Source organism: Lampetra fluviatilis, chromosome 19 (assembly GCF_964198595.1).
Source record: "Lampetra fluviatilis chromosome 19, kcLamFluv1.1, whole genome shotgun sequence".
Taxonomy (NCBI): Eukaryota; Metazoa; Chordata; class Hyperoartia; order Petromyzontiformes; family Petromyzontidae; genus Lampetra; species Lampetra fluviatilis.
Genome location: NC_136293.1, coordinates 2,549,061 through 2,621,149, shown reverse-complemented (window position 1 = coordinate 2,621,149; position 72,089 = coordinate 2,549,061). Strand labels below are relative to the sequence as shown.

At 46.4% G+C, this 72,089-nt stretch overlaps 1 protein-coding gene across 1 annotated transcript; it reads left to right on the top strand.

Annotated features, from left to right (window-relative positions):
* Positions 1–55,069: 55,069 nt before the first annotated feature.
* On the top strand, positions 55,070–70,457 carry GPR143 (G protein-coupled receptor 143). Its single transcript, XM_078864710.1, has 9 exons — positions 55,070–55,421; positions 55,991–56,100; positions 60,064–60,158; positions 61,883–61,975; positions 62,936–63,045; positions 64,423–64,531; positions 66,731–66,848; positions 68,074–68,353; positions 69,796–70,457. Exons 1-9 carry the CDS (start codon positions 55,070–55,072, stop codon positions 69,936–69,938), a joined length of 1,410 nt encoding a protein of 469 aa, XP_078720836.1. The 3' UTR covers positions 69,939–70,457.
* Positions 70,458–72,089: the final 1,632 nt, after the last annotated feature.

Genomic DNA, 72,089 nt, shown 5'->3' with positions numbered 1-72,089 from the left:
ACATGGGAAAATACTTCTTCAAAATACATATAATTATATCGAATTAACATGTTAGAAGTCTAGTTGGCACCTATTAACTTAATAGCTATGAATGAATAAATTACGATTTAAGAATGTATACTTCAATAACACTTTTATAAAGGTACTGCTGTGAAGTTGAGGCCTAATCATTAAATTAATAGCAGGAAGGCTCTCCGGATGTGGGACAATTCTGATAGTCAATGTTTTATTTTGTTTACTTGCTCGAGAAAATTGTGATGTTTCTATATGGTTGCTCGAAGTGGGATTTTGGTCTTCACAGCCACCCGACCCTCACAAATATCTAAACTAGTCCGATTCTTTGTCCGATGGGGGAGGGGGGGGGCTAAACAGAAAGAGGCGTGGCCTAAAAAGGGGCGGGGCTTATAAAGGATAGACGCGAAGCCAAAAGAGGAAAGACCAATGAGGGCCTAACCAGGAAAGAACCGGGCCTATAGAGAAATGGGCAGGGCTGATGTAGGTTGAAATTGCCTGTTGAGTGAAGGTAATACTGGTAGTAACCTCCTGGTTACACCAGCCCACAGGGGATTATTTTGTCCGTCCGTCGTGCAGGGCGGAGCTTGGTGGTGGAGGGATGGGCTGGGTGGGGAGGGAGGGGCTGGGTGGGGAGGGAGAGGCTGGGTGGGGAGGGTGGGGCTTGGTGGGGAGGGGAGGGTGGGGAGGGGCTGAGTGGGGAGGGGCTGGGTGGGCAGGGTGAGCTGAGTGGGGGGTGGGAGGGGTGGGGCTGGGTGGGGAGGGGAGGGGCTGCTCACCCCGTGATGCCCTTAACACGTTCCTTCGGAGTGGGCAGGTAGGAACTTGGTTGGACAGCGCGGTGTTCGGGGGGGGGGGGCAGTTGGATGAGTGGGCATGTTTACCCTTCCCGCCCACCCTCCCCGACATCGTCAACCAATCGCGGCGTAGCTCGGTGTTCGGTGGGGAGGTGCATGGGTGGGCGGAATTCCAGATATGCACGACAGACAGACAAATAATCCCTGGTGGGCAGTGTGGAACCTGTTGTTCCTACCTGTATAACACTCTAGGTAACTAAGACTCACACACACACACTCACTCTCACACTCTCAGACTCACACACTCACTCTCACAGTCTCAGACTCACACACACGCACTCTCACACTCTCAGACACACACTCAGACTCACACCCACATACACTCATTCTCACACTTTCAGACTCACACACACACTCACATCTCACACTCTCAGACTCACACTCACACACCCTCTCTCAGACTCACACACACATACACTCACCCTCACACTCTCAGACTCACACTTACTCTCACACTCTCAGACTCACACGCACATACACTCCCTCTCACACTCACACACTCCCTCTCACACTCTCAGACTCACACACTCACACTCTCAGACTCACACACATACACTCACACTCTCAGACTCACTCTCACACACTCACACTCTCAGACGCACACGCAGATACACTCACTCTCACACTCTCAGACTTACACACACTCACTCTCAGACTCACACACACAAACTCCCACTCTCAGACTCACACACACTCAGTGCGGCGTTCAGGGGGGGCAGTTGGATGAGTGGGCATGTTTACCCTTCCCCCCACCCTCCCCGACATCGTCAACCAATCGCGGCGTTGCTCGGTGTTCGGTGGGGAGGGGATTGCATGAGTGGGCGTGTTTACACCCCACCTCTACCAATGGCGGCCCCGCTCGGCGTTTGGGGGGGGGGGGAAGTTGAATGATTGGGCGTTTACCTTCCCCCCACCCTCCCCGACATCCTCAACCAATCGTGGCCCTGCTCGGCGGTCGGTGGGGGGGGGTGCATGGGTGGGCTGCATTCCGATGCATGACAGACAGATAATCCCTGGTGGGCAGTGTGGAACCTGTTCCTACCTGTATCAACGTTTAACCTACTCACGCCGGCTTGTGCCCGCCCTCACAGTCGGGCATATTTGCGGAATACACCACGCCGCCATTGATCCTGGCCATTGACCGAGCAACCCAACGTTACTACCAGCTCCATCCGCAGGAATGTGTGAGCATAGGATCAAATACGTGCACAGGCAGCAGCATAGCTCGAGTGCGGCAGATGAGGGTGTGGGCCAACTAGTCATCTACATGTGTGCAAATGTCACGGACACTTTGTGCCCAAATAATAGAGAATAATAGAGTCCATGTGTTTCAAATGAAAAGCTTTTGTTTAAAACTGAATTCTCAGAATTTGGGGATATATTGAGATGGTGATGAATGCCAATTTTATTATTTCCAGGTGACATCTCCTCCACCGGACCAACTGAAAGAGAACATCCGCAAGATGCTAGCACCAGGAGGCGCAATCCAGGAGATGGCAAATACGAGCAGTGGCACTTTGCTTGGGGTCATAATGACTGCAACGGAGGCTCTAAAGAATGTAGTTAATGAAACAGAAAGAAAAGAGGTACATTTTTACGTAACTTAAGCTGACCGTATATTGTCATAAGTGTGTGCTATGTGTTTTGATGATGAAAAAACTTTGAAAAATGTAACCTGTTGCATTTCACTGTGTATTAAACTCGTGTTTTGCTGCTTGTATTCCTTAGCTTATAGCAGAGCTTGCCAAGGCAATATTATCATCCAACGTCAGCTTGCAGAATGAAAGTTCAGTTTTGCAATACGCTTTATCTTTGACTTCCATGGCTCAGAATTCTCAACCTGAAGACCAGGTCTGTACACGTAGAACAGGTGCAGAAACAAGACAATTATTTTATCTGAAATGTCATGATTTTTGCTGATAATTACTTGTTCCCGTTTAGGCTGTCTTCTTAAATGCCGAAATATATTTTTTGAAAAAGATCAGTTCCATGAAAAATATTGGGAAAATTGCTCTTCTGCAGACCATTGAAGGTGCTTTTCATGCATTCAACATGTTTAATTCCATTCAAATTGTTGACATGAACAATTCGTAAAACTTCTAAGTTTTATACATTTATTTAAAGATGACTTTAATTGCGATCATATTAGATTGTGAAAATAATGTGGTTTTTTTCACCTGACTTTTGTAATTTATATTTCACAGCGATGGTTAAAATCAGTGCAAATGTAATTCAGGCACATTTTAATTCCCAAGATGACGTTAACAGCACATTGTCATCTTTGACTAAAAATGATTCATATTTGGTAAGTCTTCTCATAAGTCAAGTTCAATAGCACAATATCACCATAAGCCCCAACCCCCTGCTTGTATTTATTAAACTCTTTGTACCCTGTTACTGTAGAAATACAATGTGTTATCTCCATTATATTTTATTTTACAGTACTGCATTCCCATCCACACCGATTATACATGTGTGTTGATTATCACACCTTCATTTCATTTGAAATATCAGTGGCATATACTCTTATCTCTGTCAGTCTTGTTTAATGTCCAAGTCTCGTTGGCATACAAAGCTGTACTGAACATGCAAGTTCTTAAGATGTTCAGTTTGGTCTTGCAGCTGATATGTTATTGAATCCTGCCTTTACTCCTTTTCCCTTTGCGATCCTCGCTCTTATGTCTTTTGTGCAGTCGTTGTCCTATCTCTGTAGACTTTCCAAGTATACAAATTCCTTTACATTCACAATCTTGCTACTTTCTATTACTCCTTTCTCAATGTCCTCCCTTCCGAACACCATCGTATTTGTCTTTTCCACGTTAATCCTCAGTCCTGCTTGCTTTCCTAACTTATTCAGCATATGACCAATTTTATGCAATACTATGCAGCTTTCTTCCATCGGATCTATGCCATCCGCGAATTTCAGGTTATAGGGCTATCTTAGGGTGCATTAATTGACACTTCTTTATTCTCCATATATTTGTTCACAACATTGTGCTTTTAAATTCGTCAACTTATTAGAAAATAGCAGTTCCCCACATTTCTAGGAATTCCATGTAAAATATATATAATAATTACAATAACCAGCCGAGTGTAACAATGACTTTCATTAAAATTAAAAATCGTTTGCCACACCGTTGACCATGAGGCAGTGCTCACCCCCTGCTTACCACCTATGGTGTGGGTGAATCTATGTTCAGGTTAACCACTGCTCATTTCGCTGAAAGAATGACTAATTTTATCCACCCCAGAGGGACAGAGGGCTCAGCTGAACCATTAATGAAATTTGCAACTTCCAATTGTGAAAGGTGACACCTGTTGTCTAAACATGCAGTGGGTATCATGTGTGACTGATATAATTGGGCATGGTTGGTAATGTTGAGAATGTTGTAACTCAGCAGATTATCTTTAGCTGAAGTTGTGTAACATGACCAAACTAAAATCTAAAAACTAAAATAAAAAATAAAATTAAAATAAGACAAAAATACAATGTCCACCGAAATATGTTGCATGTGTTTCCTTATTATTTCGACAGTATTATTATTGTTTCGTGTGAAAAAGATGTAAAATATGGTATGTTTTTTTCAAACAGATTTGTATGCACTATTTAACTGTCCAAAATACAGGTATTTTTGGGTTAGATCGCGTAAATATGTGTCGTTAAACCCACCACTACCCAACACAGCCAATTTAGTAAGGTTTGTCACGTAAACAGAACATGCTAATTCGTTACTAGTACACCACACCAGTGTTTTGGAGAGCAAAGCCATAACATTTACAATCTGAGTACGATGTTTCGCCAGTAATTACAAATAACTTCATCAGGCGGCAGCCAGATTCGTGGAGAAATCCTCCTGACTCGTTCCTTAAATAGAGGGGTAGATGTGATGGCATCACTTGTGAGCCCGTCTTGAGCGAAGTGGGGGGGGGGGTGAGATTAATGAATGCATATAAATGACAATGGGTATCAATTGCCGGTTGAGTTATTTACATGGTAATCACCGTACATTATGCATGCGCATTATGCAAGCCCATTGTTCTCGTACTTCCTGTCGATTGTGTGCACTAAAAAAACCGTACCTGTTATTGTTCAACGGTGACCTGTATATACATGCATTTAAACGATTATTATTTGATGATTCCCTTACAAGCAGCACTAAGTCTGTAGCTATCCGAACGGTTAAAATTATTTTTACTTCTCTCAGTTTCGATACATTATCTAATTAGTCTTGGCCAGTATTTAAATGTCTATGCAATAATGTTGGATTGTTCATAATTCATTTATTTTCTTTTAGAAAAAGTCCTTTGATGATATCTACCAATCGCTATTGCTGATAGCACAAGTACAAAGTCAGAAATCAGTGCCAATTGAAGAGCCTTTCGCACTGAGCTCCAAAAACATGTCCATCGTAATGCAAACTGTTTCTAGCACCACACTTCTCAACGCAAGCTGGCAAACAACGGATGGGAGCAGCGCTTCAATCATTGTGCATGATCCGTTACCTTTCATCAGGCAAAGGGGCAGAGTGAATGTCATGGTAAGAATTTATGGAAAAACAAAGTTCTTGTACAATTTCTCATCACCACAATACTCACATGAAGCCTTAATGGATAGGAAATATTTGTATGTGTGTTGGTGTCAATGGAGCGAGAACCGAAGTGCGTGATGCACAATGTACAGCGCGGTGTGAATTCGCTCAGAATACATGCTTCGTATGACCTGACATTTCACTTCCATATTTTTAATACAGATATCTTCTCTTTTTAAGGTAACAGCATTCGGTGAAAACCCATTTTTGTGGAATAAAGATTCTCCTGTCAACAGTTCAGTCGTCAGCTTTAAAATTAGCATGGATAAACAAGTAATTAATACCACCTCTGCATTAATAAAGTTGAAAAATAAAATAACTGTAGGGCAGAAGATTTCATTACCAATAAATACAAAAAATGGCACAATGGAAAGTAAAGCGTTTGCCACTGAAAGTAGTGGCATGCCCATTATGTTGGATATCACGTCAACCAGTGAAATTAGGAATGAAGCAGAGATCGTTGTACGGTTTGGAAAACAGCCGGAGTCTGATCCACAGCTTTATGACTACCGCTTCGCTGCCAACTCACAATCATCAAACAGTGGCAAACTGAGAAAAATAAATAAAAGGGAAATTGATGCCAAACAGAAAAATAAAACGGAAACGGCTCTTCTCACTTGGCCTTCATTTTTCATCGCTCGTAATTCAACACAGCATGGAGCACTGCACATTGCTCTTTTGTATACAGGTAAGCTTTTCATTTAAACTCAATACAGCGCCAATTAATTACGGAACAAGTACAGAATTGCAATTGTCACACCGATCATATGCATGTTATTTTGTAGGTCGTAACTACACGCTCATTAATCAAACTGTGGAGGTGACTATACAGCAAATTTCCTGCAAATGGAGGTACAGCACCAGTGACAATTGGAACTCCTCCTTTACAGAAGTATGTTAATAAACCTTTTGTCACATTTATACCTTATTTAATTGCTTACAAATACCACGAAGAGGTAGTAGACAGTGCCTACCAACGTGCTTTTCCCAGTGGACTATGAAGAAACACGACAACCAGCCACCAACAGCAATTGAAATACGTTGATGTTTATTTACATCGCACCACGTCTGCAATGTACAAATGGTTATATGTGGGAAACACTTCAGGAGCATCAGCTGCCCCTCGTTTGCATATTCGCTCGGGTTATTAAAATATTTACAATAATTATAAAAAAAGGTTTAATTGGGGGATGCCTATATTGGAATACATATGTATGTGCAGTGATCTTGAAAGATATTTGTTCTGAACAGGTTAAGTCCAACTCCAGACGGGAGGTGACGAGCTGTGTAGTTGGCAGGAACGAGACAGGTGGACATTTGGACTTCATCCAAGAAAACGTCTTCGTCGCAGCAGAGTTTCTGACGCCAAACATGATCGATTTTACAACGGTGTTCACAAAGTTCAACCTGGAGACAAACGGCGCCGTTTTTGCGACCGTCACCATCATGGTCTTGCTCTACATCATCGTGCTGCTGTGGGCGAGAAACCAAGATGCAAGAGACGCACAGAAGGTAACAGTTGTAATCCTGCTTTACTCTCTGTTGCAATTTCATTCACCTTTCTTTTTTTACGTGTGTATTTTTTTTTCATTCAGGAAACCCGTGATGAATATTATTAACAGCATCATTATGTGGACAGTTTGCATTCGAGGTGTAAATGATTCACCAATTAATACTGATGTTTAAGGTTATGGTGCATGTGTAATAAAGCACTTCCACGACAACTGTTGACTGGCGCCTTTGTTTATTTATATGACTGCACAGCTCCGCTCTCGCTCTCCGGATGGCTTCTCTCTCTACTGTCGTGATGCGCGCTCTCCCTCTTCCACCGTCACAGCGCGTCTCTCTCTCTCTCTCCACGCTCGCCGTTGGCTGGCGGCGCGCTGGGACGAGAGAAGGCTTCGCTGGCAGTGCCCGCCACGTGGCCGGTGGCGAGTAGAGGTAGGCGATGATGCAGTCCGGACTCCAGGCTCCCCACACCGACCCCGAGTCCTTTCACTGCCTTCCCTTCTATTTTCCTCGGCAGAGCAAGCTCCGCCTCCGGACACAGCCCCTCGTAGAACCTTCTCGACCGTTCTCGCACGTACTCTCTAGCTCTGCCTGTCACCTTTGGCCCAGATGTATCCCACACTTCCCATTGGGTATTAGTTACCCAGTGGTGGCTTATACAGATACCCCTCGTCGTCCCCTAGATGGTGCTCTCTCATTACATCACCACCCCCCACCTCCGTGATAAAAAGACTAGCCGTCCTGGCTATGAATGAACCCGAACAAGTAATGGAAGAGTGACATAACCCCGGTGGCAACGAGCACAAGAGCATACGTAACAAAGAAGAGCGCATGAACCACAATGAACGCAAGAACAAGAAAGTAAGGCGAATACCCAACACAGGCAAAGGCACATATGGACGTTAACGACATCGGGGCATCTTTGAACGGGTCCGCGACGCCAGACCATCCCTTGCATCCATATCCAGCCCTGCATGGGTTGGCTCGGTAGGAGGCAGGGCGGTCAGGGGAAGGGTGGTGGAGTCCGTCGTTGCTGAGCTGGGTCGTGCGGGGTCGGTGTCCGCAGCAGCAGTCAAGGGCTCGGCTGCTGTGGGTGGCAAAACAGAATCCCTCGGAGGATCAATCTGCAACCGCTCTGGCACGCCGGACACATCAGGCTCAGGTAGGCCAATTTTTGGGGATGACGAAGCAATGCGCGGAGGAAAGAACGGTTTCAACCAAGATGGATGGACGAACCAACGACGGAGACCCGCCCAAATGTGCACGCACTGTGGTTGCCTAACCTCAACCACTTCAACAGGCCCGTGCCACGGCCTGTGAAACTTGGGAGAGGTGCCAATAGGCACCTGAAGGCAATGAAGCCAGGCCCGATCACCGACAGGCCATGGCATGTCGCGGCCGGACCTTCGTGCACAACGCTCATTGCGAGCCTGCGTTTTAGGGGTGTTAACCCTAGCCACCTCCCGCGCCTCAGAAATTCGAACCCAGGGAGTCTCAAACATGGTCAGGTAGGGTTCGTTTAGCGTCTCTAACAGCCATGCCCAATTGGGTATCAATGGGTGGCACGTTCTCCCTTCCATACATGGGGAAAAATGGTGAGAATCCCGTGGAAGCGTGCGGGCCCATCCTATATACGGCGAGCACGCTCGGAACGTGTAAATCCCAAATGGTCTGTTTTTCATTGACAGTGTGGCAAAGCATGGCAGTCAGAGTACGATTGAGTCGCTCAACCATCCCATCGGTCTGAGGATGGTACGGCGAGGTCATGATTTTTCTAGTGCCCAAAGCATCGCAGACGTCGCGGAGCAATTTATAACAAAAATTGCGACCCTGGTCCGTAAGCAATTGTTCCGGGGTACCCTTGTCCTTAACGTAACATTCAAGAACGTGTCAGCTATGGAGGATGCCGATTGAATGGGAAAGGCCCATGCCATCGGCCACCGAGAAAAATATTCCACACCCACCAAAAGGTATTTGTTACCCCTGTGAGTGATTGGAAATGGGCCCAGGACATCAAGGGCCACTAACTCGTTGATGCACGTGACCGAAATGGATCGCAACGGCGGAAGATATCTTTAATGCGGCGGCTTCTGCCGAGTGCAGTAAGGGCAGGAACGAATAATTTTAGAGACCTCGGCCGTCATGCCGGGCAAAAAGCAATCCCGTTGCAGCGTCAGAAAAGTTTTTTGAACACCGAGGTGCAACAATTTTTCCCCATGCAACACACGAATCAAGCCATCACAGAGGGCAACAGGGACCACAATCCACCATATCCTCCCTCCAGATTAAAAGGCCATCCTTAAATGCAAATCGACCATTGTCATCCGACGCCAGGGAGTCAAGCGAGTGTTTCGCTCGACACCGCAAAGTAGCTAAGGAATCATCCATCAGCTATGCACCCACACGGAGCGCGGAAGTTGTAGGACGCTGTCAGCCGGCACATGAGCAGCGTGGGTCGTGGAATCATCCACCGCAGACATGACAGCTCTTGGAGGTGAAGTGACAGGCCTACGACTCGTTCCGGAAGAACATGCGCAGCGGGAAGCATGTGGCAATCGTGACAGCGCATCTGTGTTGCAATGCCGGGAAACTTTACGATAAACGACCTCGAAGGAAAATTCCTGTCAAGTTTCAAGCCAACGAGACAATTGGCCGGCTGGCTGCTCGATTTTCAAGGAGTATTGGAGAGTCGAATGGTCAGTGTGGACAATTCATTTCCTGCGTAAAGGTAAGGCCTATATTGACGCACAAAGTAAACAATGGCCAACAGTTCCCTTCTCGTTACACAGTAGCGATTTTCTGCTGTAGAAAGGACATGGCTGCCATAAGCGATTACTGTTTCCACACTGTTGCTGGATTGCGATAAAACAGCGCCGATAACCGTGTCGCTGACGTTGGTGTCTAATATAAACGGCAAGGAAACATCTGGATATTCGAGCGTGGGTGCGTCAGATAAGTGACTGCGAAGGGCCACGGACGCCGCCTCCTCCTCTGGACCCCATTTAAACCTCTGATTCTTAGCAGTCAGCGCGTGCAGGGGTTTAGCGACCATAGCGAAATTTGACACAAACCGACGGTAAAATGACGCGAACCCGACGAAGCTCCGTACATCCCCCACTCATGTTAGGGTTGGCCAATCGCGAACACAGGCCGTCTTGGCCGGATCTGTGACAATACCGTCGGAGCTCACAACGTGACCCAAGTAATGCACCAAATGTTGCAATAGATGACATTTTTTTGGTTTAAATTTGAGGTTAGCAGAGCGCATCCTCTGAAACACGATGTGCAGGCGTCGAAGGTGTTCATCAAACGTGCGACTAAACACAATTACATCATACAGATAAATTAGACAAGTGCCCCACTGCAAGCCAGCTAAGACGAACTCCATCAAGTGTTGAAATGTGACAGGAGCTAAATTCAACCGCATTGGAAGGCAATTGAATTGAATGAGTCCCTGAGGCGTGCGGAACGCGGTCTTTGGTTTCGAAGAGTCATCCAGGGGCAATTGCCAAATTGCGGAAGACAAATCGAGAGACGAGAAATACCGCGCTCCGGACAACACATCCAGGGAGTCATCCATATGCGGAGGCGGATACGCGTCGGCCACTGAAACCGTATTCAGTTTGCGAAAGTCTACGCAAAATCTGAGATTCCAGTCTTTTTTCTTAACAAGTATGACCGGCGCGCCCCAAGGGCTGTTAGACGTGGAGATGATATTAGCGGCCAGAATATCATTCACAGTGCTCTGTACACGTTCCTTCTCCCCAGGGCTCAATCGATACGAGTTCTGATGAATAGGGCTGGCCTCACTTGTATCAATGTGGTGGGACAGAAGGGACATACGTCCCAAATCGAAATCATCCTTACTGAAAACGTTAGCAAATTCACTCAGAAGTGCATGCAACTCCCTGCGTTGGTCGAAGGACAACGACAGATTATCTCGACATACCTCCATGATCCATCGATCATCCGACACAGACGCGGAACGAGTCGCTCCCACCAATCGGCACAACGAACCCTCGTCGTGGTCCGTAAAGGTGGTAGTCGCATGAGCCAGCACTGTACCGGCGGGAATGACAACCCCATCCGGACCCCCATTCAGAACTTGCAATAACGGGGCCTGTCCGGAACGAACTATAGTCTGGGCGCTGACAAGCGTGAGACTCCGGGTCGCAGTATTAGATGGGGTCAGAAGGACCCCGGCTGCCGCATCTTCGCTATGGATGCCTTTCCGATAACGCAATGGCACTAGGGATCCCGGCGGAATTTCAACTGTAATGCCCGCTAGCGCCTGCACGTCGGCGCACGGCGGTGAATGCAAGAGCAGAGATGGTATAAAAAACTGTTTGTGCCCAACAAGCAGGGCACAGCCAAGAATCTCAAAATCAAGACCGGCCCTGATGCAGCAACATCCCCAATCGCATTGTGGGCATCCACCTGGCCGATGACGCCCATGCTACCCCCATTGGCAGCAACACAAGCGTCAAAGGCCGGACAAACTCGTGAGATGGGATAGACAGAAGCTGAAAATTTACATAAAAAATGATTGAAGCGGAAGCCCCCGTATCCATTAAGACATGCACATCAACGCCCTGAATGGAGCCAGGTACCGTCGAGAAACCAGCTGCCGCCGCAACCACGCAACGTGCCAACTTTTTCCATTGCATTATCCAGACAGGCCAACCCCTAGCGACAGTACCCGAATTATGATACGAACAACCCTGGCCAGTGATATGAGATTCCTGAGGTGACGAATTAGGCCGGGTGTCCGACATGTGCCAACTTGCCTGCATGGGAAGATGTTGGGCCGTCGGCGAAGGAGTCAGAGCCGGAGCAGCAGGCGGAGTCGAAAAACGCAAAGTGGCCCAACCGGGCACACTTGAAGCATGTGACAGCCAGCCGGCGAGCTGCCCCGTCGTCACCTCGATGTGAACGTCGCCCCGACGTCGATCCCAATGAGGAACAGCCGCCGCAAGATCACTCCCCGCAGGCGCATCGTCCGGATTGTGGACAACTTTAGCTGGCGACCAACCCGTCTGCTCACTGTCACGAACAGGATCCCCTGTCCATGCAGCCATCTGCGTCCAACGTTGTAGGTTCTCGTGCGCATTCAGACATCTGGCGGCCCATCGAGACGTCTGCAGCTCATGATCGAAAGCAGGTAGAACCACCCCCATGTCCCTTGCCAAAGCCAGCATTCTTTCCATAATCAGCAAGTCGAGGACTTCTTGCTTGACATTGGGGTAGGCGGCCACAGCCAACGCCATCAAAGCGCTATGGTAGGCAAGGGGGGAACTCCCCCGCCTACGCTGCATGAACTTTCGTTGAGTACTGGAAGGCAGTTCGTAGACCTCTGCCATTTCCGCGTACACATCCTTCAACATTTTCTTCTTCTCAGGAGGAATTGATCGAAATACCGCCAGCGTGTCGTCATCCAAAACGGTCCGCAAAGCGGCCAACGCCTCTTCCTCCGACCAGTGCACTGACCGGAACGCTGCCTCGAAGCGCCAAGTGAAGGCGCTCCAATCGCCACCTGGAGCGACGAATTCCTTGACTTGAGGAAGACGGCGGCTGCGCCCGGCTCCGTTCTGTCCAACAGCAGCAGCCTCCACCGGCTGCGCACCACACGGCTCCTCAGAAATGGTGGACTCCAACCGCACCTCAACAGCACCGCCCAAGATGGCGGGGGTCTCGCCGCGTGGTCTCCATTGCGTGTGTAATGGCGGACAGCTTTCCTGCGCCCGCAATGGCAGCCGTCGACTCCACAGGGGGACCCTCCGAGGCTCCTTCCCGAAGCCTCTGCTCGTCACCCCTCGGCAAACCTTCCTGTGGGCCACCCATCACCGTAGACGACACGACAAGCGACACCTGCTGGAGAAGCACCGTCCGGAGCGAGTCCAGCTGCTCCTCCACCCATTTCCAGCCGTCCTCCGCCTATTGTGATGAAGATGCCGCAGCTGCGCCGTCCGTCTCTGGTGTGGTGACTTCACCAGCCGTGGTTCCTGTAACTGGGACCATGGATCCCGGGATCGGCAGGTCCTGGGTCCCCGCCCCGTCATCGTCAGAAGATGCCACAGGTGGGTTCTTCTTCTTGAGATGCTTGGACATGTCGCTTTCAGTTGTACTCCCTTGTCACTAGAAGAACCACTTCTGACTCCAGTTGTAGTAAAGCACTTCCACGACAACTGTTGACTGGCGCCTTTGTTTATTTATATGACTGCACAGCTCCGCTCTCGCTCTCCGGATGGCTTCTCTCTCTCTCTACTGCCGTGACGCGCGCTCTCCCTCTTCCACCGTCGCAGCGCGTCTCTCTCTCTCCACGCTCGCCGCTGGCTAACGGTGCGTTGGGAGGAGAGAAGGCTTCGCTGGCAGTGCCCGCCATGTGACCGGTGGCGAGTAGAGGTAGGCGATGATGCAGTCCAGACGCCAGGCTCCCCACACCGACCCCGAGTCCTCTCACTGCCTTCCCTTCTATTCTCCTCGGCGGAGCAAGCTCCACCTCCGGACACGCCCCCTCGTGGAACCTTTTCGACCGTTCTCGCACGTACTCTCTAGCTCTGCCCATCACCTTTGGCCCAGATGTATCCCACACTTCCCATTGGGTATTAGTTACCCAGTGGTGTATTATGCAGATACCCCTTGTTGTCCCCTAGATGGCGCTCTCTCATTACACGTATTGTGGGTATAATTATTGGTGTAGTGTAAGCAATCGATTTACGTGACCCATGAAAGTGATTAGCTTTTTTCTACTCTCCACATTATTAGCAAATTTTCAATTCTTTAAACAAATTATAAACCCGAATGACAATTCGTTACATTACTTTTTAGGGACAGGGGACAATCTTTAAGCCGCTAGTTTCCATCGACATACATACGTATTAATATTATTAAACATAATTATGCCCCTTAACAAAGGCGTGTGAACTTAATGCTATGCAGAGTTAAAAGTAACTCAATACCGCAAACTATTTTGGATAACCACAAAAAATAGGCCATACGCATATTCTCAGCCAGTACATTATATGATGCGAATTATTGTAGCAACTCTGATTTGAGTCAATAATTTAATCTCTGTTACTGGTATGGTACTTGATTTCGATGGATATAAATGTCTGTTGAAGTGAATAACTTAATAAGGACATTCTCTATATTTGCACGATGCTGTGGTGCCACCCCCTCAGAGCAAAGTTCTCTACATGGAGGGCGTGAATGAAAACTACACAAGCCTGTTATTGTTACGAATAGCAACAGCAACGAAAAATGATCCAAACGTAGTATCGAGTGCCTACTTCAACCTCTACTTTGATGACATTGAATTAGGAGAAAGACAGCTCACTCATCCACAATTAGAGGTAATTTTCGATGCATAGTTTTATAGTCTTTTTTGCAGCTCTCGCTCCCCATGGGGTAATACTTGGCTTGAACCAGGGTTGTTAAAATTATTTTTGCATTCCCGGTAACCATGTGAAAACACACATATAACAATGCCTCGAGGGTTTATTAGTGGCGAGATGTCAACTACCTTATCTGGTATGCGAGGAGGTCGTGGATTCGACCCCAACCCTAACGCCTGAATATTTGGAGTTTGCATGTTCTCCCCGTGGTCGCGTGGATTTTTTTCCCCCTGGTTTACCCTCCAAATTTAGAAACAACATCCGTTTAGAGTATTTGGCTGGTATACATTTCCACATGATGAGCCACCTCATTGAGCGATCATTTGTGGCCAGATCACTTCTGAAAAAGAGCTATATAGCTCAGTGGGCCTTACCTTGTCAAATAAAATTAGTTAAAACATAATAACATAAAGTACTCGACTTGAGCAGTATAATTACGGACCGAGCCTTCCTCAGCCACCGCACCAAGCTTCTCCCACTCCGCAACTGTACAGATGATGCTACCCTCTCCCTAACCCTTGCCACCCATGCACCCACGCCACTCCGAAGACGATCACCCCCAAAATCAAACGTACATTCACAATCCACGCACACACACAGTCAAAACATACAAACCTCTATAACACTATTGTTACCTAACCGTGGTGTAAATGTTAACATGCTGGGTTTGCAATTCAGAGATAGTCCGCTCATGTCCAGCTCCCTGTGCGGCAGTTGAACGTTTCCTAAATAGTAACCGAGAGATGAGTGAAACCGATGGTGCTTTCATTATGGCAGTTCCACCTGGAATCGTGTATCGGCTCCAGTAATCTATTGTGAAAACGATTACCGGATTATTGCTTATCATTTAACAATCCTAGTTCAAACCTAAATGCTCTACTTGCTCCATTGCGCTACAGGTGCATGTCAAACAATTGATGATGTTAATTCAACCAAAAAAATGTTACTGACCTACCCTTTTTAGGCATATGAAAGTGGAATCATATATAACTTCATATTCTCCAAGCCTGAATACTGTGGAAAGCCAACCCACATTAAACTTTGGTTGAACGTTGACAATGTCGGCGATTCCTGGAACATCAGGAAAATGTCATTGTTTGATCAAGAAAATCAAGAAGTGTGAGTACAATGCAATGAGCGTGTGCTCGCAACTGCAATAGAACAAATAATACCACAGAGTCAGGTTCTCGGCCGTAGCATTTCAGTGGTGTAGTTTGTATTAAAACTAAGGCCATTCAAATGCAATTTCAGATTCCATTGTCAATTCATTTGTACTTGCACAAAGTGCAATGGCAGTGTATGATGATGTGGCATAAGAGAAATAGCCACTTCCAGTGATTGTAACCAGTTGGTTGAAGAAATACTGAAAATGTATAACATTTATGCTCTAAGTAATCCTTTTCTTCCAGATATTTTTTTGGTGAAAATTCAATGCCTCTTTTACCTTTTGACATTAACTGTTCTTGCAAGACGTTCAAAGTCCAGGAAGACATTGCTCTGTTTACCAATACGTGGATGGCAAACAGAGCAATAAAGGGCAACTTTTCTGAAGATCACCTTTGGTAAGTCACAAATAATTTTACAAAATGAAATTATGTAGAATAGAAATAGCAATAAAACATCCACATAAGTGTATACATGCTATATATTGACCAATTAAAAAAAATTGTGTAATATTTGGCCCATCTATACAGCATAATATCAATTTTGCATAATAATGATGTAATTTTGTCAAAATATATTCTCATTTATTAATGGGAGGAATGTGGAGATTTAAAGGTATTAAGATACTTTGAATGTGCTTCCAGACTAAATGTAGTGTTATCTTTCGATTTAAAGCTTTCGTGACTGCAGGGATTCATCTTCTTGGTTCTTTCGGTAAAGTCACGTAGAAGGGAATTAATAAAATAATAAAAACAAAACATAATAAAATAATTCTCACGACGTTTCGGCCACAACGCAAGCAGCCGTCCTCAGGTGAAGAATGAAACACCACCAAGCTTGGAGCGTATATTTAAGCTGGGTTGGAGGGGGGGAGGTGGAAAGAAGAGCGCCTTAACAAAATAATTTGCATATCAAGAGGAATTTAGCATATGGAAATGCGTAGGAGGTGGGCGGGGGGGTTTCAAATTAATATTATGCCCGTGCATTATGCAGGATTAGCAGCATCAAAGGGAGGGGGAAGGGGGGTAGCATTAACAAAGGAAAGGAATGTTAATAGTATGTAGCTGCAGTTACTAAACAACCACGTAAAAAACTAAAGTATAAACTGCATAAACAACTAAAGTATAAACTACATAGCATCATCAGTATACTTACTATACTCTACAATAAGCTGAGTTACTAACAGTAAGTAATACATTAAAATTCTACGTCGTAATAATTATATAATATGCTTCCATCTAAACGTTATTCTCTGACATCACACGAGTCTACACCGTACTATATACTGCCATAGATAAACCCAACATTAAATTATATACTGTATTGCTATAAACTTTAATATATAGTATCGTAATTGCATAGTGAATATACAGCAGTGTGATATACATTAGGGTGGGCCAAACCATAGGCCATCGCGTGAAATATTCAACGCCAACCAATAGGTACTAATTACCCAAAATATCAAGTGCGACGAGTTTGTTAACCCGGGTGACCTTAATAGACTGCAGCGGTGGGTTGGACCCCTTTGATGGTGGCTTACGTTGCGCGCACTGAGTACAGGACCCTAGGAGATCATCCACGTCCCTTGCTATGCCCGGCCAAGAAAAATCCAGCTGGAGCATGGCAAGGGTTTTGTGAGTCCCCAGGTGCAGGAGCCACTCGTGAGCAGCCCACACCACCCTACCCCTCAGTGTGAAAGGCACCACCAGCCTGTGGCGGCGGGTCATCCCATCCCAATGCATCAGGAGACCCTGGTACAACCCCCATGAGTCAATATTCGTCGCACCCAGACCAGATCCCCTACGCGACGGCACAACGCGAGGAGGGAAGTATCCTCCATTTGGAGGCGCCCCCACTCCGCAATGGACAACCCTCTCCTCTTGCTCAATAAGACCCGCAATTGAAGGTGCGGCAGCGGTGGTAGCAAGGACCAAATTAGGGTTCTCATTCGGAGGTCTGCAACGCCCCGAACCCAGGAGACAAGCGCAATCGGAAGTGGGCGGCAAGCGCGACAGAGTATCTGCGTTCATGTGGCGAACACCCTTCTGATATGTAGTCTCAAAATCGAAATCCTGAAGAATCTCCAACCATCGAGACAATTGTCCAGAATGCTGTTGAACTCACAAGGCATACTGTAACGCCGCATGATCTGTGCGGATGGTGAAGTGGCGACCGTACAGATATGGGCGATATTTTTGAATGAAAAAAACTATTGCCAATAGTTCCTGATGGGTGACACAGTACCTTTGTTCCGCCGGAGACAAAACTCTACTGCCATATGCCACAACACGCTCTACGCCCCCAACAACCTGGGAAAGCACACCACCAATGCCCGTGTTGCTTGCGTCCGTATCGAGCAAGAAGGGTAGCGAGAAATCGGCATAACTTAATGGCGGGGCCCCCACTAGGGCGTCCCAGAGGGAATGAAAAGCGGCCTCCTCCTCCTGGCCCCAGTGAAACTTAAACCCCCTCAATGTTAAGGCATGTAAGGGCTTAGCGATCATTGCAAAATCGGCGACAAACCGCTGGTAATATGACGCGAATCCAATGAAACTCCTGACCTCCCCCACCGAGGTGGGAGTCGGCCAGGAGCTGACACATTGTGTTTTGGCGGGATCTGTAGAAATATCTGACCGTCCGACAATGTAACCCAAATACCGCACAGATTCGCGGAGCAAGTGACACTTTTGCGGCTTGAATTTCAAATTAGCAGCACGCATCTTGAGAAAAACGGCCCGTAACCTTTGAAGGTGTTTTTCGAATGTTTTACTAAAGATGATGACATCGTCTAGGTAGATCAGACAAACATCCCATTGCAAGCCAGCAAGAACCAATTCCATTAAGCCCGGGAAAGTTGCTGGAGCTGAGTGGAGCCCCATCAGCAAGCGGTTAAATTGGAATAGGCCGTGCAGCGTTCGGAAATCCGTTTTTGGTTTAGATTCATCATCCAGAGGGAGCTGCCAGAACCCAGACAGCAAATCCAACGTGGAGAAGAACCGTGCCCCAGCCAGGGCGTCAAGAGATTCATCCATTCGCGGAAGCGGGTATGCATCGGCCACCGAGATTTTGTTTAGGCGACAAAAATCGACACAAAATTGCAAACAGCCATCGTGTTTTTTGACTAACACGATGGGTGCACCCCAAGGGCTGGTAGAAGGGGATATAATGTCCGCAGCTAGCATGTCATCTACAGCGATTTGACATGATCCTTTTCGGCGCGACTCAACCGAAAATGATTTTGGCGGATTGGTGCGCTGTCACCAGTGTCAATATGGTGTCGCAGCAATTTAGTACAGCCAATATCATATTTGTGTTGACTAAAAACATCGGAAAAATCGCGCAAAAGGGTTCGTAATTTGGTACGCTGTGAGTCGGACAGATCCGATGATCCCGCACAAAGCGCATCCAGCCACCCCTCATCACAGTTCAAATGTGGCTGCGATGGAGGAGCGGTGCTCACCTGCCCAATGACTGGTTCCTCACAAGGTACCGGCGTTGCGTGTGCAAGCACAGTCCCTTGAGGAACCACAGCCGTTCGCAACCCAACATTGAGGACTGCGATGAAGGGGCCCTCGTTCCCTTTAACAATCGTCTGGGCCACTATCAAATCGGGTCCATTGACCCCGGCCCTAGACGGTTCCAACAAAACACTGTGATCCACAATCCCCTTAGCGACAGGTCGACGCAACCAAAGAGGCACGAGCATTTGAGCTCCCGGCGGTACGCGTACCGTTCGCGTAACGAGCATCTGTACTGTCGCACAGGCCGTACGCACAGTAGCGGGGGAGGACAGGAACATCATACATCGGCCCAAAGGGAGTTCAATGCATCCCTGCTCGATCAGTATTCTAATTGGCATTTTGGCCAAAAAGTCCGTCCCCAACAGGCACGGGACTTCCAGAGAGGAGGAGACTAACACCAGCCCAGATAATTGATGTCCCCAATACAAATTTGTGCGTGGATCTGGCCAATAATACCCAACGAGCCCCCGTTGGCAGCATAACACGGAACATTGACTGGGAGCAGAGGGCAACTTTGAACGGGAAGAATGTTGTAAATTAAATCGGACACAATTGTTGCCGATGCTCCCGTATCAACCAAGACCCGTACCTCCACCCCATCGATATGTCCCACAACGACCGACGACCCCGCCAATGCGGCAACAACACGGTGAGCCAACTCAGACCACTGGCCCGGTTGGAACGCCCTCCCCATCGTGGCATGGTTCGACACAACGACACCCGATTTTCAAAACCCGTTCATTGCAGCGCGTGAGTGAGTAACAGGTGTGTGCGTAGGCCGAACATGTGGGGTGCCACGACTTGCCGGAGTTCACTGCGGAGCCTTGGGAAGAGGAGCGTCGTCCAGCCGAGGTGTTGCACCACGCTGCCGAGGAGCCCGGCATCCAGATGCCACGTGGCTCCGGAGGCCATAGTTGTAGCACCGTGTGAGCGCCCCAGTCGGCTTGGGCTGATCCTGGTGGCTCGGCACGTCCCGAGCTGGTCGTTCACCGGATCTCCACTCCGTCGGGCGACCCACAGCACAGACCTCTTCTGATGAGAGGGTGGTTGAGGCCACGGTGTGCCTGGCTGCCGCCTTGCTAGCTTTACGACGTTGGGACAGCAGGTTAGCGTGGATGTGCCGCGCGGCCCGCAGGGAACACATGTCTTTGTCGTCCTGCGCCAAGATGACGATGTTCAAATCGTCAGCCAGCAACAAGATTTTCTCTGCCACCATAGCGTCCACTCCCTCTTCATCCATGCGCGGGAAGGCCGTCTTCGCCAGAGCCAGGAGAGCCGTGCGGTACGCCAGGAGCGATTCCTTCGCGCCCCGTTGTCGGTCGTAAAATAGTTGTCTGCAGTCGGAAGGTGGCCCGTAGACTGCAGACAGGAGTTTGAGCGCCGACTGCAGTGTAGCACGCGCCGATTTCAGCGCCGTAGTGAGGGTGGCAAGAGCATCGCTATCCAGCGTCGTCGGGAGCGCGCGTAGCGCCTCGTCGTCTGTCCATCATGACATTTCCTGGTGGGCGAGGAACTGTCTTTCGAACGCTCTCCAGTCGCCGCCGTCCGCCACAAACTCCTTCAGGACCGGCAAACGCTGTTGGAATGTGGACTCCGACGCCGAAGATCGCCAGCCACTGTTCCCGCCATTTTGTACAGTATTGGAGGGAATGGCGGACGCCATCGGCGGTCGCACTGCTGGTGACGCGCTGGCCGTTGATTGGCGCTCGCCACAGTCGGCCGTTTTTGATGACGTGGCGGCTGCTGAACGGAGGCAGCAGTGATCGACCCCCGTTGATGACGTGGCGGCCACTGGTTGGTGACCATCACCCACCTGATGTGCCGGGGCCCCGCCTTCAGCACCCCCTGTACTGATGGCGGCAAATTCAACTTCCAGCCCCGTCGATATGGTGGGAACTGCCATTGAGTGTCGCCCGTCGTCGCACCGTGCTGCTCCTCCAACCCCCAGGCGAGTAATTTCCTCTAGTGTGGCGGCTGCAGCATATAGTAGCTCCGCCAGGTGGGAGTGAGCCACCCACAGCCCGTCAGCCGACGGCCCCCACCCGTCCGGCTGCTGTGGTGGCGGTGGACTCGGCAGTGGTTGCACGGGCTCGTCCGCGACGAGTTCAGGTTCCGAGTCAGCCGAGATGTCTTCCTCTCCAGGTCCCCCGGTACGAGTCATCCGTCTTGTATCCATTTGCTAACTTTAGAAGACCACTTCTGACTCCAGTTGTAGTGAGTTCAAGGAGACATAGATGACATAGTCGGAGGCACACTTATTTATTTACACACCGGGGGAATAACACAGCTCTTGAAGGGGTAACGGCCCCTTCACCCGTCTAACAGGGAGACACCACTAGCGCTATTCCCGGCTAGTCTGCTCCCGAGTCCTCCACTAGAGTGTTAGGGGAGGCTAGCTGATCCGGCCCTGGTCAAGCTCGGATCTCGGCACCCTTAGCCAACCAGACCGGCTCTTACAAGAGCATCGGCTCTGGGCTCTCAGGGCCGCGCCACTGGCTTGCCCTGGTCGGTCCGTAGAAGGACAGCGAGCCAGGGAAGTCCCAGGGCCTATTCTGCTAGCCTTCGATCTTCGCTGGTTAAGCTGCGACACTCTGCCCCGAGCCCACCGGCTCCCTGCCTTATATAGCAATTCCGCTCCGAGGGGTGGGGCTGTGGGGGATCACAGCGCCAGCACAGCCACCCAGGGCTAACCGTTGCGGACGTGGATGTAGGCACTCTTATGTGTGCGGGCGCAACCACCCTTTGTGTGTTGGTTTGCCCTCCCGTAACGCCCCTACACTTATATACTTCATTGTATTTATTTATTTTGTACTAGTAGTAAGTACCCGGCGTTGCCCGGGCGAAAAATACAGACACACACACCGACCTACACACACAAACATTGACCCACACACACAAAGACATCGACTTACACACACACACACACATATGGACTCACACAGACAGACATCGACTTTAGACACATGCACATGGAGTTACACACACATATCGATTCACACACACACACATAGACTGACACACACATTGACCTCCACACACACATATGGACTTACAAAGATACACATATCGACTAAGAGACACATTGACCGACGAACACACGTCGACTTACACACACACATCGACTGACACACACACATAGATAGACTCACACACACATGGACCTACACACACACACACATAGACGTACACACAAACATATCGATGCACACGCACACATGGACTGTCACACACACACATTCCCGTACACACAACTGACACACATCGACTCACACACGCACATACAGCCACACAACAACAACCGCCATTCGCCACTAAGTGGCAGTAACGTCACCACGACACTTGTGCCAGGCTATGTGCACCTTGAGGCCACGTGAAGTGTAGAACGGCCGCTGGCAGGAGGTCACGGGGCAGACCCAGGTGCCACAGGTCGACTGAGTGAGATGACTGGCTGATGCACCACCTGTGTCCCCTACTGTGCCAACTTTCTGTGCTTTAGCCACCCAGCACTCCGCTCGTTGTTGTGAGCGTCGCTCCTCTGCCGTCCGTTGTTGTTGGAGGGCGACTGCCTCCAACTATCCAGTAGCGTCCTTCATGATCCTCCTCCACAAAGGCCGATGTTGAGACTGCTGGTACCAGTCATCGGCAAGTCCACTCAGCTCCACGTCCTCCTGTACCACATTACTCCATCTCTTCTCCAGCCCGTGCCGCGCCCGTTTAGCCCCCTCGATCCGGCCGAACAAAAGCTGTTTAGGCATGCGGTGACTGGGCATGCGGGCTACATAATCCAGCCAGCGCAGCTTTGCCTGCCGGAGGAGCTCACCGATGTGACTTTGTCCAGATATTTAAAGGATTTGTGAGCTCCTCACACAATCCAGCGTGGTTAAACCCAGGATGGATCGTAGGCAGGCCCGCCTAAATGTTTCTAACCGGCGAAGATGTTCCATTAGGGGGGTCCACGTTTTGCAAGCGTAGAGAAGGGAGGGAATGACCGTGGCCGAGAAGACCTGAAGCTTCGTGCAGAGCGATAGACTTCCACACAGCGTTACGCAACCGATGAAAATACAATGCTGCTCGACTGATTCGGAGTGAGACCTCTGATGTTAAACCGGAGCCGGTGATGAGCACACTGCCCAGGTATGGCAAACTCTCCACTCTCTCCACAAGCGGCCAATCACCAATTGGGAGATGTGGGAGTGGAGTGTCCGATGGTACAAAATACCCAGGCAGGTGCTTAGTTTTGGTGGGGCTGATGGCAAGGCCCCACCTCTTAGTGGCAAGCTCCAAGTTCAGCAGCAGCCGCCTCCAACTCGTCTCTGAGTGAGCAGCAATTACCAGATCATGGGCATACATAACATGGTTGAGCAATAGGAATGTGTAGTGGCGGTACGCGCTGACAAGGGGGGCGCGTGTGTGAGCGCACCGGGTGTGGCCACATCGCGTGGTATAGTGGTGACGCACGCTGACAGTGATGGATCACGGGGCAGCGCGTGGTGCGTGGTTGTGTGCGCTTACACAAGATGGGAAAAAGGATCGTGGGGCAGCGCGTGGTGATTGGTCAACTGGGGTGGGTGCTCTCAGCGACGTCCGCATGGGCTCGCCTCCCCGGGAGTGGAGGACTATAAAGGGGGATGCGCGGGAGCACTCGGGGAGTTGTTTAACCAGTGAAGATCGAAGACGGAGTTGGAGAGATAGGGCCTTGAGACCCCTAGTCCCGCTGTCCTTGTAAGGGCCGGGGCCCTGTGCGGCTCAGAGGCGAGACTGTGGGACCCGCGGTCTGACGTCCATGTGGGGCGAGGCTGTGGGACCCAGAGGCGAGACTCATACCCCAGTTGGGGTGGGTTCCCGAGAAGCTACGGGGCGGAAGAGCCCGTGGGTGTGTAGCCGGGGGAACCACGCAGTTTAGGCCATACGTGTAATTAAGTTTGGTGTTAATAAAAGTGTGCTACCCGTTAAGTCGTCTCCCGCCAAGTTACTACATTACAACTGGTGTCAGAAGTAAACCTGTCTTCAAAAGGATGGATGCTAGGAAGACTACCCGTACCCACGAGCGAGATCGGGAAGACGACTACGACGTACCGGAACTACAAGCCGCGGGAGGGGAGGACGAGGAGATGCCGACGCCGCAGCACCTCGCGGCGATACCCGACGCTCCACTCGGGTCCGACATCGGCCTCCAGCCTGGCGGAGTTGCTGCTCGCCGCCGCTTCTATTTTGGCGGAAATCACCGCTTCTGGAGGCGGGAGGACGACGACGAGGCTGGAGGAGGAAGCGCGGCCCGAAGGATCCCGCCAGAATGCGCTCCGCGCATCAAATTTTGAAATTGGCGCCAATTTTGATGTTCCACCATCGATTGGCGGGAAGCGTGGACACCACGTGGTCGGGGACCTCCACTCTACACAGCCCGCGTCATCAGCGCGCGCCAAAAGTCTCCACCATGCACCTGCCGAGGGAGCCGCCATTCTCTTCAACCACAGCGGCGCGCAGGAAAATCATCCATTGGAGGAGGACGACCAAGTCTTCCAACAAAGACTGCCTGCGCTGACGGCGTTCAAGGCTGAGGGGGGCGACTGGGGGGCCTTCCAGCGAAGGTTTCTCGCACATCAAGAAATGTCGGGGTGGTCCGACGCCACTGCCTTACGTGCGCTGCCGGCGACGCTGGACGACGACGCACTCGCGTCCTTCACATCCGCCCCAAGATCGTCCCGCTCCACGCTCCAGGCCGCGCTACACCTCATGGCCAAGGTGTTTGGACTGCCCTCGACCTGTCGCCACCAGTTTTACGAACGGCGTAAAGTGGACGGAGAAACTACGCTCGCCTACCGCACGTCGCTGCTCGCCCTGGCGGATGCCGCCTTTCCCCGCATGGACGAGGAGGGGAAGGACGTCATGGTGACAGAGCAGCTGCTGGCGTTGGCCCACGACCTGGGGGTCCCCATCAATACGGCTGACGAAATGGACATCTGCTCCTTGGGGGTTGCTACAAGTATCCATGCACACGAGGTCCTCAAGCGCAAGCGGACGGTCGTCTGTGCATCGGCGGGGATCGTGACACCTGCCTCGATGGTCGCCGAGCCTCAGACTGTTCCGGCTCGGGAGGAGGCCTTCACCGTGGTGAGACCGGGGGATTGGAGATCGGGAGGTCGTTCGCCCATGCGATTGTCCCGCAAGCTGGAGCAACCGAAACCTGCGACGTCTCTCGTCATGTGTTACAACTGCGGCCTTCGGGGTCACGTCGCGTCCGGGTGCCGGGCCCCGCGTCAGCGCACCACGGGACCACGTCCGGACGATGACCAAGGGCCAAAGTCGTCCCAGCTACCCCCGGAAAGTCGCGGCACCACACACGCTCGGTCCACATACACGGCACACTCGGGTCGCCGCTTCGCGGTGGAGGGACCGCGCATTGGGGCCGGGGATTCGGTTCGGCGAGGGGTGTTCGTACACGGCCTGGGAGCAGTCAAATGGTCTGAGTTGGCCCACAGGATAGTGGCTGCGTCGGCCGAGTCGTCCGTAGTAACGGGATTTATTGACGGGGTTGAGGTCCGGGTGCTGGTGGACACGGGTGCCTCGGCCACTATCATTTCGGACCTTATTTATAACATCCTCCCCGTCCAATGTCGACCCCTACTCCCGGTGGACGTACCATGTTACGCGGCGAACGGGGGCTCTTTGGGAATTGTCGTACAGATTCAGGCGACAATTTGTATTGGCGATATTAAATTGGCGGGTCCTATTTTGGTTTCATCGTCCCTGGCAGTTCCTTGTTTACTGGGTACGGACTTTCTGGCTAAAATGCCCATTAAAATTCTCATCGATCAGGCCTGTATTGAGCTTCCATCGGGTCGGCGTATTGCATTTTTGGCAAGTCCTACCAAAATACGCACGGTTTGTGCAACGGTCCAGGCGCTGGCAACTCAGACTGTGCGAGTGCCCCCGGGATCGCAGATGCTGGTACCCCTTCGGTTGCGGAAACCCTTCGGGGTGGATGCGACGGAATAGGGTGTTCTGTTGGGGCCCTCAAACAGAGCTGTTGGGGGCCTCGATTTAGCGGTAGCTCAGACCATGGTGCGGGCGGACGGGGATCCATTCGTTATGGTTCTGAACATGGGGTCGTGACCAGCTGTTATTACACAGGGCACTGTGCTTGCTCACGCGGCGCCGTTACCCGTGGATGAACAGCTCGTTGCACATGTGGATTCTAACCTCGATCCGCACCCTCCATCAGAGGAGGATACAGAATGGTTGGACTCGTTGTGTGCTGGGTCTAGTAACCTGTCTAGTGTGCAGTTGGGAGCATTGAGGGGCCTGCTACTCGAATTCGCTGCTGTGTTTAGCAGACACAGGTACGATATTGGCTGCACGGACCTGTTGCGCCACCACATAGCGACGGGTGATGCGGCCCCAATTGGGCAGAATCCCTTCCGGCTGAGCCCAGCCGAGAAGGAGCATGTGCAGTCGGCTGTTAATGACATGCTGGCTGCCGACATCATTTCGCCCTCTTCCAGTCCATGGGGTGCTCCCATCGTCCTTGTTAAAAAAACAGGACGGGTCCTTGCGGTTTTGTGTGGACTTCCGCCGCCTAAATAAAATCTCGATGGCTGACGCGTATCCACTCCCCAGGATGGATGAGTCGCTAGATGCCTTGGCGGGGGCACGGTTTTTTTCGACGCTTGACCTGCTTTCGGGATTTTGCAATTGCCCCTCGATGAGGAATCGAAACCAAAGACTGCTTTCTGGACACCTGGAGGCCTATTTCAATTTAATCGATTGCCCATGGGGCTACATTCTGCTCCCGCCACGTTCCAGAGGCTCATGGAATTGGTTTTGTCAGGACTCCAATGGGACACCTGCTTGATTTACCTCGATGACATCATCGTTTTCAGCCGGACTTTCGAGGAGCACCTCCAACGATTGAGGGGGGTGTTCCTCAGGATGCGTTCCGCAAAATTAAAATTTAAACCAGCTAAATGTCACCTGCTTCGGGAATCGGTGAGGTACTTGGGGCATATCGTTGGCCGTTCAGGGATCTCTACAGATCCTGCTAAGACGCACTGCGTCAGCTCGTGGCCAACGCCAACCTCAGTCACTGAGGTCCGCAGCTTCATAGGGTTTGCCTCCTACTACCGCCGTTTTGTCGAAAATTTTGCCACCATAGCCAGGCCCCTACATGCTTTGACGGCTAAAGGGGTAAGGTTTCACTGGGGGCTGGAGGAGGAGGCTGCGTTTTGCTCCCTTTGGGACGCCTTAGTGCGGGCTCCTCCCTTGTGTTACCCCGATTTCACGCAACCGTTCCTGCTTGACACGGATGCCAGTAACACAGGTATCGGGGGAGTGCTCTGGCAGGTGGTCGGGGGTGTCGAACGGGTGGTCGCCTACGGTAGCAGAGTTTTGTCACCTGCGGAACAGCGCTACTGTGTGACACGTTGTGAATTGCTAGCGATCGTTTTTTTTAACCAGCAATTCAGGCCATATCTCTACGGCCGTCATTTTACTGTTCGTACGGACCACGCGGCGCTCCAGTACGCAATGCGGGTTGCACAACCCTCCGATCAATTATCCCGATGGTTGGAAGTCCTCCAAGACTACCAATTCACGACCATTTACCGTAAGGGTGTGCAGCACTCGAATGCGGATGCCTTGTCGCGGTTGTCGCCTCGCTCGGAATGCGCATGTCTTCTGGGATCGGCGCGGTGTAAAACCCCTGTCGCCGTCCCCGCGGAAGTTCTGCTCGCCGCCACTGACGCCCCACGGGTCGACGTACCTGCCGCTCCCGCGTGCGGGGACTCGTTACTCGCGTTGCCTCTCATTGAGTGGGGCCGTCTCCAAATGGCTGACAGCTCCCTACTCACGTTGCGTCGGTAGGCAGAGGGTCCCGGGGTGGGGGAGACGGGGGTCGGCTCCTGGGTGGTCAGACAGGGCCTCCTGATGAAGTGGGACAATATGTCCCGGCGTCATGCGCTCGTTGTGCCATCTGCTATGCGGGGTAGGGTCGTTCTGGCTGCTCACGAGCGACTCCTGCATTTGGGATTTCATAAAACGCTCGCCCTACTCCAGCGGGACTATTATTGGCCGGGTATGGGGAGCGACGTGGCGAACATCCTCAAGGGGTGTGTGGGATGCGCTCAAAGAAAACCGCCGCCGGTAGCGGCTAATCCACCGCTACAGTCCATCCAGGTTTCGCACACGAACGAACTGGTCATGCTCGACATCTTGGGGCCCTTTCCCGTTACACCTACGGGTAACAAGTACCTGCTAGTTGGTGTAGAATACTTCACCCGATGGCCCATGGCATGGCCGCTCGCCAACCAGTCGGCTGCGGCAGTGGCGGACGCCTTCGTCCAGGGCTATGTTTAGGACAAAGGTGCCCCCGAACGCTTGTTGACTGACCAGGGAAAAATTTTTTCGAGCGTTTTGTTGCGCGAGGTGTGCGACCTGTTGGGTACGAAAAAAGTGCGTACCTCCCCGTACCACCCACAGACTGATGGAATGGTTGAACGTCTCCACAGGACGATTACTTCTATGTTGTGCCAACAGGTCTGTGACGATCAGGTTGACTGGGACTTACAGGTACCGGGGGTCCTCACGGCCTATCGAATGGCACCCCATGCGGCGACGGGTTTTTCCCCATTTTTTCTCATGTATTGGCGAGAGGCCGATCCGCCCATGGATGCCCAACTGGGGATTTCCCAGCCACGTGCGAAGTCTAAATTGGCCGACCACATCAAATTTAATATTGCCAAACTGGCTGAAGCGCGGGAGGCTGCGAGGTTGAATTCGAGATCTCGCCAGATCGCTAACGAAAGATTGCATGCACGAAAGGTGTATACGCACGATTGGAAACCAGGCGATAAGGCCTGGCTGCACTGCCCACATGCCCCATTGGCCACGTCCCCTAAATTGTTGAGACCATGGAGGGGACCTGTGGAAGTCGTGCGTATTGCTCGACCCCAGTGTGTTCAGATTAAATGGGGAAAACGCCGTTGGTACGTACACCCCTCCCATCTGAAACCTTTCGCGGCACCACATGGCCTCCCTTTGTGCCGTGACGACCGAGCATGCGATGTGGCCGTCGACTCGGGGAGGGATGTGTCGCAGTCTGATCCTCACGTGTCTCTGCCTGACCCACTCCCAGGAGTCTCGGACCTGACGGCTGCTGACCGTCGGGAACCGGAACCCCGAAGCACGCGCGGATCTCCGATGCCTGCCCCGTGCCTTCCTGGACTGCCGGCGCCACCTGACGGTCAACCGCGTCTGGTGCCGTACGACGGACCGGCCAGGCGGACTCGTGCTAAGACGCGACACTTTTCCTGACAAAAAAAAAAAAAGGGGGGCCCAGGGTTACATCTCTTCGCGGCATTCCCCTTCGGCCCGGTCTAATGTCCCGTTCAAGGGGCGGTCGGAAATGAAGGGATGCTGCACGGCTCATTTTTGTACATAGTTTATTGTTGTCGCTCGCCGGTTTGTACATATTGTTCTTGTTGTTACGGTGGCGTGTTCTCATTCGTGCGGGCTTGCGGAGTTCTTGTTGTGTTGTGTTGTGTTATGTTGTTGTGTTTTTGTGGTTATTGTTGGTGTTACGGGGTACACACGGGGAGGAAATTTTTTTTTAGCAGCCGGGCCGGCTGCGAGCTATGTGGTAGGGGGTGATGTAGTGGCGGTATGCGCTGACAAGGGGGGCACGTGTGTGTGCGTGCCGGGTGTGGCCACATCGCGTGGTATAGTGGTGACGCGCGCTGACAGTGATGGATCACGGGGCAGCGCGTGGTGCGTGGTTGTGTGCGCTGACACAAGATGGGAAAAAGGATCGTGGGGCAGCGCGTGGTGATTGGTCAACTGGGGTGGGTGCTCTCAGCGACGTCCGCATGGGCTCCGCCTCCCCGGGAGCGGAGGACTATAAAGGGGGACACGCGGGAGCACTCGGGGAGTTGTTTAACCAGTGAAGATCGAAGACGGAGTTGGAGAGATAGGGCCCTGAGACCCCTAGTCCCGCTGTCCTTGTAAGGGCCGGGGCCCTGTGCGGCTCAGAGGCAAGACTGTGGGACCCGCGGTCTGACGTCCATGTGGGGCGAGGCTGTGGGACCCAGAGGCGAGACTCATACCCCAGTTGGGGTGGGTTCCCGAGAAGCTACGGGGCGGAAGAGCCCGTGGGTGTGTAGCCGGGGGAACCGCGCAGTTTAGGCTACAGTTGGCCATACGTGTAATTAAGTTTGGTGTTAATAAAAGTGTGCTACCCGTTAAGTCGTCTCCCGCCAAGTTACTACATTACAGATCCATCCCTTGACTACACCCGGGCATCGATCAGCCTCCCATTGTATCTGTAGCAGATTGAAGGCTTCACGAAGTACGTGGTAAAAATAGATGTGAAATAATGTGGGAGCCAGAGGAAATCCCTATTGCACGCGAAGGTGTAGAGGGAATGGCTGAAACTCGCAGCCATGTAGTTTTACCCGGGCGGCAAAGAATATGAAATAATGCAGTCACGAAAGGTGTAAGGGAAGATAAGTAATGTAAAAATAGGAAGGTGATATGTAAAAATATAGGTGTATTTTAACGTGAGTTGACACAATAAGAAAGACGATATGTTAACGTGAGTTGACACAATAATAAAGATGAAAGCAATGGCCAAGTTATAAGCCAAAAAAATAGGTGTACGATTTGTATGGTGTGTATGGCCTAGGGACAAAAGTTAAATGTATTGAAATGTTTGTAGCTACGTGACGTAACCGAAACAGGCAAAAACAAATCTGAATTCCTGCATTCACAAAAGTTGTAAGTGAAAATAAGTAATGTAGAAGGGAAATAATAAAATAATAAAAATAAAACATAATAAAATAATTCTCACGACGTTTCAGCCACAAAGCAAGCAGCCGTCCTCAGGTGAATAACAGGTCTGTCGGAAAGACAGCATCTGAATGAAACACCACCAGGCTTGGAGCGTATATTTAAGCTGGGTTGGAAGGGGAAGAGCGCCTTGACAAAATAATTTGCATATCAAGAGGAATTTAGCATATTTATGGAAAAATGCAGATATGGGATTAGTCATTACTTGTGGAATGCGTAGGAGGTGGGCGGGGGGTTTCAAAGTCAGAATATGCCCGTGCATTATGCAGGATTAGCAGCATCAAAGGGAGGGAGTAGAGTTAGCATTAATAAAGGGAAGGAATGTTAATAGTATGGAGCTGCAGCAACTAATATGCTTATAGACTATACATTGTAATATTACACTATGTATTATTCTACCCACCCTACTGTATACCATACTGCTGTATATTCACGATACAATTACGATACTATATATTACCTTATACATTGTATTAATCATTACACTTTTATACTATTTATTATTATACAATCTGCTATACACTATACCATTGACCGTCGCGTGAAAGGTATTAAGAGGAAACAACGAAATATGTCAATGGTAGAATGGATATAGGAGACTTGCAGCGGAGCAAATAATCCATTCCCTGCGGAGAATAAAAGATATATAGTCAATGCCAGTGAGTGGACTGCGGTCTGAAATTCACCGTAAACGTAAACACAATCAGTTAAGATCCGAAATGGTTTATTATGTCCTTCCAATGATTGCTGAGCCAGAATCCATCTTCTCGGTTGAAATTGTCTCTGTGTTTGTATATGTGGATCGCCTCATGAACGAATCTTTCATGGTAGCCAGATGGCTTGCAGAGAACCTCTGTCTTGGAGAAGTCAATATCATGTGAGCCCACTGAATTGTAACGGTGATCTGCCACGGCTGAGGTGTTTGTCCTACCGTGTTTCAGGTCTGCTTTATGTTCACGGATGCGGTCCGAGACATGTCGTTTGGTTTCTCCAATGTAACTGCTACCACAGAGGCAACTTAGTTTGTAGACACCAGGGTACTGTATGTCTGGAATCACATATTTTACAGACGGGACAAGATCACGGATTTTATGTACCGTGTTGAATCGAATCTGGATCTTGTGTTTAATCAGGATTTTGGAGATCTTTTTTGTGACCCCAGCAATGTAGGGTAAGCCCATTGGGGTGCCATCAGTTTGTTTGTAGAAAGTTCCATTCCAGGTGAAGTATGTATTGGTTAAGCAGTGTCTCACCAGATGACACTTTTGTCATCTGGCCACATGGCCGGCCTGCTCTAGACCATTTCCTCGTCCACATCAATTCCATACACCCAGCTATCAGATTCACCATGGAAGTCGAAAAAGATGGCAAGCTACCCTTTTTGGATGTCCTAATTAAAAGGTGACCTGATGGTTCAATGAGCCACTCTGTCTACAGGAAAGCCACCCATATGTATGCTTACCTAAAACCGGATTCCCAACACCATCCATCCCAGAAGAATTCCCTCATCAAGACTCTACACCATAGAGCCCAATGCATCTCCGACCAGGAACACACTGCCAGTAAACTCAAGCACATACGCCAAGCTCTTAAGGCTAATGGTTACTCCGACTACACAATCCGCAAAGCCATCACTCCAACCATCAAGAAGGATCCTGTTGAGGAGCCTTTCAAAACCATCACCTTACCCTACATTGCTGGGGTCACAAAAAAGATCTCCAAAATCCTGATTAAACACAAGATCCAGATCGGATTCAACACAGTACATAAAATCCGTGATCTGGTCCCGTCTGTAAAAGATGTGGTTCCAGACATACAGTACCCTGGCGTTTACAAACTAAGTTGCGTCTGTGGTAGCAGTTACATTGGAGGAACCAAACGACATGTCTCGGACAGCATCCGTGAACATAAAGCAGACCTGAAACACGGTAGGACAAACACCTCAGCCGTAGCAGATCACTGTTACAATTCAGTGGGCTCACATGACATTGACTTCTCCAAGATAGAGGTTCTCTGCAAGCCATCTGGCTACCATGAGAGATTCGTTCATGAGGCGATCCACATATACAAACACAGCGACAATTTAAACCGAGAAGATGTATTCTTAACTGATTGTGTTCACGTTTACGGTGAATTTCAGACCGCAGTCCACTCACTGGCATTGACTATATATATTTTATTCTCCGCAAGGAATGGATTATTTGCTCCGCTGCAAGTCTCCTACCACCACTCTCCCATTGACATATTTCGTTGCTTCCTCTTAGTAGCTTTCACGCGACGGTCAATGGTATCGTGAATAGCAGATTGTATAATAATAAATAGTTTAAAGTGTAATGTTTAATACAATGTATAAGGTAATATATAATATCGTAATTGTATAGTGAATATACAGCAGCGAATTACGTCCTGTTTCGCGAAAACAGCTCAGATCTTCGGCCTTGAAGTCAGCCTGAGGAAGACTGAAGTTCTTCATCAGTCCGCACCCCATGAGGAGCACCATCCACCAAGCATCTTCATTGAACAAACAGAACTGAAAGCTGTCCACCAGTTCAGCTACTTGGGGTGCGTGATCTCGTCTGACGCCAAGATTGACAACGAAGTCGACAACAGGCTGGCCAAGGCAAACAGTGCATTTGGCAGACTATACAAACTTGTCTGGAACAACAGAAACCTTAAAAGAGCCACAAAGGTCAACGTCTACAAAGCTGTTGTGCTGACCACTCTCCTGTATGGCGCTGAGTCCTGGGTCACGTACCGTCGTCACCTGAGTCTCCTCGAGCGTTTCCATCAGCACTGCCTCCGCACAATCTTCAATATTCACTGGAGTGACTTCGTCGCCAACACTGAAGTCCTCAAGTCAGCGAAGGTCATCAGCATCGAGGCCATGGTCCTCAAGACACAGCTTCGTTGGGCAGGGCACATCGCCAGGATGGAGAACCACCGCTTACCTAAGATTGTCCTGTATGGGGAACTGTCCTCTGGCCATCGCGACATAGGGGCACCACGGAAGCGATACAAAGACTCCCTGAAGAAGTCCCTCACTGCTTGCTCCATCGATCACCGTCAGTGGGCAACACAAGCAGCTGATCGCAACTCCTGGCGGCACACAGTCCATCAGGCCACCTCCTTCTTCGAAGATACCCGCAGGGCCCGTATGGAGGACAAAAGGAGAAGGAGGAAGAACCATGATCCCTCAGCACCCATCCCAGATGAGACCTATACTTGCAGCTGTTGTGGCAGGACCTGCTTGTCCCGCATAGGCATCTTCAGCCACCAGCGTGCCTGCAGAAGACGTGGATGTCCTTCCTAGATCTTCGTTCGCGAAGCCAAGCCATGATGGTGATACAGCAGTGTGGTATACAGTAGGGTGGGTAGAATAATACATAGTGTAATATTACAATGCATATTCTATAAGCATATTAGTTGCTGCAGCTCCATATTATTAACATTCCTTCCCTTTATTAATCCTAACCCTACTCCCTCCCTTTGATGCTGCTAATCCTGCATAATGCATGGGCATATTATGACTTTGAAACCCCCCGCCCACCTCCTACGCATTCCACAAGTAATGGCTTATCCCATATCTGTATTTCCCATAAATATGCTAAATTCCTCTTGATATGCAAATTGTTTTGTCAAGGCGCTCTTCCCCCTCCAACCCAGCTTAAATATACGCTCCAAGCCTGGTGGCATTTCATTCAGACGCTGTCTTTCCGACAGACCTGTTCTTCACCTGAGGACGGCTGCTTGCGTTGTGGCCGAAACGTCGTGAGAATTATTTTATTATGATTTATTTTTATTATTTTATTATTTCCCTTCTACGTGACTTTACCGAAAGAACCAAGTAGATGAATCCCTGCAGTCACGAACGCTTTAAATCGAAATATAAGTAATGTAATAATAGTAAGGTGATATTTGCATAAAGAGGTGTATTTGAAAGTGAGTTGACAGAATAAAAAAGATGAAAGTAATGGGCAAGTTATGAACAAAATATATATGTTGTGACCACAGAAACAAAAATAATATCATATTTCCCAGATGATGAACAAAAAACGTTTTTGTACGTACGTGATTGTAGCGTAAGAAGCAAGTAAATGTGTACTTATCATAGGCTTGGTGAGACCTAGTCCCGTGCAGAGCCCCCGCAGGGTCCGCCCCCCCCCCCTAGGCAATTGTCGTCCGTTGGTATGGTCGATGTCGCACAATAAGTAAATAATTAAAATAAGAATGGCTCAAATTTGTTAATTAAACTACTTTAAAGTTTACGGAATAGCCTATTCCCACCGTGGGGCTTAGGGCGTGCTGGCAAATTTTTGTTTACGTAAAGCCCACCGTCCGTGAGCCAAATCCCTCGCAAGTGCGCGCAGAGACTTTTATATATAAGAGAAGAAGAAGATGACTTACTTTCCTTGCACTCCTATCGTTCGTGTTTTGTCTTTCAGTATTGTTTGTTCTTGTAACTTGCCTACTGGACATCTGTGAAAAAGAGCTTCATAGCTCATCAGATTCCTCCAGTCTAAATATAGATTCAAGTTCTGTTTTTTTGCGATTATCTCATAATTTTAATATCATGTTTGGGCTATTATAAATGGCGCAATGCATAATCATCACAGGGCTAATAACCACATCATCGTTGTTATTATGCCAAAAGGTTTATTTGTAATTTCAACGTCGTCCGCAAAAACTGAAAATCATCAGCTTGCTATTGACACCGCATTCAGTAAAACTGGTGGAGCCATCTAGGTGTTCTCCAGACAAACATACAGTGAGGGAAAAAAGTATTTGATCCCCTGCTGATTTTGTACGTTTGCCCACTGACAAAGAAATGATCAGTCTATAATTTTAATGGTAGGTTTATTTGAACAGTGAGAGACAGAATAACAACAACAAAATCCAGAAAAACGCATGTCAAAAATGTTATAATTGATGTGCATCTTAATGAGGGAAATAAGTATTTGACCCCCTCTCAATCAGAAATATTTCTGGCTCCCAGGTGTCTTTTGTACAGGTAACGAGCTGAGATTAGGAGCACACTCTTAAAGGGAGTGCTCCTAATCTCAGCTTGTTACCTGTATAAAAGACACCTGTTCACAGAAGCAAACAATCAATCAGATTCCAAAGTCTCCACCATGGCCAAGACCAAAGAGCTATCCAAGGATGTCAGGGACAAGATTGTAGACCTACACAAGGCTGGAATGAGCTATAAGACCATCGCCAATCAGCTTGGTGAGAAGGTGACAACAGTTGGTGCGATTATTCGCAAATGGAAGAAACACAAAAGAACTGTCAATCTCCCTCGGCCTGGGGCTCCATGCAAGATCTCACCTCGTGGAGTTGCAATGATCATGAGAACGGTGAGGAATCAGCCCAGAACTACACGGGAGGATCTTGTCAATGATCTCAAGGCAGCTGGGACCATAGTCACCAAGAAAACAGTTGGTAACACACTATGCCATGAAGGACTGAAATCCTGCAGCACCCGCAAGGTCCCCCCCGCTCAAGAAAGCACGTATACATGCCCGTCTGAAGTTTGCCAATGAACATCTGAATGATTCAGAGGACAACTGGGTGAAAGTGTTGTGGTCAGATGAGACCAAAATGGAGCTCTTTGGCATCAACTCAACTCGCCGTGTTTCGAGGAGGAGGAATGCTGCATATGACCCCAAGAACACCATCCCCACCGTCAAACATGGAGGTGGAAACATTATGCTTTGGGGGTGTTTTTCTGCTAAGGGGACAGGACAACTTCACCGCATCAAAGGGACGATGGACGGGGCCATGTACCGTCAAATCTTGGTGAGAACCTCCTTCCCTCAGCCAGGGCATTGAAAATGGGTCGTGGATGGGTATTCCAGCATGACAATGACCCAAAACACACGGCCAAGGCAACAAAGGAGTGGCTCAAGAAGAAGCACATTAAGGTCCTGGAGTGGCCTAGCCAGTCTCCAGACCTTAATACCATAGAAGATCTGTGGAGGGAGCTGAAGGTTCGAGTTGCCAAACGTCAGCCTCGAAACCTTAATGACTTGGAGAAGATGTGCAAAGAGGAGTGGGACAACATCCCTCCTTTTTTGTAAATAATGTGCATTGTTTAATCATAAAAATGCAATAACACATTTAACACAACAGACGCTGAACTCTGTTGTCTATTTTAATTGGAAGTGTGCACCGCCAAGTTCTAAAACCATATTGATATTGCGTGTAAACTAGAATATTACCTTATGAGTGCTGAATTGATATTAAACTAGCGGGAAGTACCTGGCGTTGCCCTGGTCTTAATTTTTGTTTTTAACTACTCTTAAAAATCTAACAGCAGTGTGTACTGGCTCTGGTGGTACCAGCTATGATTACAGCAGTGCATACTGTGGTGGTACCTGCTATGATGACAGCAGTGCATACCGACTGTGGTGGTACCTGCTATGATTACAGCAGTGCATAGTGACTGCGGTGGTACCTTCTATGATTACAGCAATGCATACCGACTGTGGTGGTACCTGCTATCACTACAGTAGTACATGCTGACTCAGTATTTATCGACTATATAGCACAAAGTACTCACCTGACAGAGTGGCGTGGTGAGGCCTAGTTCCGTGCAGAGCCTAGATTGATGGCCTATAGTGGTAGCATGTACCGACTGTATAGTAGTGTAGGGCTTGAGTATAGCGCGCCACGCATCCCCCGCCTCTGTTGCTATACAAGCAAGCACAGTACAGTGGGGTGATGTGAGGTAATGGTTGTTGTTGTGACTTTAGGCGAAGTGGGTCGTTAAGGGTTGAAACAGGTGTCAGGGTAGCCGGGAGGACACAGGCCAGTGAGTGGCTGGAAAGGTAATTGGGCATTAGCTGGCGTCGCTCCGGCGGCGAAAACAAGGCCACGTGACACGGGGGGGCCAGGGGGCGATTGATAAGCGGGGGGTAGAGATAATTAGGGAGATTTATTGGTGTGGGAATATAAGCCAGAGCACAACGGAGAGAAGGAAGTCCTGTACGAGTTGGCGTCGTGGATGGAGCTGCAGTAACGGTGCCCGGAGAGTCGCAGAGCAAGTGATAGTTGAGTAAAGCGTAGAGACAGTGTTAGTAGAGTAAAGCACGGAGAGACAGTGGTAGCGAGAACGCAGTGAGCAACCAGGGTAGCCATGCATCGGAAGGATGCAGAGTAGGAGAAACCGTAGAGACGACAAGTGTAGTGATAGTGAGGTAGAGGGCACGGAGAGACGCGGAGCGGTGGTGCAGCAGAGAGACGCGGAGCGGAGCGAGGCCGCGCCGAGATGCGGAGCGGTGGCGCGGCGAAGGTGGACTCTAAGAGGAAAATAAAGAGGAGAGAAAGACAACCCTTGTACGAGTCCTACAGTAGTAATAACTGCACGCATTGGGGTGGGGGGGACATGAGACAGTGAATAACTAACCTGAGCGTTTAGTGTATTTTATAGGATTTTTTACGCGAAAGAAAATGTCCCTCTTGTAAGAGCCATAAGACAGAAAGTGAGTGTATTATTTCTGTATATAAATGTGATGTACATCCGTCATACATTTGTTGACGGACTGGTTATATTTGATTTGGAATATTCCAACTGTTTAGAAACCACCCTGTGGTTAGACGCTCCGTTGGTTGAACCCATGACGTCATTTCCGGTTTTTACAGTATAAACGGGGGCTATGAGAAGAGCCGGGTGGAGAGCGAGTGGATAGTCTTTTACTGTGCGACAGGGTGATACAGTACGTGAACAGGCGAAGGTATAAATGCTCGTTTTTGTGCAACTAAGAAATAAAGACACACTTTGAGTTAAGACACCTCAAATACGCGTCAGACTTATTGCTCTCACAAGTTAAGGCGTAACTTATTTTCTGGCACAAGAAAGCTGCGCCTACACCCCTCGCTCCCACCGAAGGTGTGCGACTTGACATGGGCCGTCCTCCCCTTCAAAGGCGCGTGAGTTGGTATGGTCGTGCACACGTCATAAATAAATAAGTGCACAGAAATCGCACTAAATTGCTAATTAAACTATTTTAAAGTTGACGGAATTGAAAAAGGAATAGCGCTTGCTCACCGCGGGGCTTACGGTGTGGTACCTGGCTATATTCTTTACGAAAACCCCAACGTTGGAGAGCCAAGCGCGCGGCCACACACAAACCCACATACAATTTTTGACTTTTATTTATGTAATGCGAGCGTAAATGGGGTTCGCTGCTGGACTCTGGCCCAATCACACGGCCCGAGGTATTGGGGGGCGGAGCCCTGTATGGGGGGAGTGTGGGAGGGGCCGCCGTTCACCTAGGGTCCAATCGGAAGCGAGGTGAATGGAGGTGGAGCCAGCAGGGGAGTATGGGAAGGCCGGATCTGACGATCCGGAAGGGGAGGAGTCAGGATCACGTGGTAAAGGGGATATAGGTGGGAGCCTGGAAGGGCTCCGGATCAGTTGCTGGAGTAAAGAAGCTGAGCCACGTTGGGTGGCCGGAGGGGATCCGCGCCATCAACCACGTGGCTGAAGGATCTTCGGCACGCCGTCGGCCAGCGGTGTGCGGAGTGGCGGGACCGGAGGAGCTGTCGGAGGAGTGCGTGCGGGGCGCGCGCGAGGAGACGCTGGTCCGCTGTCAGGACCAGCGGGGTGCGAGGAAGAGCGGAGGAGCTGACGAGGGAGCGCATGCGGGGCACGCGTGAGGAGAGGAGCTGATGAGGGAGCGCATGCGGGGCGCGCGTGAGGAGACGCTGGTCCGCGGTCAGGACCAGCGGGGTGCGAGAAGGAACTAAATAAAAGAGCAATGGAGACCAGCAGTGCCTGACGAAGTCCTTTATTACATTTATATTAGATCTCTAGAGTCGGCATCCTCTCCTCCACGCTCCTCTATTATCCAAGGTCTAATTCATCGTGGTATTTTCAACCAAGTTCTCCTTGGACAAGAGGGATTAGTTGCCAAGAGTAGCGAATTTATTCGATTGGCTCACGGAGGATTCCATTAAAACGGCCAAATCACTAACCCTGACCAGAAGCTTCAATGCACTCGCAGAGTTTTGTGAGTGAGACAACAGTCAGCACTGAATTCGCCCTATTGTCCACAATTTCCCGTGGATAATAACATGACTGTGGATTTAAAATGGTAAACATGGTAAACATTTACATTGTTTAATTCAATATTTGTACTGAGATTCGTGGGTTCTTAATTGGCAATGTTAAAGTGAAAATACCAACGTTTTTTTAAATACATGTAACGTAATGACTTCAGAGACACTACCTTTAGAGGACTTCTTTAACACATTCCTGCGGAGGGAGTTGGTAGGAACGTTGGGTTGCTCGGTCAATGGCCAGGGTCAACGGCAAGTGTGGTGTATTCCGCAAATATGCCCGACTGTGAGGGCGGGCACAAGCCGGCGTGAGTAGGTTAAACGTTGAGTTTTATAAGGGCACCACGGGGTGACCAGCCCCTCCCCACCCAGCCCCACCCCTCCCACCCAGCCCCACCCTCCCCACCCAGCCCCTCCCCACCCTCCCCACCCAGCCCCTCCCTCCCCACCAAGCTCCTCCCTGCACGACGGACACAATAATCCCCTGTGGGCTGGTGTAACCAGGAGGTTCCTACCAGTATTATTTCTCGTCGGCTTACAGCTACGACTTAATGATAGTCACAGGGTAAATTTTGATTTAAAGCTTTCGTGACTGCAGGGATTCATCTTCTTGGTTCTTTCGGTAAAGTCACGTAGAAGGGAAGTAATAAAATAATAAAAATAAAACATAATAAAATTATTCTCACGATGTTTCGGCCACAACGCAAGCAGCCGTCCTCAGGTGAAAACCAGGTCCGTCGAGGCGACAGAGTCTGAATGAAACGGCACACGAGCTTGGAGCATATATATAAGCTGGGCGCCTTGACAAAGGAATTTGCATATCAAGAGGAATTTAGCATATTTATGGGAAATGCAGGAATGTGATTAGTACTACATATGCATGTGCATTATGCAGGATTAACAGCATCAAAGGGAGCTGCAGTTGCTGCTGCTGCAGTTGCTGCTGCTGCAGTTGCTGCTGCTGCTGCAGTTGCTGCTGCTGCAGTTGCTGCTGCTGCAGTTGCTGCTGCTGCAGTTGCTGCTGCTGCAGTTGCTGCTGCTGCAGTTGCTACTGCTGCAGTTGCTGCTGCTGCAGTTTCTGCTGCTGCTGCAGTTATACAAAAATAAAAAAAGACCTCACCAACAGCCTCGTCTCTAAAACCAAGAAAATCATTTCTGATTCAACCGCATTAATTGATCAGACCAAACAGTTCTCGTTGAAACCTTCTGCAGCCAGGCCACCAAGATTATACGGCTTGCCAAAGATAGATAAAGAAGATACACCTCTTCGTCCCATTGTCTCTACTATCAACTCCCCCACCTATAAACTGGTTCGTTTTTTGTCTGAAATCTTACGGCCTTTCACTGGAAAAACCACCTCTGCGGTACTAAACTCTACTGACCTGGTATCGACAATCAAGGGGATTGCCCTGTCCCCAGACGACCTGCTTGTCAGTTTTGATTTGGTTTCCTTATTCACCAAAGTTCCTGTACCTGACACCATCGCAATCATTGAAGACTTGGTTCATCAAGGACTGAATGCTGGGATACCCCCCTGGTGAGACACTGCTTAACCAATACATACTTCACCTGGAATGAAACTTTCTACAAGCAAACTGAGGGCACCCCAATGGGCGCCCCCTATCTCCGGTTGTAGCCAACATCTTCATGGAGAAATTTGAGACTGACGCCATCAAGACTGCCACTCTACGCCCGACATTATGGTAGAGGTACGTAGATGACACTTTTGTCATCTTGCCACATGGCCGGCCTGCTCTAGACCAATTTCTCGACCACATCAATTCCATACACCCAGCCATCAGATTCACCATGGAAGTCGAAAAAGATGGCAAGCTACCCTTTTTGGATGTCCTAATTAAAAGAAGACCTGATGGTTCAATGAGCCACTCTGTCTACAGGAAAGCCACCCATACGGATGCTTACCTAAAACCGGATTCCCACCACCATCCTTCCCAGAAGAATTCCCTCATCAAGACTCGATACCATAGAGCCCAATGCATTTCCGACCAGGAACACATTGGCAGTGAACTCAAACACGTACGCCAAGCTCTTAAGGCTAATGGTTACTCCGACTACACAATCCGCAAGGCCATCACTCCAACCATCAAGAAGGATCCTGTTGAGGAGCCTTTCAAGACCATTACCTTACCCTACATTGCTGGGGTCACAAAAAAGATCTCCAAAATCCTGATTAAACACAAGATCCAGGTCCGATTCAACACAGTACATAAAATCCGTGATCTGGTCCCGTCTGTAAAAGATGTGGTTCCAGACATACAGTACCCTGGCGTCTACAAACTAAGTTGCCTCTGTGGTAGCAGTTACATTGGAGAAACCAAACGACATGTCTCGGACCGCATCCGTGAACATAAAGCAGACCTGAAACACGGTAGGACAAACACCTCAGCCGTGGCAGATCACTGTTACAATTCAGTGGGCTCACATGACATTGACTTCTCCAAGACAGAGGTTCTCTGCAAGCCATCTGGCTATCATGAGAGATTCGTTCATGAGGCGATCCACATATACAAACACAGAGACAATTTCAACCGAGAAGATGGATTCTGGCTTAGCAATCATTGGAAGGACGTAATAAACCATTTCGGATCTTAACTGATTGTGTTCACGTTTACGGTGACTTTCAGACCGCGTTCCACTCACTGGCATGGTGCAGTGTGCAGAGTAATGTATGGTGTCGTAATTGTATAGTAAATATATAGCAGTGTGATACACATTAGGGTGGGTAGAATAATACATAGTGTTATATTAAAATGGATAAGGCAGCAACTGCAGCAGCAGCAACTGCAGCAGCAGCAGCAACTGCAGCAGCAGCAGCAACTGCAGCAGCAGCAGAAACTGCAGCAGCAGCAGAAACTGCAGCAGCATCAGCAACTGCAGCAGCATCAGCAACTGCAGCAGCATCAGCAACTCTAGCTCCCTTTGATGCTGTTAATCCTGCATAATGCACATGCATATGTAGTACTAATCACATTCCTGCATTTCCCATAAATATGCTAAATTCCTCTTGATATGCAAATTCCTTTGTCAAGGCGCCCAGCTTATATATATGCTCCAAGCTCGTGTGCTGTTTCATTCAGACTCTGTCGCCTCGACGGACCTGGTTTTCACCTGAGGACGGCTGCTTGCGTTGTGGCCGAAACGTCGTGAGAATAATTTTATCATGTTTTATTTTTATTATTTTATTACTTCCCTTCTACGTGACTTTACCGAAAGAACCAAGAAGAAGAAGTCACAGGGTAACATAACACTGGCTGACTATATAGCTGGCTGACTATTCGGCAATGAAGGCAATGTCTAACTATATAGCTGGTTGACTATATAGCGACGACGGTGACGAAGAGACGACAGCAATGACGATGATGACAGCGATGACCACCAGGACCCCGAACCCCACGGCGCCCAGAACCCCGTTCCTCTCCACCTTTTATCCCCCCAGCGTGGCCATGCCTTGCCCCTGGCCACGCCCCTGTTATCGAACTCTCCTGCGGGTTCTGGGAGCTTCCAGATAGATCCCCTCTTTGACCCTCGGCATAGTTATCCCTCCTTGTGGTCGCTCGTGTGCATACTCTCTTCTGTTTGTGTGCTGTTCTCCCACCCGTAATTAGCCCTTATGGCCGCCAGTCGGTGCACTGTCGACATAAATAACAAATAAATTACCAACAACATCGTTATATTCTAAAACATTGAAATGTTCCTCTTTACACAGGAACATCTATGCAAAGCCCAGCACGCATTCTTTTTGGACAGACTTTGCAAAGGATTTTGAGCATCAAGCTCTTCTTGAATGTCCTCCAGTTGATCGCATTGTTCTTTGCCGCTTACACACACGTGAATGGTTTTGACATTCATTTTTAAAAAAAATGTGCAGAACATTTTCATCACGGGAAAATATGAAAATGTAAGTATAGTAACACTTTATATTTATGTTTACAAACAAGATACTTGGATTCTACATCGGTATATGAATGTTGTATGTATGTGTGTTGAACTTCTTTCGCACCATATGTAGCCAGCTGTGCTAATCAATTAATTGGTACCCATTACTTTGCTTTAGGGAGCAGGTGGGATATGATCTGGACTAAAACCATCAGTACAGTACGCAGCTTATTAGAGCATTTATATGAAGTGTAAATATTGTATTTGTAATGCTGTGACCATAATTTATAAAATAGTATTAATATTAATAGCATTGCTTTCAGAACTTAATGTTGTGTAGATTTTGTCGGCATGTTGTGTTAATTATGTAATTTTTGATCTGGTAATTTCTACACAGGTGTTTTATTATAGCAAATTATTTCTCAAATATAAAGGCATCACAAATCCACTGTAATTATTTTACTGTCGCTTACGTATAGCGGTGATATATATCGTTTTGTTCCTTAAGATCGATGATGCCCCCGGCTATTGGGACTGGATGTTTGGCTCACTCTTACCAAATATGAAACAAAGCAGCAGCAATGTAAAGACAGCCAACACCTTTCTGTCCAACATGCATTCCCCTGAGATGGTTTTGGTGGGCTCAGTGTGGCTAAGGCAGCTGAGATACACAAAAGGTAAAACATGTACTCCTGTACAATTTTAAAGCAAAGTTTCCTGAAATATCGATGCATTCAATAATACCTGTTTAACATTTTACGTAATATTGCACAATATTTATTTTATTCGTCACAGAATATAAATGGTTACACATTCTTTGTTTTACTATTCCACCTAAAATATTCACAACAAAATATTAACGCAATAGACCCGCAGGTCCAATCTGTTTTTTATTATCCTAGTTGTGTAAAAATACACCTTAGTTTCATGCTAATTCTGTTTACTGGCAACCAATAGTTTATTTTAAAACTGTTGAAGTGCATACGCGATTGCAATTGACGATTGCAATACCGATTGCAACACCGAGACAAATTTATTAAAAAAATAAATTGTAAGTGCGTTGTTTGAATTTTTGAAATGACTAAATCGTGCTGGTATATGAATGTGTGCATTATTGTGGCAGGACCAATTGAGATGAAGTATGTGAAGATGTTGCAAGATGTTAAACACTATCCGCCAGTAGTGGACATAAAACACTATGCAAAGGCCTGGGTACCATCAAACACAACAGGAGGAGATTACAGAGACAAATACTGGATCTTCCAGAATATGCCAGACGAGGATGCCTCAAGTACATTTGGTAGGATTTTAGTTACTACAAGGTTAATTGTGCAAGGGATTTGTCACCTAGTAATGTTACATTCAACAGAATAAAAGGGCAGTAAAACAGAAAAAATATACGAAAAACAGTCTACAGTTTTTTAAATTAATTATTTTGTGACGCTGCATTGGCAGTGGTGCAAATCACAGTCACCAAAAAAAGGTAATCGCAAATGTATTCTAGTACATGGACCATTGCCTAAAATGTCAGCAATTTAAAAAATAATATATTAAGGCAGTGTTATTGACTAATGTGTTACCCCATTCGTGGTTTTTATGCTTGGCGTTTCTTTGCAGAGTCACTCAGGAGTGATGGTTACTTGGTGGAGTTGGTAAATAATGCAGCAAAAGCAGCCGACACTCTCACGTACGTGAAGGAAAACTCCTGGCTAGATTCCCGCACGTCAGCACTCGTCACAGAGCTCACGGTGTTCAACGCAAACACAAATCTGCTCTGCCATATGAATATGCTGCTGGTTTTCTCTCTGACCGGTGAGTGTGTAACCCTGCTATCAAAGACAAAGATCCCCCTATAGCCTGAACAGACTGTTGGGGCAACTGCTACACTAACACTCCCCTACTATCGACCACACACACATTGAATCACATAAAATCAATAGAGTAAACACGTTTTAAAGGCACAATGTCATATGTTTGAATGCGTGCAGGCTGGCAGCAAATAAAAATAACATGCACAGATGGGCACATATTGGTTATTTTGGTAAAGTCACGTAGATAGAAAACTTTTAATAAAATGAAATAGTAGAACAAATTTTTTAATTTAAATAAATTGAAAATAATAAAAGTAAAAAACCCACGACGTTCGATCGCAACACAAGCGGTCTTCATCAGGCGGAGAGAAAAGAGGGGGCAAGCCTCCAAATGTAACTGCTTATAAGGGTTCCAAAGTGAGTGGGCGAGAAATATGTTTTAATTTGTTTTAGAGACCCCACCAAATGCCTCGTTACAAAAACGAACAATATCATCACCGATTCAGCTTCATTAATTGAACAGACAAAACGGTTTTCCTTAAAACCTTCTGCTGCTAGACCACCCAGACTATATGGCTTACCAAAAATCCATGAAGAAGGTATACCCCTTCGTCCCATCGTCTCCACCATTGGTTTACCCACCTACAAACTGGCCCGATATCTGTCTGAGACCTTGCAGCCATTCACTGGTAAGACCACCTCTTCTGTTCCTAACTCAGCTCACCTGGTTTCGTCAATTAAAGACATCTCACTGTCCCCAGGTGATTTGCTCGTTAGTTTCGATGTAGTTTCTTTCTATATTTGAAGCTTACGTGACTGCAGGAATCCATACTCTTTGGTTATTTCGGTAAGTCACGTAGGTAAAAATAAAACAAAATAAATCACGACGTTTCGATAGCAACACAAGCCAACGTCTTCAGGTGAAAATCGTGACATCCGCGATGTCTGCTGCGAGCAGCACGATGTCTGCTGCCTTGTGAAGAGAAGCTGTTACCAGCAAAAGTTTATATAAGTTTTTGAGAACAAAGGTAGCCGAAGTAGTGTTAATGGGGTATTATAGTGTAAAGGTAATACATAGCGTGGCATGTTAAAGGAAATGAACTTAGATTAGTATGTTGGATTATAGTGCAAATATATAATCCAACACTATAATCCAACATTTTTTTTGTTTTCTATCTACGTCATTTTACCGAAAGAACCAAGAATATGAATTCCTGCAGTCACGAAAGTTTAAGTCAAAAAATGCCATCCATTGTGTGCATGTTGTTAGTAATGTAAAGGTGTTGTATCGTTTTCTAGGTATTGCACATCCACAATACCATCTCAAGGTATCTCCTTTACAAGAAATCGGGAATGCTTGGTTTGTGGTGACCATGGCTGCTTACATCATCATTTTGGTCTTGGGCCTGCTTCTTTTGGTCTGTGAAAGTTTTAAAATGAAGAAAGAGAAGATGTCCTACTTCGGCAAAGTGATGAATTACGTGGAACTACTTTGCTTCGTTCTGAGGATAACACTGGTCGCAATCTACTTCTTTTTGGCATACTCAAGGTATGCACACCCAATGCAATTCATTACCTCAAAGTAATCCACACATGATCAAGGAAACTTTCAACGTTCATTTTTTTCTTACAAAAAATTGTTACGAGTTCTATATGAAGCAGAGCTAGCTAGATCCATTATTGCATGGAACCTGTAAATGACATAATTACAGTGAGACTAGAAACAAGATATACCAAATTATTGCTGGTCCAAGTATACGTGCAGACAAATGTGGATACTGATTAAGTGAAAGACACATTATATAGACAGCTGCAGATAGGAGATGCACTCTTATGAGTGTGGCTAATGGCTGACTTTTAATGCTCAGATTGGGCACAGATTTGGTTGGGAGGTTACAGGAGCAGAAGGTAAGTTACTTTAACACGTTGGCTTTCACGACCAATATTATTCACAATAAGGGTTTTTGGGTTAGATTACGTAAGTATAAATGTGTCGTAACCCTCCACTGCCTGACTACGACGTTTCGCTGGAAATTACATCCAGCATCATCTGGCGATTTGCTAGAATAGTGAAACGATCCACCTGCTTCCGGTCTTAATTAGAGCAAGATGACGCTGTGAACGTCATGACGCCATTTAATCTCCAACACACCGGTGGGCTGAAGTAGTAAATAATTGGCGCGTTGTTTACGTGACAAACCTTACTGGCTGTGTCGGGTGGTGGAGAGTTACGACTCATTTATATTTACGCGATCTAACCCAAAAACCTTTATTATGAGATAAGTTACTACAGTGCATTTGGAAGCCTGGGGAAACGTATTTTTTCCACACAAAGCTATACACAAATCAATATAATGTTAGTTATCATAAACATCTCATAATTTACAATACAAAAAAAGTGAAAACAAAGCAAAAAATGCTGTGGAGTGCTGATTGTGTTCAATCAGTTAGGCAACAAACTAAACACGTGCAACAGTCCTATTATATATGTTTTTTGTTATATAACTTGTGGTGTTTCTTTACAGTACACAAAATAACTCATTGCCCTGCAGAATGGAATGAGATTGAGCCGATGCATGAGTTAAAAATGTTAATGAACTTTTTTTCTAATTGAATTCAACTTCATTTTTTTTCATTTTGATACGATGTCTTTTTGCGTTTTAATTCTCGTGTTGGGAGCTTTTTGAGCCCATGTTGTCTGTGTCGGGTTATGAAATTTTGATGAAAATAATAAAAATTAATAATTTTCCGAAAAATGCGCAAATCGCATTAATTATGTTAATGTGTGAGTTAATATGCATAAATTATGATGGTGTGAGTAATTGTATGCATGAATTATGATAATCACGGAGATAATCGTAGTAATTTATGCGGATGCTTGCGATTATGTTACTGTGAGCAGTTATGATAATTAGGCTCAGCTTCGTTTATCCAGAGTTATATCAATCAGGATAACACGATTATCATCTATTTACCGTTTACCGATTATCCTAGTGTGTGTTATGATATTTTAGGTCTCCATTTTCATATCTCATCACAGGATACAGTTATCAAGAATAAGATAGTTTTGCATGGACTTGGAAAGAAGCACTCGAACAGTTGGTGTTAAGCAATTTTATTCTAACAAGCATGTGACATTCTATCATGCAGGTCAAACATGCGTCAATAATTCATGAATAACCAAACTCTTATGCATTTGCGATACTATGCATTCGATTAATGTGAATAACTAAAATCCTTATGCAATTACGAGGTTATGCAATTACCTAATATGAATGACTAAACATTTTTTATTCATTGGCGAAATTATGCAGTTAACGAAAATGAATGACTAAAACATTTCTTATTCATGTAACTCGACGGCAGCAACTGCTTTGCACGATCAGTTGATATTGAACGCACCACCTCGAAATGGCAACCCTTTCTGTAACGCAATGACAATTTTTCTTATTCGTGTGCGTGCTGTGTGTGCGTTGTCCCCTCGTAATATGAATTGTGTCGTTAGCTTGTGTGGTGTAGGAGGATACAACCAGCGGCCAGAAGTTCTCTCTGGCTTGGGCGTGGCCGCCGCGAGCGCCTGCTGCTCCCTCGCTCAGCGTGTCGCTCGGCTTGTGCGCTCTCTCTCTCTACCGCTGGATGACGAGTTGGCACGATGCTGTCCTTGAAGATGCTCGGTCGCTCGTGTCGCTCGGTGGCGCTGGGTGTCGCTCGTTGGCGCACAGTGGCGCACGGTGGCGCACAGTGGCGCACGGTGGCGCACGGTGGCGCACGGTGGCGCACGGTGGCGCACGGTGGCGCAGCTCTGCTGGCGCTGGGTGGCGCTCGGTGGCGCTCGCTTGGCGATCTCCGCCTTTCCTGCGGGTTGTTCGCTGGTCGTCACTCTGACGAGGAGCGATGCTTCGTTCGTGGCAGGGTGGACGTTGGCGTCTTTGTTGGCTTCACTCGCAGCTCTGCGACTCAGGGTAGCGATTCTTCTCAGTTGGTGCAGACCTCGGCTTGTAGCGGCACGTCGCTAACCCGCGAACCTCGTCATTCTGGATGACGAAAAACTTCTTGACGATCTGTGGTGGAGTCGAAGCCCTGGCGACGAGATGGGGCTCAGAGCCCTGGCGATCTGTGGTGGGGCCCGTGGCCCGGATGATCTGTGATGGGGCCAGAGGCCCTGATGATCTGTTTGTATGGATTTTCCTTCGGTATATATTGAGAAAATCCACTCAGTTTCCCGAGTTGTTCAAAGTCTGTCATAAAACCTTCCTGTGGGTGGGACCATCTGCATCCGTGTGTGTGTGTGTCGTGTGCGTGTCCGTCCGTGTGTTTCGCGTGCGTGTTTGTCCGTGTGTTTATTAGCTTTGAAGACACAGCTGTGTGTCGTTCTGGAAGGGGGGGGGGGGGGTGGGGGCCTCGTGACGGCGCCACCGAAGTTATCCATTAGCCAGACCGATGATTCGCGTCGAGTTATATATATATAAAAGAAATATTCGAATCCATGTTTTTGTTACTGAATAATATTTGTCGCGAAAACCTACGCGTTAAGCGAGCTTAATTATTCCCTCCCTTGCTCGGGATCATATCTTTTGTCTCACACAGCTTAAGTTGTTTTGGTTTGGAAGTTGAAATGCGACTTATTTCCATTATGCCCCAGTTATGCCGAAACCGTGTTCCCGATGTTTCATCGTGACCCGATTTCTCATGGAAATGTTATTTCCTTGCGTGTGCAATTTTTGCTGTCCGTGTTGTGGGAAGACAAAGACGTTGTTTCCACGGTGGAAGCACCCGGCGCATGCGCTTATTTATTTATTTATTTCCGAGAGCGTGTTAATTTCCTTTGAGCCATTGCCCCCTTTATGGGTGTCATTTTCTCGCTTTTGTGCCTGCGTGTGGAGATCCTCTCGGAAAGACAAAGACGGTCGTGTTGCTCGCTTCCCATGGGTGTTGTGTTTGGTTAATTTTGAGAGCCTTATCCGCCCTTGATTCCTCTTCTTCTTTAATTCCTTACTTATTATTTGACTTCGTGATTATTTAATTTGCTATCCCGGCTAGGAATTTTGTTTTGGACCCCCAAGCCTTAATTATTCTTTGATGCTTCGGCCCGGCCGCGTAGGAATTATTTAAGGTAAATAATGTCCGTATTTAATTAACAATTGATGAATCGCGACTCTGGTTTTCAATTGGAGTGAGGATGGATACTGTTTGCTTAATCTTCATGGCTAAGTTGGTACTTGTGCATCTAACATGGTTCAAAGACCCGTATGTGCTTTTTGTCGTCAATGCTGTTTCTTTGTTAAGAACATAACCATCTCTTCCTCCGTGGTGCCCGGCCCTGCAAGGCTTTTTACGAGAGGGTGTCATTCCAACCCCCTGCCTGCCATTCCCCCCTCCCTTGTTCCTCCTGTGTGAAATTCGGGGAGTTTTTATGATCTTGATTACCCTTCTTTTATGCCCTATTTCCTTTGAAATGAGGTGTGCACACATCTGTGGGAGTGTGGGGGCGTGTCCGTTCTCACGTTGCCGCGTCTTATTAAAAAAAACGATATTATATGTTGGCAAAATAATTCTTAAAAAAAAAATATTTAACATTTTTTAAAAAGGGGGTATATACACAACACCCAGCACGTGGAGTAAAACATGAGACATCGTGACCAACAACTCGCGGTACAACCCGAAAACACATCACATAAATGTATGTTGAACTTCTCTCCCGCGGTACGTAGCCAAGCGTGCTAATCAGAGGAAATACAGCACGACCGTAAAATATCTACGCACACTGAAGTCGAAGTCACATTAAAGTCGTCATTTTTTTTCAGGAGAAAATCCGACGTTGGGCAAGCTGACCACGCTGGATGAGCGTCTCAGGGTGGCGCTGGCGCTGCTGGTGTTCGTGGAGTCCCTCAAGGCTCTTCAACTCCCCCTGCTCCACCGCGGAGCGAGGCGGTGCCTGGCGCTGCCTCTGCTGCGCCGTGAGACGCGAGTCAAGAGCCGATTGCTGTTGTTGGTCGTGCTGTTGTGCGCCTGCAGCCTCTCTCTGCACGGCCTGTACGGCGCCCGCTCCTGGGCCCACGCCTTCCAGTCCGTGACCTCTGCACTCGTGCGCATGTCCCGTCTGGGAGAGGCGCTGGGTGACGGAGGGGCATGCGCCACGCTCGTATACCTCTCCTTCAGGCTGCTTGCAATCATTCTCGTAATGTCTCTAGGTAAATGGGTTTGATTCATTCTATGGTCGTGTGAAATCTCGATGGTGAAGCCTCGTTTGTTCAAAGGCTGCAGGTTGTAGAGTTTAAATGTTTTTTTTATAATTGACAATTTAAAACCGAAAGTTTGTTTATATATTCACTTAATTGCATTTGTGAAATTCCATATCTAATTCATACAATCCATATATGTTTGCATGTTAGCAAAGGCAGTTGAACCGTTGAACCTACAGGCAGTGCATTGAACAGCGCACATTTTTTATATATTTTTAAACATCTCACCTGCATAATCCCTTGAGATATCTCATTAGCCTGGGTGTGCAACATCGCCCAAACATCAGAGAGGCTGCTTTTTTGACCATGAAACTCTCTCCAAACCTTCGACTAAGATCCAGAACTGTGTGCACATTCCGATGCTTGGCCTGGCATGTTAATAGGCTCTTTTAAGGGGTGAAGCATGTATCTGTGTCCGATATCTAATGTATCTTGGCTGAAAGACTAAAAGCTATTTTGAGTACTTTTGGGGCACTCTAAATAATTATAACACATTAAAAGTACCCAAAAGCTGCACTTTTTAATTATATTTAACGGTACATTTCATACTAATGAACTTATTTCAATGTTACTTTTTATTAAAACAAGTTTAAAACTTTGAATGTACACAAAATCGTCGTAGATTGTAAAATAAAATACATTAACTTGGTATGAATTGCGTTTAGTCTGTTCTCTTGTTTTTTAGGCCTTTACCACATGGTGTGTGTCTGTACACAGATTACTCGGATCTCCATCGAACAATGGTCTCAATATTAAGTGCATTAATTTGGATTCGGTTTGCACGATAATTTAAGGTGCGATTATAGGCCGTTTGTAAGGCAGCATCTTTGAGAGTTAAAAAAACGCGTTGGCTTTATACTACGGTCAGTTTAAGTAGCTATATCTTTATCTGCAGTCACTTGAAGATTGGTAGTTTGATCATCCATCACAACGCCATATTGCATGTTTTTGGCAATTCAGAACCACTTGGTAATTTCTGAATGATACCGCATGTTCCATGTTGTAGCAATCGTACATCATTATTCTTTGCAAGGATGAGCTGTTGTGTCGGTGTTAAAAGTGAAAACGCATTAAAAGAGAAATTGTACAATTTTTAAACACTGCCTGTGTAACGTGTGCCTGTGTTTGAATTTGAAAAGGGAATACACTTTGGTGTACTCATATTCTCCAATACATAGGGCCTCTGTTGAGAAGTGAGGTCTCCTTTGCTGTAAGCACATCTTCCTAACCTACAGGGCGCCGCAATGGCGAAATGTTATCTGCCTTACCTGGTATGCAGGAGATCATGGGTTCGGTCCTAATCCTGGCACCTGTATATTTGGAGTTTGTATGTTCTTCCCGTGGTCGTGTGGATTTTTCTCCAGGTCCAGTTTTTCAACTCCACATTTATTCACATACGATTTCCACATGTAACTTTGTTGAGCTATAATTTATGGCCAGGTCACTTCTAAAAAATATATAATAGCTCAGTGGGCTTTGCCTGGCAAAATAAAACAAGTTTTAAATAAATACAAAGTTTAGTTGATATCTTGATTTGAAGCTTTCGTGACTGCAGGAATCCATACTCTTTGGTTCTTTCGGTAAAGTCACGTAGGTAGAAAAATAAGAAAATAAAACAAAAAATTACATATTACGACGTTTCGATCGCAACACAAGCGGTCGTCCTCAGGCGGAAAAAATAATCCAGCAGTGGAACTGATGAACCAGCGGGTTAGTTTATAATTACCCTCCTGAGACTTCTAGACGAGGTGTGGGTTGAATGTCACCTTGTGGCATGGTTATCTTGGGAACCTGGTTCTATTCGTCTAGTACCAGGATCTGAGCGTGTGTTGCCATGCTGTGTTCTCATGAGTCACAAGCCCTTGTTCTTGCTAATATTCTAAAACCAAACATCCATCAATAAAGCCCTCAACAATGAACTTCGCTACCAACTCAAGTACCGATCCCCCTTCTGGGATGGCACTGTCACCAGCCTAGAATATCACCCAGTAATGTTGACGCGAACAGAGTGAAACAAGGCAGATGTCCAGAATAAACACCTCATTAAGACTGAAACATCCACACATCCTGGTGCTAAATCTATACGTTTTCATTAACTCTTCCAAGTACTTTTTTCAAGAGTACAATGACAAAGCCAATACAATGTAGGCAATACTGGTTACTCTGAAGGTACTATTCATGCAATGTTTTACTCTGTAAAATACATATAATTCAGTGCACTTATTGTATTTTGATAAAACATGAACAATGTTAGAAGATTTTAAAGCTTTCGTGACTGCAGGGATTCATATTTTTGGTTCTTTTGGTAAAGTCAAGTAGAAGGGAAACAATAAAATAATAAAAATATAAAACAATAAAATTCTCAAAAAAGTGTTCTTGCTGTGTTTTTCACACCTGATGATGATTGCTTTATGTTGCAGTCGAAACGTTGTGAGAATTTTATTGTTTAATATTTTTATTATTTATTGTTTCCCTTCTACGTGACTTTACCGAAAGAACCAAGAATATAATGTTAGAAGACGTGTTCCCCAACTGCAGTCTGTACACAGCACACATTCTATTTATAAATGAATGGAAAGTGGCATCCCATAGAGCGTGCACTAATCTCTTCAGACACACCAAACCAAGCATCCATGACTGGTGCCAAGAATGGCTTTCCATTATATTTTATAGATTACGTTTGTTTAAACATATGTATCATTTGCATTTTCCTTTAATTGCATTCCCAATTATCGTGAATAGATGAACATGCGAACGCGGGATGGATGTTGCTGTACGCTCTCGTAAAGTGACAGTGAACATTTGGTTGATCCGTTCCACAAAGAAAGCGCCCATTAAGATGTGGAGAGCACATGACAGCCATGTGATGCGAGGGGCTTATAAGAGGCGCGCCACTCAACGAGACCGCCGCTGCTGCTGCTACATCGCTCGCTGCAAAGGGAATTTTGCCAGGGAATAGTAAATACCGCCGAAACGGCAAATGTGAAGAGAATGCAACTCAAAGTTAAGGGAATTAAATTAGATAGCTGTTAACATACAGTGCTGCACATTTTAGTATCGTTATTGTTGTTTTTGTTGCACAGTCCGTACGGTAACGGTTAATTATCCAAAAAGCGCATTTTTGCTCCGGGGTGGAGGTGAAGTTGGTTGTGCACAAAGCAAAGGAGGGGGACACATGGCTTCTCCGAGGCTGGAAACCTTCTGCTGCCCCAACCGCGACCCGGCCACATCGGCGATGCTGTCCTTCACGCCGCTTGGCTTCAACGCCGTGTGCCTGACGAGCGCCGCCGTCAGCCTCGTGGGCTCCCTCATGCAGCTGCTGCCCAGGGTCCACAAGGCGCGTGGTGGCGGCCGGGGTGGCCCCCCACCGCCGCGAGAGGAGCTCAGCCCCGGCGCGTACCGAGATGCCGGGGGTGCGGGTGGCCCCCACGCGTCGCCCCACGTGTCCGCCGCCCGCACCGCGCGCCTCTCCGCCTCCACGCACATCGTGCGCATGCTGGCCCTGTGCGACACCATGGGCTGCCTCGGTATTTGTTGTCTCTGTGTTAAACTCTTCAAACCCTTGTGTTAAATAGGGGGGCAGGGCGGGTGTTGGGGAGGATGGGGGGGGGCAGCCACTGCGGGTGATTTGGGTGTTCGAGCATGCCCAACGTTTGTAAACGTTCGAAGAAAGTATTTCTGAATCAGTGAAGCCCATTGAGGTAAGAGCCTCTTTTTTCAAAGGGCGACTCGGCCGGCAGACCACTTATTTGGTGATACTGTACTGCATTGGCAGTGGCACACAGATAAGAAAAACTAAATACAATCCGTAAGTAAGACTGCCGTGAAGGGAAAACACAAATGTAATCGGCAACGTTTAGGGCACAGGCAAAAAGTGTTCACTAATGTGTTGTGGTATATTTTTGTTTAATTTGATACTGCCCATGTAAGTATCACCAAATGATTTGTTTAAATGTGTGTGGTATAACATTTGTTTATGGATCGTCAATGTTGTGGGTTTTCTTTTTAAACCATGCGTATGCACATTTCTCACATCTTCTACACAAGCTGTGTTAATGTCATCAATGTTTCACTTCAAGAAATGCCATTCCTGCAGGCATCATTGTCCGTTCATCTGTGTGGGTGTCCTCGCCATCATTCGTCGCTGGGATGTCCACAGTGAATGCCACTTACGTGTGGCCCAGCGTCTTCTGTGCTTCCACCGCAGTGAGTTGACCAGGTTCTCACACAAAAAGGTTGAACAGAGTCACAGGGCATCTGGGAATTTTCCGGATAAGCCAATGCTGAAGTTGGCTACCTTATATACTTGGTAAGCCACTGAAGCTATGCACTTTTAAATCTAGATTGACGATGCATTTCTTTAGAACTGCTTTTTGTGTTTAGTTGTCTTGCCACACAACGCCGATTAGCATGGTTGGCTACTACAGTGTTAAAGAAGTTCAACATATATACATACAGTCCAAATTAAATTGGCCAGTGTGAATTGAATTCGAGGTTTAGGTTAAGTGTGATGGTTTTTATTCAAGCGCTGCTAAGGTCAGAATTGCAATTAGACACAGTTGAGAGGCCAGTCAATTCCAGGATCGAGGAGCGTCAACTGAAATTTATGCCAGATCAAATTTATTGCAGTGAAAGCGGGCAGCAACATCTTAGGATGTGAGGATTTGCATCTGGATAAGAAACATAGTTGTGCCTTCAACAAGTTTTCATACGCATGGAAGACATTTGGCCCAATGTATCTCTCCTGTCTGAAAGGCCGCAGCCCAAACTGAGAATAGCGATTACAATGGTGCATTGAGTAATAATCAAAAATTAAATGCGATGAGGATTTTTTATTTATTGAACGAAGTCAACGCTGAGTTTAAAACAGCTCTGCAAATAATAGCACAATCCATAATTGTCAGGAATGTAGAGGATATTATGTGTTTAAAGGTAGACAAAGAAGAGTTTTATTTACAAACAAGAATACCAGTTGCATTCCGAGTGGATTGGGGGTTAAGCGAGACGAATGGAAACAGGGTGAGTGTGCCAAGTTCAGCATACACAGCCCTAACTGTTATCAGCACTTCAGCTATTGTTTGCCTTTGGGTTTTTGTGACCACGCATTCGGGCCAAAACTGATACATTAAACGTGGATAGTTTGTCTTCTGACAGAATTCCACAAAAGAGTAAAAACTAATTTTACTTGAATTGGGCCTCAAGTCTTTAAACATTGTGTTGTATAAGTGAACTAGCATTATGGTATAATGACTTAATTTTGCCCTAAATGGCTTCAAATTTGTACAAGAGCAGTCTTCATTTCTGGAGATATTGTTGTAAAAAATACACCTGCTTATATATATTCTTAATACATTATATATTTTTACCAATATGTTGTGTATTCAAAAGATCTCTCGTCCTAAATGTATTGATTAATCCCTGAATATTTAATTCAGAAATATAATCTTGCAAAATATGCCGAAGTCAAAACAAGCAAAAAAAAGTTTTTTTTCCAAATAGAATTTTTATCTGAGTATTTTGCTGCTTTGAGCATTCTCTATACAGTATTTAACGTGTAGTAAAACAGGTACTCTTTTTGAAAATTCACTTACAGACGCATATGTAATACACATAAATAACTAGAATCCCAATGATTATAAATATAAATAATGTCGCATGAGAAAACTCACGTTATAATTAAATAAGTAATTTGTCTATCATTTATAAAATTAGATGTATCACCACTGGTATATGACAGTGGAAAATGATGACAAGCAACCATTCCTGGATGTTTTGATCGAGAAGAGACCTGATGGCTCATTGGGACACTGTCATTAGAAAAGCCACCCACATCGATTCCTATCTAAAGCCTGACTCCCACCACCATCCATCCCAGAAGAATTCCCCCATCAAAACACTACACCATAGGGCCCGTTGCATCTCCGACCAGCACCACCTAGCCAGTGAGCTTGAACACGTATGCCAGGCTCTCAGGAGGAATGGATATTTTGACCGCACAATCCGCAAAGCTGCATCCCCAACCATGGGTAGAGAACCATCTGAGGACCCAATCAAAACCATCACCTTACCATACATAGCAGGGGTCACCAAAAGGATTGCCAAAATCTTAAACAAACTCAAGATCCAAGTTCGGTTCAATACAGTACACAAAATCCGTGATTTGATCCCATCGGTGAAGGATGCGATTCCGGACATGCAATGTCCTGGTGTCTATAAGCTGAGTTGTGTCTGCGGCAGCAGTTACATTTGGTGAAACGAAGCGACGTGTCTCAGACCGGGTTCACGAACACAAAGTGGATTTGAAACACGGCAGAACCAACTCCTCGGCGGTGGCGGATCATTGTTTCAACGCTGTGGGCACACATGACATTGTTTTCTCCGAGACCAAGGTGCTCTACAAACCCTCGGGCCACCTTCAGAGATTTGTTCATGAAGCCATCCAGATATACAAACACAGACAAAACTTTAATCGAGAAGATGGATTCAGATTGAGCAATCATTGGACGGATGTGATAAACCACGTCAAGTTTAAACTGCTATGATTTTCACTCACCCACCAGGTTGTGGTCATCCTCACTCACCCACCCGGTCGTCGTCATCCTCTCTCACCCACCTAGTTGTCGTCGTCTGATTACGACTTGTACTACAAGTCCATTTACTTGCTAATTTCTTTAGCCCCACCCGTCCATGCACACCACAAACCCTCCCCCCTCTCCCCTGTGAACTCCCACAGCCAAACTCCCCCCCCTTCCCTCTCCCCTCCCGTGCCTATACAGTATAAAGCCACAACAGCAGATAATTGTTTCACACCTGAAGACGGACGCTTGAGTTGCGACCGAAACCTCGTGTTTTCTATTTTTTTTCTATCTACGTAAATTTACCGAAAGAACCAGAGAGTATGGTATATGGCAGTTATTATAGCCCACATTCCAAAACGAATGCATTCTACGCAGTTGTTGGTTAATGGAAACCATTGGCATAAATAAAACATCTGGAATATATATTTGATTCTTTTCTGCAAAACCAAAAATCTTATTAACTAATATAAATGTATGGAAGTTAATTATATTCGTTGTATTCTTAACCAAACATCTTACAGTTTAATCTCCAGCACAGCTACTTAATTCTATGCATTATTGTTCAAATCATAACAAATGCCATTCTTTGTTCACACACTCAGCATGCTTGGCATTCCAAACTTCCCATGACCACAACATGACTTGTAACAGTAGCTGAGAAGAATGTGCCTCCCATTTTCTACAATGAGCTCCTACACCCATTTTGGAACAACGCTTTTGTGCAATTGTGTAAACCCTATGTTTGCCTACAAAAAGTAATGTGTTCCAGTCAACTAAATATTCATTACATAATACGAATTAAATCCAGATGATGCTTGGAGAGCTGAATGGAGTTCAAAATAACTCACAAAAAACACCATGTGAAAGACCCAACGTAGAAGGTTCCCTGGATTTTAACTTCCACGAATGCTCATGGTCCACCCCAAACCGGTTACTGTATTTGGCTTGGCCATCTGAATGCGAAATTATAGTTGTTGCTCTGCATTTACATCAGTCATACGAAATAAGTGGAAAAAATATGTAATCAGTTATTGAAAAACGTTTGTCAAATATTCAAAAGTGGGGCAGAGAGTAATTATGCACATAGCGAGGATTAAGTTAAAACATTAAAACAATAGTTTGGCTTCCATGGTAGCCCAACACCTGTACTATTAGGCTACTAAAGCTGCATATGGAGCTTCTTCAGGTGAGACTTGACGAGTGTCTCAATGCAATTCCTTTTATCACTCTTTGCGGCTCCATGTTTCTCCGTATTTCCCTCCATGTCTCCCTTGTCTCTAGCTCCATGTGTCTTTATATCTGATAGTTGTATCAATTTAAATAATGCATAGGCGTTTAAACAAATGTTGGCACATAACGACTACAAACCAATCAATGTTTGGTCTTTCGGTTAGCACGGCTAGCTGCCAATCTCAACGCCACATGATTTGGGGGTTGACTCAACTGTCATTCTTTCACGATCGAAAAAAATAAGACTACTTCTTATTGAGTGACTACGTTTACATTTAAAGTTTTGTCGTGATGACAAACGTCAATTGTATTCAAATTAACATATTATAAATGTTGACATTCGTTGTTTCTGTGTTAACAGATTTGGATACAGCTATTTTATTCAGCCAACTTCCTCTGGGCTTTTTGCTTTGCTGCTGATGCCTATTTGGTAGCAAAGAGAGCTGCAGGTTCCAGGTGGGTCTATTTGTTTTTTTCCAATGTGTAAAATAAAACTATGTTCGCTTGGTATATTACATTTGCAGACTGTTTTATACATAGTCATAACTTGCAACCACTAATGAAATATAGAAGAACTAAGTGCAGGCATGTATTTAATTAACTCAATGTACGTTTATGAACATTTTGCATGCATATAACTTATGGCTTCATTAGTTTTACTAATGAACTGCAGTGCTGTAAAGGAAAAAGTGCAACTTCTCACTTGGGCTCTACAAATCCCATTACATCGGTCCGTTCACTCCTGCAGCCACTTGTTAACCGCTAGGGCAAGAGTTACACTTTCACACACACATTTTCATTCTCATTTTCTCTGCAAAGAATGTGACAGTTCAACGCACGCACAGTTAAAATAACGTCCTGCGAGGCCTATCCTCAACAAATGCAGATCGTTGAAAGCACGCAATCCAGAGCCTCCCAACATAGTTGTTGCCGAGTCATATTACTGGGCTCTCATTGGGCTTGAGATGGAATCTTGCCTGCGTATTTAAATCGATAGTAATTCCATTGGTTAAGACGCCAATCTGCTCGCGTTTTAATTAAGACGACTCCAGCCAGTTTTGGCTGGAGATATTGGCTGCAACAAGAGAGTGTAGTATACAGTAATTTCAAGATTATCGTTTTAGCTAATGACTCACGCATCTTTTATGCCAATACGTTTTTCTGTGCAAGAATTGCATTGCTTAATATCTCAGGGATAAGCTAACATGTTTTATATTCAAGTGAATCTTGCACAACAATGTGTGCTTTTGTCAAGTGGCATGAAGTCAAGAAGGTAACTGATATTTTTTTTAATCAATTTCATGATGAATGCAAATGCAAATTTGAGCCTGCTGCAATCATACTAAGCAGCACTAAATGTTTAGCGAATGGATGTTAGTCACTTGGAGAAAACAATTTGAATTGGAAGGGACTGTGTTATTTTTATCATTGATTCAATAAAACTACAATTAATCGTAACATCACAAGTACAGGAATACACGTAGTATGAACCACACAATTGGAATGTCCAGCCCTGTGTCAATCAAATGCTGGATAAAGCCATTCCCTTGCCGTGGAGGTAGTTTGACCATACGTTGTTACGCTGGTCAATGTGGCTTTATGGAGGGTCACACAATCACTGATGTTAGCCATAGCAGGAATCAAACTGAAGTTGCTGAGTTCATAATGCAGTGCGTTAACCATTTCCACCGTTATCAGCGGATTAGGTAACATCTTGTATATGGCCACTCGACATTGAATTCTAAAACCGACATGCTCATACAGTATGTCTAATCATCAAAACATGACATATTATTAACTAATAATCATTTTCAAACACTTATTTAAATACAATCACAATTTCAAGAGTTTATTTTTAAAAAATGCGTGAGGTGTTTTTCCTTACAAATTTCACTAAAAATCTTTAAAACACCATCTGGTGAGCCCTGACCTAATGAACTGGTCATTTTGTGACAATAAAAAAACGCCATCTCAACATTATTTTTAAAACAGACATTGCGTTTGACTGTTTTACACAGGGTGTTAATGTCGATTTAAAGCTACATTACTGGAATGCGGACATCTCATTGGATGCCGAAAACATTTAAATATAACGTTTTAAAACATTTACTTCAAATATTTGTACAATATTGAACAATGCAACGTGTATGTTCTTTTCTTTGTACTCATGACGTGGGCAGCACTATGACCCTGTACCATATTATTGCCTGGGGTCTCGCCTGCCTGCTGTGTGTGGAAGGGGTGCTCACTCTCTACTACCCGAGCCTCTTCATGTGAGTCCTGTGTTCTTATGCTCATCGTTAGTGCACGTCAGCACGCACACGCCAGCACTGGGATAACATAAAGACAAACATTAAAAAAATATATTTTTCCCGGAGAAATCCAATGAGCTATAAAGCTCTTCTTCCCAGATGTCTAGTATAAAACACCTAACATTTTTCTATGAACACTTTACATTGTGGTTGCATTTAAATGTGTTTGAAAATGTATTATTTTATGCACAGCACTGCATTTCTGTTGTAATAGGCGGTTAAAAATACTCATGAGAGTGTAACAAAAAAAAGTTTAAGAATTGCATATCAGAACATTTCCCGTGTATCCTCACAAACTGTGGGGTTAAGCGCCATACATGTGTATTCGGGTTGCCACGTTTTTCCACAGACAACCCAGACCTGCTAGTATTCTCGGCGTAGAAAAAAGAAAACGGCGGAGTACACGGTCATGAAGTTGGGTGGTTGCGCGACCCCATCAGTAGGGCTGTAACAGGACAAAATGTATCCACAACAGAATTAATGTAAATTATGTGAATGCAGAAGGAAGGCAATCAGCATCAAGGGGCGACCTAATATGGACTTTTTCGATTGGGACTACATAGCAATCATCAATCATCGCCCCCTACTGGCAGAGTATAGCCCAAGGTTACCCTTGCAAATGACTGGTCTCTTGAGTTGTCACCTTGCTAAACAATATAAAGTTGAGCTTTAAACTTGAGCAATACGTCATATCTCAATACAAATCAATTCCTGTAACCTGGACACAGATGTTAAATCCTGGACAGGGGTAACCCTCGTGTACATTTTCATTATGACTACTGTAGATACCAATGCATATGCAGGAGCATACATGTAGTATGAAAGTACATTATCGACTTACAGAAGTAGAGTGCATTATCCTTCAGCACAGGAAGCACACGTATGAGCACACACATCTTGTAATTCTCTTTTCAATTGCAGGTGCGAACAGAGCATAGAGCATGCCATACCTCACTACATCTGCACCTACATCCCAATGTTCATGGGTTTTTTTGTCAACCCTATCCTCTTCTCCCGGACAGTGACTACAGGTGAGCGAGCATTGGTTTACATTGTGTTGATGTTAAAAATGGCACGTGACGGCTAGAAACAGTGGGCCTTCAGAAATGTTTTGAGCTATGAGAATGAAAAATACAATCATTTGTCCGTGGCAGCCCCCTCCATCTGGAAGTCCACGTTCGCAGCAGCGTTCATTCTGCAATGACTTTGAAGAGACACTTACAGACCCCATATCCCTTGCCCTGCTCATGAGTGACACTGATTTTGGCTCAGCACCTCACAGTAACAGTTATATATGTCAGTTAAATATTGTGCACGTTATAATTTGCATTGTTCAAACAACTCGAGGGAAGGGACAAAGAATACAATAACTCTATCATGACACGGTGGGTAAAAGTAAAGCTTTGAGGATTTTGCAGTCGTTTCCTCCCCTGAGCTATTAGAGCTGCATGTGGAGTAACTGTAGATTTGAGACTATTGGGTCGGTTACAGGGGATGGTGAAAAGAGGAACTGGGATCATAAGTCGAGTCATTTGATTTTCAACGAAAAATTGTGATCGACTTTTTTTATTGATCATCTGGGCCCCTTAAAAAGGTTCGCCGCCCCCCACACCTTGCCTCCCGAAGGCGGGAAACCCCCGATGAGTCATGCCCAGCGAAGATGTCACGAAGCCACGTCCATCACCTCCCATTCAGTGACACACATCGGAATAGCGGTGAAACTTTTTTCCAACCGTCTTTGTGGAATTCGACTAGTCTGGTAATCGAATCCATAGTTTGAAATAAATTAATTTCATACTGTAATTAATCAGACAGCCGAGCTATGGTGAGTAGTCCGGATAAGTCCATATATTTAAGACTTCAACAAGTGACGTGGACAATCGTGGTTTAGCTTACAATTGTATCAATTGGCTCAAAATATGGACCACACATTCGAAAGCAAGATCATCCTGAAAAGCAAGATCATGCTGAAATGTAGTCTTGAGGTTAATACTGGTAGGAACCTCCTGGTTACACCAGCCCACAGGGGATTATTGTGTCCGTCCGTCGTGCATACAAAAATGGGAGGGGTGGGGCTGGGTGGAGAGGGGAGGGTGGGGAGGGGCTGGGTGGGGAGGGTGGGGAGGGGCTGGGTGGGGAGGGTGGGGAGGGGCTGGGTGGGGAGGGTTGGACTGGGTGGGGGCTGGGTGGGGAGGGGCTGCTCACCCCGTGGTGCCCTTATGAAACTCAACGTTTAACCTACTCACGCCGGCTTGTGCCCGCCCTCACAGTCGGCCATATTTGCGGAATACACCACACCGCCGTTGACCCTGGCCATTGACGAAGCAACCCAACGTTCCTACCAGCTCCCTCCGCAGGAATGTGTTAATGTGTCACTTAATTGCTACTTTGCATTGTATTTTCCCCAGTCTCATCATTACTGAAAGGAAGACATGGCATTTACACTGAAAATGAGCGGAGGCTGGAGTGTCAACTGCGAACTCACTTCTTTAAAATAATGCTGGTCTTTTTCATCTGGTACAAAAAGCACCACACCTCCCCTTTAATATTACATGACAGGTATTTGGTACCTTATCAAATGCAATTAATGATGCTCGTGGAGCTTGTGGAATTGCATGCTTGTCAGTTGTAATTTGGGACGTTCCTTCTTTTTTCCATCACCATATTCCAAGTCACCCACATCCATGATCATCGCGTTTACACACGTATCCAGTTACATTGTATGACTTTTCTCATGCGGCATTCGGCTAGTTCCGCGTTGTGACCATTCTCTTATCCGTGAGTAATTGCGCAATTTAGTGAACAGCTTTTATTTAATTCTGAATTCTTCACAAGTGGGATTCACGTTCTGTGGCCCCAACGCACAATGGGGAAAGTTGCAGCTTTCCGCCAGGGCTGCACTTTGTCCGTGGAACTGCCAGCAGCCATGGAAAGGCCGCATGTTTTCCGTGGAACTTTCCGCAGCCTTCCCATTGTCTGGCTCCCCATACTGCCACACGGTGCGGGGAGCCTTCTCGCCCTGAAGTGAATGGACAGAAGGGCTGTAAATTCACATTATCTACACGCACACACATACCACTCACACATAATTTATGTATGTATGTTGAACTTATTTCACACCATACGTAGCCAACTGCGCTAATCAGAGGTGCGGGGAACGACAACAAACTAAATACAAACAGCAGTTCTATATACTACTTGAACATAAACCACTCAACACTGAACTTGCATTGCTCTTTACACCGAATGGAGCGGATGGCATCCTCCGCATTTGTCACATCCCAGTGAAGAGTCCAAGTAGCAAGGTGGGCGTTGCCTAGCAACAATGGGCGTTGCCTAATAGCAGGGTGGGCGTTGCCTAGTAAACAGTGGGCGTTTGCCAAGTAACAGAGTGGGCGTGGCAAGCCATAGTGGGAGGGGCCTCATGCTATACAAGTGCCCGACAAGCGGGCTATGGCCAAGCGAAAGGACGAGGTGTGTCAATTTTGAAGGCAGCGTCACTGACAAAAGGGACCTTCGCTAAAATTGACTAAGGGAAATGCTGAGCACCCATACGTTTGGGTGCTTTCTGCCCTCTTTAATATATCAGTTAAAATGATGAATAGGAATTGTTGATCTGTGGATGATGGGAAAAAAAAACTGTGGATCGGACCACAAGTGTGCAGAAGAGGAGTCATGGATAATATAACTGTAGTTAATGAATTTCAGAAGCAGATAAGTAATTATATTCTGTTTAACACGTAGGCTTTCGTGACCAATATTATTCATAATAAAGTTTTTGGGTTGAATCGCGTAATTTATAAATGTGTAATACGAGAGTTCATCGATGAGCGCCGATCAGTGGATAGGCTCCGCCCCTTGGGCCATCACCCAATTAGAGGGACGGGCCGAGGTTAGGGGCGGAGCTCAAAAGGCTAGAGGGAAGTAACCATCTCGAAGGTTCGTGAGGGAGCGTGGCTGTAGGCGGGGATTGGTGGCGTGGGCCAGGGGGATATAAGGGGAAGCGGAAGAGAGCTCGGGAGCAGAGTGTGAAGTCAAGGAGCGGTACCACGTCGCTCGCCTCCGGAACACCAGCGGCCACTTGGCGGACCGGAGGCTTCCTCCCAGCGCACCGCCTATCAGCGGCGCGCGGGAGCGGGAGAGGTTGAGAGAGAGAGAGCGAGTAACCACCAGCCGGGCGGAACTGAGTGCAGCCGTGCCAGTGAGAGAGAGAGAGAAAGCGGCGCTGTCCAGCTGTGGAAGAAATAATAAAGACAAAGACACACGTCCAGATCGTCGTCACAGTGGTTTATTTCAAATGTGTCGTAGCCCTCCACTACTCGACACTGCCAAGCAGTAAAAAATGTGTCACGTTTACAAAAGACAAATAGTTCACTACTTTAGCCCACTGGTGTGTTGAGTGATTTAACATAATTTACAATTTTTGAGTACGACGTTTCGCTGGTAATTAAATCCAGCATCATCGGGCAATTTTCCAGAATGGTGAAGCCCTGGTAATTACCCCCCCCCCCAACTCAAACGTGACACATTTTTTACTGTTTGGCAGTGTCAGGTGGTGGAGAGTTACGACACATTTATAAATAACGCGATCTAACCCAAAAACGTTTATTATGAATAATTATATTCTCAATGTTATAAAATAAATGTATTTACCAACCTGTGCATATTGACCGTGATAATGCTTATCAAAGTAATTATATTTGTATTTTTTTTCAGCTGGATTCCGAACATTATAAATGAAGCACTGCTGTTTGTGCAGGAACTCTCGCTTGGTCTCGGTGAGAAGGCCAACAGAGACATAAAAAATACTGTCTTCATCACATGGTACATGATGGTATGGAACAACATTGCTCGTCCTCTACACAGTAGTGCTCTTATTATGAACCCGAGACACTTTGTGGTGTGCTTTATATCAAGAGTGGATTGAGATCTTACAGCTTGTACAGTGCACACAATGAAGGGAGTGAACGCGTTAGGAAAGCTTTTTATTCATTAATCTGATTTTCGGGTATCATGAATTTAAGTTGTCAGGTTGGCTACAACATTACACACACATAGAAGTCTCTGTTATTTTTAAATAAAAGAAAAAATTAGCAATTATCCGATGATGCTAATTGAATCTATAATAATGCAGAATTTGTTTTAAACCTTTGACATGAATAAGATTGCGTTTAATATATTCTCCGAAATCAGAGACTCGGGTAAAATGTATCTGTACAAGAACAGTCCCTATTGATATACAAATGTCGTCTGGGCGTTCCCTTTGTCCAAATGAATTACAAATAACACTATACTTGGTACATGGCATATAAACAACAGCACTGGGTAGATAGGTGTGCTGGATGTACTTTCCACACAACCTTGTGCGCACAAGCCACTTTTGGTAGGTGCTGGATAACATTGCATGCAGTCCTTGGAATATCTGGATGATATTTTTCTTGCCACTCAAATATGGCATGTAAAAATATATTACATATATATCTTGAGTGGAGCGGTGGCACAGTGGTTCAAGTACAACCTGAGTTTGAATCCCAGCCATGGATAACATGAGCGGTGATTTTATATCTGATCCAATCCTGGGCACCCCTCGCTCTCCCACTTACCAGTGTGGTGATGGGTGGTCAAACAATCTCCATGAACAACACGGCATGGAGAAGAGGCCTTTTTCCAGCAGTGGATTGAAAATATCATAATTATTGCGTACATTGTGATGTTACATAAGGTAGAATTTCACTGAACTTACAATTAAAGCCACCTATTCAATTTCGAATTAGTAACGTTTTCTCCAAAATAAATATTTTTTGGGTTAGATCGTGTAAATGTAAATGTGTCGTTATAACCGAGCCAATAAGTAAGGTTTGTCACTTCAACAAAACGTGCCAATTAGTTCCTACTTCAGCACACCGGTGTGTCGGAGTGTAAACCAACACAACATTTAAGATTCGAATACCGTGACGTTTTGCCAGTAGCGTTTTCTCACAGTCACAACGGATCTAAACAAATGTAAATGTACAGAATATGCAACAAGTTACTTACATACAAAAAAACGCTGTCTCCAGGGCATCCTAAACCCTTTGCAAGGCTTCCTCAACTCGCTGGCGTACCAGGGCTGGAAGGGCTGTGGGTTCCGCGGGCCGCGGGCCGCCTCGCGCACCCCGTCGTGGGGCTCGGTGACGGGTGACACGGGCGCCGATGACAATTGGATCGGCAGCCCCGCATCCTCGCCCAACGGCTACGGGCAGATGAGCCGGGAGTCGAGCGGCGAGGACGGCATCGGCAAGGAGGAGACGCCGAGCGGCTCCCAAACGATAGACACCCTGGGCAGCCTCAGCTGCAAAGGTAACCCCTCCGTGCAGGCGCAGAAGGGCCCCGTGTACAATGGGCTTTAACCTGCTCCGCTTACCTTCCCCGTGGCTCAGATGATAATTCTGCAGTATTAAGCTTACACAACCACTACTTTTCCCACACACATTTCTGGTTTAAGTTATCTTATTCTTAACCCGCGGATTTTACAGGTCTGACGACGATCACAAGTGCAATCACAAGTACATTTATATTATCAGTTACTTGAGACATTTCCCTTTCCCACTCCCTAAACAGCCCATCAAGCTGTGAAAGCTATAAACTGTATTTTTATTATTTTGTTATGTTTTCGCAACATGAACGTTGTGGATATATACATAATAATATCATTATTATTCATAATTATCAGAATAATAAATACATACAACATTAGAGTAGCATGTCGCAGTGTTACCTCAGTATTGAATTTGGACAATTGTGAGGAATATCATTATTGATTTTACCTCGGTATGATGTTGCCCTTAAGCTCTATCTTAGCCAATTTACTAAAAATATATTACAGGTTTAATATTTGATTGAATTTAGTCTAAATTGAAATGTCATATTTTATAACAGATATGTTATTTCATTTGTAACTTATACAATTTGAATATAAAAATCATTGTAAGATTGTTCCGTAATTTTCAACTTAGATTTTTTCTAAACATTACAAATTAACAAATGTGATATTGGTTGATTTATTTTAGCTTAATGGGGAAAATTCTGCCATTGATTCAGAAGATGTCAATGTCATTGGAGAGATATAAAAAAATATTTATGGCTATGAGGATGAAAACTCCTCTTGTCCAAGATTTTCCTTTTCCATTAACAATGTCCTCAAGTCTCACTGTGGATGGTAACAACATTACAAGATAATGCTAGTAGGACATTCCACAACTTTCCATTTTGAAAATATTACTTTTTTGAAATGTATACCATGCCTATGCATTTTATATAAGCTGTCTGCTTTAGGAAGATTTCAAGCAAGTTGCGTGCCATCAGCCTGTCAAATGTTGGTGTGCCACGGTGGCTAGATGTTAACTACCTCGCCTGGTATGCAGGAGTGCGTGGGTTTGATCCCAAACTTGATGCCTGTATATCTGGAGTTTGCATGCTCTCGCCTTGGTCACGTGGATTTTTCTCCGGGTCCTCCGGTTTTTCCCCTCCACATTTAAAAACAACATGCATTTAGAGTATTTGGCAGCAATCAAATTCCAACATAAGCCACTTCGTTGAGCTATCATAGGTGGCCTGGTCACTTCTGAAAAAAATATATACAGGTATAGCTCAGTGGAGCCTTACCTGGTAAAATTAAAAAAAATTGCTGAAGAGTATTCACATTTTTACATCTCATTGTTTAAGGAGAATGTTGCCACACTCTGCACCTGCTTGTCCAGTATGTTCCTGTTTGTAACAGGAGAGCTCTTTTATGTCCCCAGGCTCGGAGGACAGCCTCATAGAGCTGGATGCCGAAACTGTGCACTTCGAGGGCACTGCAGACCCGCAAGATGGTTACGACAATGGTGTCTCGGAGGCCAGCGGGACACCTACATGGGGAGCATCCATTTCTAGCTCGCATTAAAACGTTGAGGGGTGCGGGAGGAGGGTGCATTCGTTTTGTCACAATAGTATGCGAATAACGAATTGGTGCCTATGTGTTCACTTTGTTTCCTTTTAATGTTGGAATGCCAGTGAATAATAACTAGTATAAGTTTCTATTATTTTTCATCAGCTGGGTGTCGGTGAAGCACACCTGTAATGTAACCCAGCACTGTGAAGGTGAGGGTTGGTCGATCGCACAAATGTTGTGAAACTCACTTCCCGTAGGTGTGGAGGTGCCATACTCTGGCTCGCTAGGGGACGATATTACAGCAAGTGGACTAATCACCATCTATGAAAGATAAGAATATATTTTACCATTTCTAGAAATAAAACAGGTGTTAAGATGTTCTCACACCAAATAGATACATTTTCAAGGAATAAAGTCTGTATTAACCACATACTTGTGGTGAACATGCAAACAAACATGTCTTTGAAACTGATTGGCCTACATGAGAGACAGCCTTCTTTATGGCCTAGTCTCACCAGTGTCAGACCAGAGAACGCCAAAAGTGCGAACAGTACAAGGACAATGCACGTATCAGAGCATTTATAGCTCGGGTTGAGCAATTCTATCTATGGGGCCTTTTATGAATGTTTGTGCACTGGGAGGAATCCAGAGCAGTTTCAAAGACAATGCATATAATTATCAGAGGGTGTTTGTTTGCATGTTGACCACAAGTACGTGTGGTTAATGCAGTACTTGATTACTTTCAAAAAGTATCTTTTTGGTGTTTGCACATCTTAACACCTGTTTTATTGCCAGAAAGGGTAAAACCTATTCTTATTTTTCATACTTTGACACTGGAATAAAAAGTTCCATGATAATCACTATCTGTTTCCCACTGTACGGGGATAGAGGGTCCCCCCCTCATGTTGCTGGGGTGCTCTAGATTCGTCCCACGTGAACAAACATTAATACATGAGATGGAAACATCGTAAAATAAAAACAATGCAGAATCCTCCTCAAAAAGAGTCCTACGACTCAACGTGGCTCTCCTGGATAAATTCTAAATAAAAATCAGCACCTCCGATTAGCACGGTAGGCTATGTACGGTGCATACTTAAGGGATGCTATCAATTGCTCTGGCACACTACATTTTTTTAGTAAAAATCAGGTGGTGGGTTCTCACAATAGAGGCCATGTAGGCTGTCTCCAGTAACTTTATATCTTACGGGGGGGGGGGGGGGCGAGGTGGTCTCACACATTTAAGTTTTTGTTGGACTAACTTGTCAAAACATGAAACATTACGTGTGTCTTTTTATGCAGTGTTGATACAACATGCATGTATTTTTATGCAGTACAAATATAGTTCCTATTTAGATTTTATTATATTACGATATACAATTTTATGAGGAATTTATTTTTAAACGTACCATTTCGAAATACAGAATTTCCCTTATCTGTGATCCTATAATCCACGACAGCGGCAGGGTGCGCAAAATATGTGAGGCCTCTTCCTATAATTCACGATTATTCACCAATTTTTCATGGATAAGAGAATGCCGTGCAGCATATTACATCCGTTGGTTATCCTCAACATTTTTCTGCTGTCCTTTCATGCACCTCCGATTAGTACGGTTGGCTATGTACAGTGTGAAAGAATCTACATCATTAGACCTCCTTTGCCAGTACCAAAATTTAATAATAGGGTTTTTCCCCTTTTCTGGCAACAAAACTGAAACCTTTTTACAAGGATTCATGTCTGCATTAACCACAATACTTGCAGTCAAAATGCAAACAAAAAACACACTGATATTGGTGTGGACCAATCAGTTTCAAGGACAATGCACATATTATCATAGTGTGTTTTTTGTTTGAATTTTTACTGCAGGTATTGTGGTTAATGCAGACATGAATCCTTGTAAAAAGGTTTCAGTTTTGTTGCCAGAAAAAAGGAGAAAATCCCTATTATTATTAGTGTGAAAGAAGTTCAACATACGAAAAAAAGGCACTGTGAAAGAGCTGCCCGTGCACTTGCTTTGATCACGAGAACGCAGACACATACACGGAGACGGACAAGGAGATACAGGAACTCCTCTACTTACGAACATTTGACTTATGAACTTGCAGAGATACGAACAAACGTATGTCTAGTTGTCTGTTCGGACCGAGAGTGGCAAGTTCAACCGC

Excerpts from the sequence above, each read along its gene's own strand:
- GPR143 (XM_078864710.1), top strand. The coding sequence starts at position 55,070 with ATGGCTTCTCCGAGGCTGGAAACCTTCTGCTGCCCCAACCGCGACCCG. Across the intron at positions 64,532-66,730 it reads ATGCTGGTCTTTTTCATCTG|CTGGATTCCGAACATTATAA; the intron begins GTACAAAAAGCA and ends ATTTTTTTTCAG. Across the intron at positions 66,849-68,073 it reads TCATCACATGGTACATGATG|GGCATCCTAAACCCTTTGCA; the intron begins GTATGGAACAAC and ends CGCTGTCTCCAG.